Here is a 72,089-nt window from a genome sequence, read left to right as displayed (position 1 = left end):
TATCTATTATATTTCACTTCTCATTTTCTCATTACTACTTTTATTCCCTTGTGAGCGTTTTTAAAATTCTGATCGTTGTTTTAAAATTGATGATGCAATTTTTTATCATCAATATATGTTTCTTCGATAAGCTTCGTGCAGCATAGACTAACCAACCTGCCATTTGGACTATTAAAACCAATACTCTATTTATCATCCAACTGTTTCACATTTTGCTCATTATACTCTTTTCAGTATAAATTCAAACTCTGACAGCATTAAAATGGTAAATACTAAAATATAAATAATAACATATCCATTCAAACCAACCGTTTTATTTTTAATTATCTTGTATGTGCGATGATTTTGGTAAGATTTGGCTAATGACTACCTTTTGCAGGATATATTGATGGATTTTATATAATAATTTTGGTGTTCTAAAATTGCTATATTAAAGAAAGAAAAAAAATATGAGAAGATTCTAGCGGTATTTATGTTTAAATAAATCTTCGATAAAATCATTAGAATATTTGTGATGAACTTCTTTTGAAAAACATCAAAAACATTCTGAAATTTCTATAAAAATTAAATTATATGTTTTCTATTTTTTATTTCATTACGGATGTCAACATGCATTTTTAAGATTTTTTTTCACATATTAAGGAATAAGTAATCGGGTAGTTGTTAACAAAACGCAGTTAAATATTTCTTAATGGCATTTATAAACTTTTTTACAGTCATTTTATGATTTTCCAATAAGATTAAAGGAATTATTCGCATTTGTTGCAATTTAAAGATTAAAATCATTCGAAAAAAATTTCACTTGTTCCTGGAATAAAATTTCGAATAAATTAAAATTATTTTAAATTATTGCAGTATAACTGAAATGTAAATAGATATTTCATTAGTCTTAAGAATTTAGAGATAAATAAATAGCATACTCTCTTGACATTTTGAAAGAATTTCATGTTTATAAAACTACATTTTAAAACAATTTTAATCTGAAAAACTGTTGGAATAATTGAAGAATAGCTAATTAGGCACAGAGTAGTCTTTTTATAAGTCCAATTATTCATACCTGAATAATCAACGTATATAAACAGAATAAGACTCATCAAGTTCTAATTTTTATAAAATGAACTTTTTAAACTTAAATTTAATTTTATAAAATCAACTTTCTCATATATAAATTCAAATTAAATTTCTTTATAATTTTCATAAAATTACTCTCTGCTATCTGCAAAATTTGAAATAAATAAATATAAGAAAATGCATTCCAAATAATATATCTTCTGAATATTCGTGATAAATTTCACTTAATAATATTCATTTCAGCTGCTAAAAAAAATGGCGGAACATTTCATTAATATCTTTCCTAAATAATAGCTCAATTTCACCATCAATGTCTTTATTTATGGTTAATTTTTGTTTATTATAAGCTAATTTTCAGATCAAAATTTTTTGCTGTATGTATAAACATAATAACATGTGAATTTATTTTCCTTAAGCTGTTTAATTCATTTTGAAAATTTATAGACATAAGTGTTAAAAAAAATGCATAAAATGTGTAGACATAAGTGTTAAAAAAGTACATAAAATTTGCGCTCAAGATGAAGCTTGCAGCTGATTTATTGATTCTGAATCATTACAAAATCTTAGGGAGTATGCGCTCACTTATTATTCTGATCAAGTATAAGGACATCAACTTTTTTCAAATACATTGCCATATCAAGAAGATTTCAGTGTATAGAGAGACGAGACATGCTCCATGTTTAAAGTCACCTTCAAATACCTTTGATGATGTATTACTAGCTAAAATGAGAATACTTATTACAGCATAAATAATATTTGATTACAAATAGCATAAATTATTATTTTATTCATTTATTATTGGTTGTCGATTTTCAATTTTAGTGACTCCCAGAAATAACCATTCCGTTCCAATCTTAAAAACAATTTTGTATGTATTTTTAAAGACTTTCAATTTGAAAAATAAAGTTTTGTTTCGACTTGAACTCAAATAGCGGATATTTTTCAAAGATATCTTGAGCAGCGGCAAATAAAGGAAAATCAGATATAATTAAAAATCATATTTTGTATAAGAGCTTTAAAGGAATTACTGTAAATTCTTTTATTGCTAGTTAATGTCTCTAATCCAATCGAATTTGACCAAAACTTTATGAAGAAACTGAAATCATCTCTAATGTTCTTCAAATTCCAGTAAATCAGCTTTAATAGTAATAAATGTACATATCACAGTTTTCTGCCTTGCACCAATAGAAAATAAGGAATTAATTATTAGATAAGAAAGAAATAATCTTAGAATCTTGTTAAAAATTGTTGTTTCTATAAAATTTGCATTTGAAGGTCGTTTAAATTTAGTAAATACGTATAAATATGCTTGTAAATGCGCCAAATATACGTGCAGAGACTAATGAGCATCATCTTTAAAAAATATATCTCAAATCTCAAAAATAATAGACCTAATATTTTCTGGATGGATTTTTTTTTTTTTAACTAAGGCAGTGTGAAGTACATGTTTTTTATTTTAAAGTCCTTATAGTGAAATAATAATTCAATAAAAACTTTTAAATGAAATTGTTAGAATTTACATGATTTATTTTTGTTAAATATAAGAGGAAAGACATATTTTATAAAATTTACGTTTCAAAACCATTTTTATTTAGTGAATACGTATAAATATGCATGAAAATGCGCTAAATATTCGTGCACAGACTAATGAGCATCATCTTTAAATGTATCTCAAATCTCAAAAATAATAGATCAAATATTTTCTGGAGGGATTTTTTTTCTTAAATTAAGTCAGTGTGATTCACGTGCCTTTTATTTTAAAGGCCTTATAGTGAAATAATAATTCAATAAAATATTTAAAATGAAATTACTGGAATTTATATGATTTTTTTTTTGTTAAATGTAACAGGAAAAATATATTTTATAAAATTTGAGCTTAGAAACTCTTTTTATTAAGTAAATGCGTATAAATATGCTAAATATAAGTGCAGAGACTAATGAGCGTCGTCTTTAAATACATCTCAAATCTCAAAAATAGTAGACCTACTATTTTCTGGAGGGATTTTTTTTTTCTAAAACTAAGTCAATGTGATTCAAGTGCCTTTTATTTTAAAGGCCTTATAGTGAAATAATAATTCAATAAAATATTTAATATGAAATTGCTAGAATTTACGTGATTTTTTTTTTTGTTGTTAAATTTAAGAGAAAGGATATATTCGGACCGAATGATATAGTTTCTAGTGCCCCAAACGTTCGAACTTAAATCTGTTTTCTGAAAATTTTAATCATGTCTTGATAGGTTATGTAGGATTTTTTAAACAATAGCTTTCGAAGCTTAAGGGGTCGCATAGAATGCTGATCATATCGATATAGTCCAAACTCAACTCTTTTTTTTTTTTTTTTTGAAATGCTTTAGTATTTTGTGTATGAAATTCTGCAAAGAAATCGTTTACACTTAAAGCACTTTATGGTGAAATTTACTGAATAATCATTTTAAAATGAGCTTCTGTTTGAGAACTGCAAATCATTGAGGAATTTTTGTCTCTTTGTTTTTGAATTTTAGAACCGTAATGAAATATTTTGTGTGGATTCTTGCTCCCAGAAAATATTGCAAGAGGAAAAATTATATATATATATATATATATATATATATAACAAACACTGAAATCAAAATCTTAAAAAAACTGTCTTTGAAATATAATTAGTTTTATAAATTGCTGAAAAAAGATACTGTATGGATTTTTTTTTAATCAATGTGAATCTCTTGAGCTAAAATTCCAGTCAATAAAACTTCGCCAAATCAGTGGCGTGGCGTAAGTAATTGACGCCAAACGTCCGGACATGGTAATTTTTTCTCGTTCTCTTTGTTAGATTTGACGTCTGAAAAGCAATAAATACAAAATTATTTTGGTTGCGCGGCAACGTCCAAAACCAGCATTAGGGTATCGATGCCTTCCCTGCCGTATTCTACAGCAGCTGACAAATTTTGTAAAAGACAAAGCAATTTATTAAATAGTTCTTTATAAAATTGTCACTGTTTAAACATTATATATTATAAATATACCAAAGTTTTAAAAAAAATTATAAAAAACTGAAATAGGAATAATTTTTAAAATTATGGAGGATTTTTACCTCCTAACCTCCGAAACATTAAAATGTCAACTGTATAATATTAGGAAGTTTGTTAAATCAAATTTGTTAAAATGTTTAATATATAATATTAAATATTAAAATGGGAAATATCAACACTGAAATTATTTCCGATCATTTCGGCAAAAAAAAAAAAAAAAAAAAGAGTTTGTAATTCAAACTTTTTTTTTTCCTAAAACATTTCAAATTATCAAATATTCGCAAGCAATAATAATAAAAAATAATTGGATGTCGAACGTTGGAGTAACCAACAGTTGCCTTCCTTTAATGTAATCTGAGAACTTGTTTAAATTTTCTTGGAAATTTCAGCATGATGGTTGGTTCTTGCTTCCAAGTTGGTACATTAAGTTGCAGAACCTAGTTATCTCCACTTCCACGAAGAAATTTATCTTCTATGGGAGGAGTTGTACAGTGTCTGGCGATGACCATTAGGAGTCGAACTTAACTGCCGCTTCTGTACTGCCTTGATGTTGGTCATTGGATTGTCTCCGATGTTTACGTAGAGTTGAGGTTACCCGGATATCAGTTACCTTAAATAATTTTCATTTTTGGAGGCATCACGAGTATCACTCCAATGATTTTGTTTTCGTTTTCCTCGTGGGCATAATAATTTTGTGGGACCGAGTTACCTCCTCTCCAATGACAAGGCACAGCCAGTCACAAATGATGGCTCTAAGGGCTCCAACCCCCCGTTTCCCATCTTCTGATGTTGCGACGACGTCATTACTTTCAACTTTTGATGCTAAGGTAGGGTGAGGATAATTCCAATGTGGTTACCTTAAATAATTTTATGCTGAGTAATTCTAAAAATTCAAAATATTGCTTATCATTTCTAACTCTGTCTTTCTCTAGAAAGGGAATTTCCTATCCAAATTTCTGATAAAAGTAAATGTTAGGATGTTTAACAATGATTATTATCGTTAAAATCAGAAACTGAGTGAGAAAATACTAGTTGATATAGATTTTCGTGGCTGATATAACTCATACTTAGAGTTACGGATTAAATAATAAGATGATTATTATTATTATTTTAGAATTTAGTTTTTTTAATGCTTTTACTTAATTTCGCATGTTCCATGTTTGTAACAATGGAAGTTAGTAATCGATTTTTCGCATTATAACAAGGATTTTCATATTATTAGTATCCGATGACTATTGAATATTTTATTTTTTCAGTTCCTAATTATGGATTGAGAAATCTATTTCACAGAGGTGGTGCCATCTAGTACTTAAGTTGAAAAGCATTAATTTTTTGATTCCATAATATTTATAAGCATGATTTTTGAAATATACTTAAGACTGAAAAAGTAGAACATAATACGAATAAAAAAGTTTGAAACATATTTTTATTGTGCAAAAAAAGTTGGGAACAAATTTTTTTAATCAAAATTCTTGCAATATCATGAAGAAAAGAAAACAATGAAAATATGAGAAAGAAGTTTCGGATATGAGGAGATGTTTTTGCATTAAAAGTTCAAATATAATATAAATGCGATTTAAACTCATAAGACTTAAAATATTTTTGTCAGAATCTCAGGATTTCGTGGTTTTGTTTTAATATCCATATATATGTTTTTTTTTTAAAAAAGTACAGTAAAAAGTTAAGAGTATTAAAAGATGATATGATTTAAAATAATTATTTATTAAATAAATATTTTTGATGAAAAAATATTAATTTTTCTCTTCTTAATACACAGACAAAAGCGTTTTTTTTTAAAAAAAATTTTCACATTTATTAATAAATTTGAAAAATAGAATGAGATATGTAAAATATTATCTAATTGGCACCGAATGTAGCAGTTTCAGAGGAAACACATAGAATTTATTGCTTTAAAAAAACAGAATTAGGTCACAGAAAGAATTTTTCTTTTTTCCTATAAAATATTGCTTCAAAGAGTATTATAAATCAAGAAGCCTTTGTACCCGGAAACGATAAACACATCACCAAATCTAAAATTTTATCTTTCTTGATGAAATTTGCTTCGAAAAAAACTTACTATGAAAACATTCTGAAATATTCCAAGATGATATTTACAAACAATTTTTTATGGATACTCTCCAAAAGGTGAATGACCTGAAATATCAAAATATAGAGAAAGAAGAATAAAGTAATGTTTTAAGAATGTTTATGTTATGAACGTAAACAAAATTTATCCTTTCATAATCTATATCGATTGTATTGTTTATGAATTTCATACTGCATATTTCAGATTTTTTAATTGAGGACAAAAAGTTGTAAACTTCGTAAGTTCTGCAAGTGAAATTGTTTAAAAACCGCAAAAACAATCATATAAGAGACCGCTTTTTATGCTCTTTTGAACTTTTTAGAGGAAACAAGCAAGATTTTCCATTTACCACATATTAAAACATAGCCCATTTATACTTGAATGGGAATAGTAATTGGGGTTGAGCAAGAATACCCAGTACTTGTACTTTTCCCTACAATTCAATCTTCGTTGTTTAGTACAATGAAAAAAGTTCTTGAATTTTTCTCGTTTGTTCGTTTATCACTTTTAGCTTCAGTTTCAAAGAAATAATTTGGATTTTTTTTTTTTTTTTTTTTTTTTTTTTTTTTTATATATTTCGCTTATGTTTTTGGTGTTTAGTTTTAAGCAAAATCTAATTAATTCAATTAATTAATTTCTAGTTCAATTTTTTTGGCACCAAAGAAAGATACTCGTATGAAGCATTTTCAGAAATTAATAATTGATATTTTTCATTAGATTCATTATTCAAAAACTGAATGCTGTAGTTTAATAATAACGTAACTATGTTATTAAACGAATGTCCAACAGATTTTATTATTAAACTTTCAACAAATTAATTAATACATTCCATTAGTTCCATACATTTTATCTTAAGTTTTCAATAATAAACTCGAATACGATACAAATTATTCGTGGAAATTTCGAAGGAAGAAAAACAGGTGACACTTATAAAAGAAATATGATAGAAAAAATCACTTGTAAGATATTCTAAGCAATTTTCTCTAATTTAGGTAATTCTTTTTTCGTTTTTCATTGAAGGTGAAGGTAAGATTTTACTAGTGACATAAAAGTAAAAGAAACAAAGAATTAATTCAGATCGGAAGCTTAAGGGAAGGACTAATGAGATTGTAAGAATGGGAGGTCTAATAAGCAGATTAATAAATTATTTTTTAAATGTATTGACAGTAAAAGTTGAAAAGAAAGGGCCTTCTTAACTGTTTATTATACTATCCTCGATTTAACTCGTCAGTTATTCAAAATTTATTGTAAAAGTGTACACTTATTTTATGTTTTTTAATGAAGTTGAAAATCACTTTAATGCATTTTTACATTTAAATAACCACACACTTTTATTTAATTGTTTCATGGTTGAAAAGATTGAACTTTTGAATCGATTTTTCATTCACTTCCTGATGTGCTATAGTTGTGAATTGTCCTGTAAACTTGTATATTAGCAATGATAATATTTAATATTTCCAGAACATAATTATCAATTATTCGCTTTATTTTGTCCAGTTTTGATGTAATCCGCTGGTGCCATCTAGTGGTGAATATGTGATAAAATGATTGCAGTTTCCTTATAATTATATTAAGGAGTAATTAAATTACTAAAAACTAAAAAATAGAAAATAACTAAAATAATAGGAAGTCTTGAGAAGCATACTTTTATTAATTTAAAAAATAAATTGTAAGAAATAAGCTAGAATACTTATACTTATAAATCAGAATACTTATTAAATAGAATTCAGAATACTTATTAAATCAGATTTTTGTTCATTATTTAGATTTTTTCGTTTAAAAAATATTTTCGTATTTTAATACACTATTAAAAGTACGATTTAGAATGTTTTTATTGGTTTCTTTTCAGTTTATTTGATTTATGTATATTCGCATGAATTCGAACTCTTTCTTTTCTTCCTTCCCTTATTTTATCTATCAAAGTTTACATTTTAATTTGTTATTATAGCAAGTTTCCTTTCTTCTTTTTCCTTTTATGTCTATTAATTTCCTTACTGTAGATTTTGCCCATCGATACGCATTGACTGTAAATTATGTATGCTAATTCATTTTTATACTGATCACATATATAAATACATTACTAAATTTAATAGGAAATGTCCTTCCACGTTATGATCTAGGCTCCTCCCAAACGTGTAAGTGAGCATGATCTTATTTTAACCAATCATGGAATGGTAACACTCAAGAAGGATAATGGTAGGTGGAACTTATACGTAGATTGGAATATCCTAACGATCCTCACAATCGTCAAAATTTAACTATATTTTTTTTCTGTTGTTTGGACTTCCACCTTTAATTAATAAGAAAATTGTATTAATTAATTGTTTAGATTCGTTTTATCCCAATTTCAAACGGAAGAACATGAGACGCATTTCAGACATATTTTATTGTATTATGTCCAAAAGAAAAAAAAAAAAAAAAAGAAAAAGAAAAAGAAAAGAAGAAACGCATCGCAAGCATACAAGAAATTATGTGCCATATATGGTCTTGAAAAAAGGCAGCATCAAAGTCGGTTTGCAAAATTTCATGCTGGTGATTTTTCACTCAAAAATATGCAATAATCTGATCGCTTAGTTAAAACAGATAAGAATAATATTAAGGCCATTACCTGATATATCGTGATAATTCAGCAAGTTAGATTACAGAGAAGCTCAATATGTCATACATGCATTCAAAAAAAAGAACAAAATAAAAAGTGAAATAACTTGGCCCTAAAAATTTGATTTATGGGTCTCTCATCAGCTTAAGGTTATATTCATTACACACAGCTCATGAGCATATTCCCTTCGCTCCTGAAATGCATCGAAACTGATCCATTATTCACTGACTGTTGACAGCTAAGATCGACAACATTAATCGAAAAATATCGTGAGTGAAACAGGATGAACCAGCTCAGATAACATCAAAAGTTGAGATTCACCAAAAGAAGATTATTCTGTCAGTTCGGTAGAATTATGATAGAATTCCGCGCTTTGAACTTTTACCAAGAAACCAAACAGTTGATTCAAACATCTACGTTCAACAATTCACCAAACTGAGTGATGGAGTTTACGAAAAGGGTCCAGAATTGGTAAATCTTAAGGGTGTTGTTTTCCAACATGATAATGCAATATCCCACACATCTTTGGTCATACGCCAAAAAGCATTGGAGCTAAGCTGGAATGTGTTGTCGTCCCCCCCCCCAAATTTCCATTTATTTGGTTTCATGCAGAACTCCGTATATAGTAAAATTTTTAATGATGCTGGTGATATAAATATCATTTAATTCAGTTTTTTGATGACAAAAAGTATTATGATGATGGAATTATGACACTACCTGAAAGATGGCCAAAGTAATCATTAATAAAAACGGGCAATACCTAATTTAATAGTTATATTTTCAAATGAAAATTTCGAATGTTCTTTTATATTGAATTTTTCTATCAGTTAGTTACCAAACCAATATATATTTATTAAGCCTTCTATAATGCAAGTTGAGCTTCATTATATGCAATGAAATTTTCCTCTATAGAACACACTCAGTGGGACCTTCTATAATTTTTATGGAATTGTTTTGAAATTAATTTATTTCCATAAAACAAGAATTCCATTTAAGGAATCATGCCACAATTATTCCCTTATTTAAGAACATTTACATTTCAAAAGTAGTTATTCACATACCGGTGGGTGAATAAAATAATGGAAACACTTACCGACATTTGTGATGTGTGCAAAAGGTTGTCTGTTGATGATACACCAGTGTTAACAAGTTTTTTTTTTGCGTGCAAGTAATAGATATATTAATCTATCGTCAGCAACCTCTTATGAGTTTTCAGGTCAGAGAGGTCTTTCTATTGTAGTGCAAAATGTCAGACTTTGAAAAAGGGAAAATCATTGAAAGTCGTCTGGTTAGAACATTGGTAACCCAATGACAAATTTTGAGGATATTTAACGAGCTAAAGTATCGAAAATCATGACTGAATACTGAGTAGGAGTGAAAATTTTAGTCAAGAATAATTGGAAATTAAAACTTAGTAACTGCTCGAAAATCAAAGCTTAGTGAAAGGGATCGTTGAATTTTAAAAGATCTTAAGAAAGCCTGTTTAGTGTGCGGCTGCGTAGCTTACTAATTTTCCATCATTTTATCTTAAATTTGAAATGAGAATGATTAAATTGCAACTAATACAAAACTTTTCTTTCAGCAGCTATTTGAAAATGGACATACTGTAAAAACTTTTCATCACCGCTTAAACTTAACTGTAAGTATAAGAAAATTTCAAAAAGTTTTTTAAAAGCATATTTCAAACAAAACTCTACCCATAATGAAAAAATAAAAAGTATTTTCATATTTTTTTTATCAACAATGGAAGAAAGTTTTTAGATGAAATTTTTGTAACAATAATGAGAACAATTTAAGTTTCTTCGCAGCAGCGATATATATATTGTTGTAAAAAAAGTTTACAAATAATTAAAAATAGACAAACAATTAATTAAAATGCAAACATAAACCGTAGAGCAATTAATTTGATATCATTGAAAAGATGATTTTCCGAATTTAAAGATCGAGTAAAATTGTTTTTATAAGATTTTCAGCAGTTATGGGAGAAAAATCTCAAAATTTTATTTAGTTTTTAATTAATTAAAATAAAAAAAAATAGTTTAAGTATGCATTTTCACTTTCTTAAACATATTTATACTAAATTTAATGGCTTTAGTTCTAACGCAGAGGCACCTGTGGTGGTAACATTATAAGCCAGTTAACAACTTCCGGAGAAGAGTGTACATTTTTGTCTAGTGGCTTTGTTACTCGGCTATGAATCCTAACGTTGAGAGTTCGAACCTCAACCTGCACATTGGTGACCCTGGTTCTGAACAACCGCATCCTTCGTTCTGCTGTCGTGGCTCCATCTACCGGCAGCAACCACTCACACACTCCTCGCCGTCGCCCGCCATAACGCTTGGCGCGATAACAACGTTCGTCGCTCGCCATAACTGGCGCGATAAACTCTACCGACTCACTGGTGGGGGACTGTTGTGGTGGTAACATTATAAGCCAGTTAACAACTTCCGGAGAAGAGTGTACACTTTTGTCTAGTGGCTTTGTTACTCGGCTATGAACCCTAACGTTGCGAGTTCGAACCTCAACCTGCACACACCCATGCTTTTCCGGACCACCGGTCCCTTTACTAGAAAAGAAACTTTTCAAAACCCCTCTTCCCTCATCCTTAATGGTTACCAAATATTAAAATATTGTTGCCCATGGAAAGCTTCCGCGTCCAATGGGGAGTGGTACCGCCTCCCGTTGGAAACCTAAGGTCCAACGGCAGGTCTGTAGAATTACAACACACACACACATTTATTAGTAGTAGAAATTATATAAACTTTAGCTAAACAAATTATATAATTCTAATTTAAATTCGACTCTTACATAACAAAAAGAAAAATAATCGCCTTTGAATATCATCGCTTTCAGCACGCCTTATTATACATAAAAATATATTTCATATACCAATGCATTTTTTTGGGTTTTGTGTGTGCTTGTAACTAATTCATTTCTTGGTCCGTTGTAATAAATAATTCTTTGAACTTAGAAAAAATTAAATTATAGCGAATTTAAAGTTAATTGGGATATTTAAATTAATACAATTAAAGAGATATACGAATCAACTGATTGTCGAAGGTGGCCTATTTTAATACAACAAAAACAAAGTGATAATAGAAAATCAAAAATTTCAGTTCACCTCTAAAAAAATTTACAAGATGTATTTGCCTTACTCTCTGCTCACTAAAAACAAGAATACCGCATTTTCCTCCAACTGTTTGCCTCAAACAACCACCAGGAGTCTGTCCAGTATGATTGAGATCCCTTTGCCTTTCAAATAATACTGTCCGCAAGATCAAATGAATGCCCCCAAACACAGGTATTTAAGAAAAGATTGCATAGTTCTACATAGTTTTTTTCCAAATGTAGTTTTTGTCAACAAACTGTATCATTTTGTTGGTCCTTTGGAAGAAATTTTGTGGTCGGCAGAAGACTTTCTTTTACTTTAGAAAAGCCAGTTAGCTGGTCCGTCAGTCTTATAAAATGTAGTTGTAAAAAAAAAAAAAAAAAAACCCGAAAAAGAAGTATATTATTTAATTATCTCTCGTCAGGACTACACAACTCCAGCAAAGAGGGGACAGTATCTTTTCTGTCTCGCCCCAAGCCACCTGCAATCGTGAAATCTGAGTTTATTGCGATACTGTACAGAAAAGATTGCGTGTTTGCATTAAAAAGCAATTTCTTGCCATTTTGTTTATTTATTTTATAAAGGCAAAGGGAATTTTAGTAATTCTTTGCTAGAGCATATTTTCCCCTTCTCCATACATCATACTTGGGAGGGGGGGGGGAGGTATGTTATCTTTAGTACAAGGGGGTCCACGTGTCATCGGTCAAGCTGGCCAATTCGCCACTATGCACAGGCTTGGTTTTTTAAGGACAAAAATGCAAAATCTATCGTCAGATACAATACAAAAACAAACAACTGATACACTCACAGCACCATGCGGCGACTGACTTCAATAACCGCGGTAACCATTTGGTTTCGTTCTCTATCTGGAAAAATGCCCAGTTGTTTCAAATTTCTGTATCCTCCCTCTTACGTAGGGTGCATAGAGACACCGGGCTTTTCGTATCCGCTTCATATGATGGAATTCTTGTACAGCTACAACGGAGTTCTTCTGGGTCTAGTAAAACAATTTTACTAGTTGGTCTTTTTCTTGCAACATAGGACATGATGTGCCGAGAAGTAACTAATGTTCATGCAGGATCCACCTTCTTTTTATCCAAAGAATAATGCCAATAGGCATGCACTGTAACGCAAATGATGTTTCACATTTCCAATATATACAAATAAATACCATTTGTGTTACAGCGCCATCTCTTGGTAAATTTCGGTATTAATTATTTTTACTTAATAAATGTCAATCTCATTATTTGTAGTTCAACTTTTATCTCATTTGGGTCAATCCCAATGAAGTGGCAAACTTATTTCTTGCTAACCCTGTATATATATTCAATAAATTCATATTATAATATGTTGGTCTTACATATACAACATTCATCCCCATTACACGTGAGATTTGTAATAAAATGAGCACAGTGGAATTTCTAAATTATTTTTTTCACTAATTGGCATCCAAAATCATAATGAACATTAAGTAAGACAGTTTTCCCATCACAGACATGTGCAATGAGTTTCAATTCAAATTGTTTTTCCCTTGACTTTGGACACGAATAATCTTAAATCGATTGTAGTCAAGAAGTTCCGATATCCATCTTATGTAGAGTGGAGGTTGGAAAAATTGAAATAATGCCTCACAAGTCAGCTTAATGCATCTCATAGTTGTGAAGTCCGCCCTTTGTCAGCAGATCTTTTAATCACCAGAATAATTAAATTTTATTGTGTCCCCATAGATATTAATGAAATTAGTTCTCTTGACAGTGAAATTTTAAATTAAACATATTATATATATATAACTTTTAAGATTTTAATATTATCATATATGATTTAAAATACATATTTGGAAATAAAATAAGTAAGGCCTCATACTTTATTTCCATTTCCCAATGAAATGAATGCAATAATTTCCGTTTCCCAAAGACCAAACGAGTTACAATGAAAATTAAAGAGGAAAGAAGCATTTTTGCACTTAATCCTTTAGTTTACGAATTTTGGAAATGGTGTTAATTAAATAATTGTAATGAAAATATTTACAAAAAGAAAAACCTTCTACTAGGACAAGGAAAAAGAAAATATTAAATAAAAAGGAAAAACAAGTAGCTCATGGCTGTATCATTCGTTTGCCATACAAAAAGAAACATTCAACTTTTTAGAATTTTATCTTAAATTCTGGAATATTAACTTTTTGAAATTTTCAAACAACATGTCTTCAAAAATCTAGAGATTATAATCAAGAAAATATTCCATACTATCTACGTATTCAGTTTAAAATAACAACACTCAGTTTCCGTCATGGTCATTTTGAAATTAAGAGATTCTTTGTGGTAAAACTATTTTTTCTATGCAATTTATACAACAAAGATGGCATTTCGAATTCGAACTGAAAGACTAGGTTTTCATATATTTCCTTTCATCCTTGTGTGGCATTCTATTCTATTTTATTAATGTATTTCTTTCAGAATTTCTGATTTCTAAGATATTGGAATTTATTTTCAATACTTAAAAGAATTCATATTTTCATATAAACATATTTAAAGAAACTTATGAATTTTGTCAATTTTATTGCTTTTAATGGTGAAAATGAAACTATAACAACCATGATTGTTTGTATGATCCGACACAATCTTTCATCCCCACTTATTTAAACTAATGTATATTTCTAAAGATAGATTTTTAATAACTCAATTTAATTTTTTTAAAAAATATTTAAATGCTTACTTGGTGTGGAGTAACATCTACCATTTTTTGATCATTTCATCCCCCCATTTTAATTAAAAGCCGAATGCTGTAATTTCATGGGCTTCATTAACAGAATTCAGCAATTTATGCTGCAGCACAAAACAGTGGCTTAAATGTATTACATTTTAATAGCACATGGGTAAATAGTTGGCTCACCATTAAAAATACATTTAAGGAGGCATAAATTGTTAACATCTGGCAAAAATATAGCTTTTAAAATTTATTATAGTATTGTAATTTTTTAAACATATTTTAAATATTACAGGTTTTTTTTTAAATATCTTCTCATTTAAATACTTATTTCTAATAATTGACAATAAATTATATTTTAAATAAAATATATAAATAGCAGCAGTCTTACATAACTATTTAAAGCACTTTTGAAATTCTACATGAGAAACTTCCATAATTATAAGATAACTTTATTTAATAACTTCTTTCGTAAGTAATCAGTGGAAAGTGGACAAATGATCCTGCAAATATATCAGAAGTTGAATGCATATTTCAAATTTCATGAAGATAGGATAATAAACTACAAATAGGATATTTGAATGAAAAGTGAATTATAATCCTATTTATTGGAAATTTTTCCCAATTTATTTATTTGGCAGAAAGAAAATTTTAATTTATCAAAATTGTATTTAATCTTTTCATGATGTTATATGCCACAGTAATATCATTTCACTATAAAATGATTTTATTTCATATTTCTGGCTACCTAAACCAACTACGTCCCCCCCCCTTCAAAAATTATATCTCGCCTGAGCATACTTTTGATCATATCATTGTTTATATTGATTTTTATCTTAGAAATATGAGAAACACCGTCTTGAAAACTTTATTGCCAATGAAGTCATAATGACATGCATAGAAACATATAGAGCATATGAACAAAAGACATTCAGATAAGTATACAATATTCTATTAAGTAAGTGTGATTAAGATAATTTATCTTAAAAGCCAAAGAATAATAACTATACAATTTTCCAATTACCTTATAAAAGGTATTTTTAAGTTTTCAGCAGCTAGAAATTTATTCAGTTGTCTATGTACACTGAATGTTTACAAAATATACACTATTTAGACATTAATTTTTTGAAGGTTTTGTTTTGGCTGCAACAACAATACCCACAAGTAAAGCAGCAATTGTAAATCCTTGACAAAGGACTCTAGCTCGCATCATTTGCTGAGACCTCTTCTTATTACCACTTCGCATTGAATATACACCATAGCTCAATGCAGCTGTTGTTGCCAACATCCCTGCAAAATGCAATAATGAAATATACTTTAGCGATTTTCACAAATACATAAGAGAATAAAATAAATATAAAAATAACACAGCATATAAATGTTATACTATTACATTTTGCAGAAATAATAATAAAAAAAAATGTAAAATGTCAGCTGCTCAGTAATTTAAAAAAAAAAAGCAAAATGTCAGTTATTAGTGTTTTCAAAATTTTATGTTTTTCAATATATACATTTAGAAGCTCAATCACCAATTTTTAAACTTATATAATAAAACTTCATAATTATAAGCATAAATTATTTAATATATATTTTTTTTTATAATTTAACAAATGTTTTTATTTAGGTTCATATTCATACTCCCAGGCAGGTTAATTTGAAAGAGAAGTAAAAGTTGCAAAATGCATCATTCTGCCCAGTAAAATAGTTCTGAAATGATCCCACCATTTTTTGAAAGTAATTGGTATATTTGTACAAAAGGTGGTTTAAATTATCAATATTCTCTGTTATAAAATTTTGTTTTCAAAGAAGAAATAACTTAATTTCATAAACATTTCCTTTCCATCTGAGGTTATGCCAGGTGAAATTTGACCATGACACATTCTTGGGGGGGGGGGATAAAGTACTTGGTTTGTTGTTAAAAAATGAAAGTTTCAGGCTTAATTTTAATCAGTGCTAATAATTATTTCAATTTATTTAGAACATGTGGTTTTAAATTTCTCATTTTCCTTTTATTCATTTTATATATTTTTGTCATAAAAACTTCCTAAATATTACTGCTTTAGAAACAATTTAATGATCTGATTCTTCTTGTAGTACTTGTACAAATGTAAAGCTATATATAGTAACTGCAAAAATAACAACTACAACAGAAAAAACAAAACAAAACATGACATGACATGAAAAGTGGAATATGAAGTCTTTGTAAGAACCTGAAAGAAATAAAAACAAATTAAAATATCCCAGAATAAAGTTAAAGTAATGGTATGAATGAGACAAAAAACACGATATTAAAAGTGGAAAAGGAAAAACAAAAGACTGCATTACTGACATTTCTCCAATTTTAAACAATTTTTCCATAAAGAAATTCCCTAACAAATTTTAATTGACCAAGACTCATTATTTGCCAGTTCATTGGCTTTGGAATGTAGGCATTCTTTTTATTTAAGATTCAGTTAGTTTTAGACGTGACATTTTTTTTTTTTTTTCGTTTTGAAAAGAAAAATGAACACTGATCCACTGCATACGACATTTAATAGATTCTATAGTACCTTTTACCAGTTTTTGCTTTTGAAAACTTTGTTTAATATTACAAATAATGTTTTAATGAATATTTCAATGTTTCTATTTTTTGACATTGCAGTGCAATAGAGAACTAAGGGGAATTTCCTAAAAACAGCTTTAAAATCAAGCCTTTCTAAAGATGCACATTATTTTTTAATTGTAGAGAAAGAAAATGGATTTTAGAGTGAATGCATTAGTTAGAAGAAATCTTTAAGATTCACAAAAAGTCTTCACAAATTTTCAAGGAAATATGTTCAATAAAATTGATTCCATGAAACATTTCTTAATTTATAATTTGTGCAGAATTTTTCCAGCTGTGCGTTTCGTATAATTTTGAGTTCAGGCACAAGTTTCTGTGATCAGCTTCATTGATAAAATTGCATAACAGCAGAAACATAAGTCACCAACAAATTTTTGTTTCTTCCCATATAAAAAATTGAAAAGGAAGAAAATAATATGTGATGAATTCTAGGCTGAACTAATAAATTGGGGCAGAAATACAACAATGAATTTTGCTACGGAATATATTTTGCATAGGATGTGAAACTTTCAATTGAGCTGTATGCTATAAATGTAAAATATTCCTTGTATGTTCCATATTAGTTTCAAAAAAATTCCTAACAAATGCAGTTAGAGACAGAGTTAAAAAAGATTTATTGTATGTAGAATTTAAGATTTGTTGTAATTTGATATTTAATGTAATTTAATATCATTATGCAAATACACAGTTTAAAATTTATCATTACTTAATGTTAATATTTTTAATTTTTATTGTTTTAATTATTGAATTTCCTATATCCTTAAACTTAAAATAACAGTATGAAAAAATGTATGATATAATCAATTCATTTATTTTTCACAAAATTTTCTGCTATATTCACTAAATATTTTGTCATGTTTCTATTTACGAGAAGTTATCAATAGTTGATGCACATGCAAATTTTCTTTGGAGTACGAAATTATTTGGTGAAATTGTGAATCACCACAATAGATGGACAAATTACCAGCACTTAAATACAACGGACCGGAAAGGTCATTAAATTTGGTAACTTGTATTATTAGCCATCGTTAAAATGACGTTTGCGATTACATCGTCAACTGTGAAAGAGTAATGAAACGTGACAAGAGTTTTGTCAACAAAGGAAAAAAAAAAAAAAGGAAATCTATTCGGAAATTATGGGTGTTTAAGGAGTAGACTGTATTGATATCGTAACCATGTAGAAAGATGGCGTAAAATGTCTAAAAGCGGGCAAGCAACCGTGGTCGATGAAATCAGAGCTGGGAAGCCAGTGTCTTCTTCAGCCGGTGAAAATGCAGATGCAATCAATAAATGTCATATGAGAGAAGTGTAGGACGGCATTCAATGAAATAAAAAAGGAATAATTAACATTTCTTATGGAATTGCCTGGGTTCATAAGAAGTTAGGGTACATAAAAGCTTTTCACGCTAGGTCAAGAAACTGTTGTTGGAACGGCAGACCAAATGCAGAAATGCTTGCAATTGGACATATTTTCACTTCTCAAACAACGAGGGTAATGAATTTTTGGCAGACACTGTCAGGGGGGATGATACCTAGGTATGGTAATCTACAACGGAATCAAAAGCTGCAAACATTATCTGGAAACATCCATCTACGCCTGCCAGGAAGAAATTCAGTTTTACGTTTTTCTAGGTAATTGATGCTGTCTCCAGGAATATAACAGATGTGCTAATGGCGGAGTTCCTTTCCCGATGGAATACTGTCAATGATTAATCTTGCTGTGCAAAGTTGATTAAACTGCAACTTGCTATTTTTGATAAGCGAAGTGCGACATATTGAGTAATTGTACTCTTGCACGACAATGAAAGTCTGCATGTGCTTCGCTCCATTCGTGCAAAACTACAAGGATTCGGCTGGAGCACCCCTCATACAGGCCAAACATGGCACTCTTAGATTTTCAAGATCCATGAAAAGGTTCCTCATCGGTCAAAATTTTAACTTTGATAAAGACCTCAAACAAGCCGAAGGCATTATATGAAACCAAGATTTTCGAACTGATCCGGCACTGGGACAAATGCCTTAACATAAATGGTAGTTATGCAAAAATGTAATAAACTGTCAATAATTTTATTTTCGTTTCATAATATAATTCATTCCACTTTTTTTTATTTTTTATTATCGTGTTAAAAATTATGTGCATTATTTATAGATACCCCCTCGTATATCGGTTTTTCAAAGCTTCCATAAAAATGGTAAATAATTAAAAATAATTGATAATGAACAAAATATGTACTTAAATACAATTTGGAAAAAAAAAAAAAAAAAAATGATTTACCAAGCAAATTTTTCTTTTAGTTTTGAAAGCAAGACCCCAGATAATTCAACTGACAAAATAGCAATTAAAAATGAATCTATAACTGATTGTTGGCAAAATTTAGCTGAGACTCTAAGACATATAGAATTCGTCGATGAGGCGATCTACTACAGCCTTTTCCATAGTGTTAAATTAATATGCTTGGATTATAATTTATAACATCATGGGAAAAATAATTTTAAAAAATACTAAATAAAATTAAAGTAATTTTATACAATTAATTATGCACAATTTTATGATTCTGATGTTCCATAATAATAATAATAATAATAATAATAAAATCATGTGTAAATAAGACAAGAAATTATGAACACATCTTAACACCAATACCAAAAAAAATTAAAAATTTCAATGAATATTTATAACTTAAGATAAAAGAATAGTATTTACAGTTTTAAAAATGCACATTTCTAACTGGAAAATACAGAAGAATATTAAAATTAAGATTCACGATTAGAGGGGAAAAACTTACCAATGGGGACAAAAGGATTACTTTTTATTTTGTTTATCATTCTATCTCTAATCCCTTTCTTTTCTTGAGCTTGAATTTCAGAAATTTGCTCAAAAGTTTCCAACCATTCTAATCTTTCCCTCTCTGAAAGTGATGAGTCTGGATAATCTTTAGACATCTTCTGGCCAAACAGCACTTCAGAAAAATTTTAGATATATAAAGGTTGAAATTTGCGATTACGAATCCTAAAAAAGCAAAAGTATCCATATATCAACTATATGTAAGTACAGAAATGAGCAAGAATTAAAACAATATCAGCTTTTGAAATTTCATTTTACCTATGAAATTACAAAATATGATTGGATTACAGAAGACAAGACTTAAATTTGCACATATATTTTTAACTCGATTATAAAGTAGTGATTCAATAATTTTTAATATTCACCATCACTGAGAATTTTTTATGTTTGTTTAAATTAAAGTGATCCTATTATACCCATCAAGCCTTCTGATGATCATTATAGCTCATGATCACTTACTTACATTATAGAATTGCATTAAACCATTGTTATAAATGGATCCGATTGATAAATGAATGGTGAAAACAGGTATAATAGGAAGGCATTTTAAAAAGATTTAAAAGGGTGCATCATATTGCATGCCTTTAATTCATTTTACTTATTTTTCCTTCTAGAATGCAGAGATTTTTTTTCTTCCCTTTTCTTTTCTATATTAGGTACATCTTATTTCTAAAATATTCATTTAAAAACAATAAGTTCACTCATCCTCTCTACATATATCATATCCTTTGAATTTTAGAAACATTTCAGAATATATAGATTTTTTAGAATTTTCACTTTAATATCATTATAATGATATGCATTTTTATTTTTCATGAAAACTGCACTGAATAGACTTTGATTCTTAAAATAATCTAAGAGGTACAATTATTTACTTAGAGCATAATCAAGAGAACAGTTGTAGAGTTGTTAATAACATAGATTACCATATCTTATTTGTCAACAGAGAATACCACAATTTAGCCCCTCCATTTACAGCATATGTTCTTATTACTTAGGAGTATATGGAGTATACAAAGAAAAGTGTCATTATTCCCTCCCCCCCCCCCAAAAAAAAAATCCGGCTATGAGATTTTTTATAACTATTAACGTTCTAGAGCTCCTGAAGTCTGAAAAAAAAACAATTTCTAGAACCACATCTATTGATCTGTTAAACACGGTAGTTCAGAATACACCAAACTTAAAGACTGACATTTGTCACTGATCTTAATATCACAGCGGAAATCAATGTTGGATGAAATACATCTATGACATCCTACTTGATCCACCCTCGTCTCTTTGTAGATTCTCATTCACAAACTCAATTATTTATAAAACAAGTTAGGTAAATGAAATTTTTGTATAAATGGTTTTATTACCGAAACTACAGACTTGCATCAAATTTTAGGCCAAAACTGCCAATGAATCATATGATTTATTCTTTTTGTATACATGCAAACCTGATAATCCAGAAATGAAATAAGCTAGAGTAATGGATTTCAGAATTAGATATTTATACCACAATTATTGATATGTGTGAAATGCTGAACTAAACTGGTGAAAAGGAAGAGTTTCTATTCCAAAATGTTTACTCGACTCGTTTCACTATACGGACAAAACTGCATAAAACGGGTCATTCACTGAATGACCCGTTTATGATTCACTGAATGACCCGAAGCATATGATAAAAATGGAGGGGAAAACACTCCCACTTTTATAAATATCTAGTAGATGAAAATACAATAAAACCAATGGGATATATTGTAGAAATGCAGATGAAAGTAAATTATGGGGATCCATTTTTGTATTAAATTAAAAACTAAAATAATAAATACATGTTAAGTAAGGAAACGGTTTATGAAGAATTGTAGGCAAGATGAAAGAATCGTCTTGTTTCAAGAGTAAAAATGGATGCATATTAAAAATCTTAAGTTAAATTACGGAAAGATATTTAAGGCAATAGATATTGAGTCGCTATTCAAATACTGATGTTTTATTTATTAAGAAGTTTCTAGCAATTTCAGTACCACACTGTAAACTGTTTAGCACAAGTTTCCCTTTACCAAAATAAATTAAAAGTTCTTATTTTTTTTTCTCAATTTATTACATTTACTCTGCAATTCAATCTTCCTTGTTAACCCTTTCTAGGGCCGTGGGAAGTATGCTTCCCACCAAATTTATCAATCTTTGTATGAAATTATGTAGGTTGGAATAAGTTCTGACAAATTTTTTTTGTAAGTCAGAAACTTAGATGCTCCAGTTCTTTATCTCAGACAAAATGATGTCTTGATTTGTTACTTAATTATTAATTAACCAAATTAATTAATTAATCAAATAAATTTATCTAATAAGCTAAATGAATCCCTTTTCTTATTCTCATTTCAAGCCTAAAAATATTTTAACATAATATGACTAGAAAAAAATGGCAATTAAAAGGGTTAACACAAAAATATGCATCACCATTCGTTTGAGTTTAAAAAAAAATCCGTATATATTCAATAGCAAAAATTAAGTTTAATACATTAACAAAATTAATTAAAAGCTCTTTTATTTCCAATTTACTACATTTACTCTGTAATTCAATCTTCCTTATTAATTCACGGATATATACCACTACTCCCCTGAATTAAAAAGCAAGTAAAATAAGTAGAACATTTCACAACATTTTTGAATGCAATTACCCGTAGTCCCGACTCTGCAAGACCTACATGTTCGTTTCAAGGATCCCAAGACTTCACTTCGTTAAGGGGTGGTAATCAGAAATATGAGCGGTTATTACTCCTCCTAATGCAGAGAATAATTTTAGTTCATTCTATTGCTAAATGTAAACATCTCCTTTTATCTTTCCTCTCACTCCTTTTTTGACGAAATAAACGTCTCCTAACGCATGAGCAAAATTGCGGAGTGCTCAGAATCCTACAATAAATAATATTTATAGAATCAGTCTCAATGCTGATTTGGTGAGGGGCCCGCATTTTTGAGTTTCCGAAGGTGGGAAACTGATCCGATGGAAAAGATCGATGTAATGGATGGATGGATCCGATGCAAGGTGACAATCATAACATGCGAATTATGGCAGCTTAAATATACATAAAGCACATAAATCAAAAGTTTTGAAGGTATTATAACAATGTTTCCAAAACTGTGGAACATGTACCACTAATGGTACATTATATAATTTATAGCGGTATAAATTACCTTTCATTTCATATTAAAATTTTAATAGCACGCCTTTTAACACTTTGTTTTAATTTTATTCATAAAGACAGATAGATATTCCGTTTTTGTCCCTTCCCCCCTTTGTTTAAACCGGCGTTTATGACGGCGGTCACATTAGCAGTATGATAGTTATGGTTTTCACTTTCTAGAAAATTTAGAAATTGAAAGCCAGATATGAGACCTATTCTTTATTTTGAACAAGGTGATCAGTAATCTCTTAGCTCAAGAAAGAGATAAGCTTTTAAATATTTCATGCGAGAGAAATTTCATAAATGAATAAAAACTTATATGAACTTTTTGTTCAAAAGAAATAAATTTCGGTATATTTCCAACAAATTTTAATGCCCGTGAACATACCATATTTTTATAATATTTTCAACAATGGTATTTATTAAAAGTAAATATAGAACATGATTAAGACATGCATTTGATTTACGTTTGAAATAATTGATGATAAAATTCGATATATACATATTTAATAAAAAAGCTTAATCTATGAATTTCAATGAATAATATAAGTCTAAAATGCTCTATTCTTTGATTATAAAAAAATTATTTAAGGTAAACTGATGTTTAACCAAAAAATGTTTTTATGATAGTACACATATTTTTGATTTTTATTTATGTGGTACAGAGTTTTAAAGAATCTGTTGGACTCTGGAAACCATGTCTCCAACAGATACATACAACATTTTTTCATAGATTATACATTATGGTTAAAACTTAAAGATAAAAATTATCATTTTATATTCATATTTTAATAAAACATTTATTTATATGAATACTACTTTTAAAAACATAGCTAATAAAGCTAAATCTAACAATTAAAACCAAGAATATTTCCAAAAAGTAAATTTAAAAAGCAATAAAAAAACTTTAATAATTAATACAGAGTTTGATACACTTCTTATAGAGTACTGCCTTCATTATTTTTAAAGAGTTTGTTAATTTTATATTATATAGGATGATATATAATAATCCTATAGCAATCAGCAACATTCATATTATTACATGATTTTGTTAATGTAAATATTTCAGTGAAAAAATATTTTACTTAAGCATTTGTAATAAGTATTTTAAAAAATATCAATCTAAGGTCATTTGAAAAGAAGTTTATTTCATTTCACTGCAATAGAATCTGATGAAATATTCAAGGATTACAATCAAATTAGAGATTCATTCTAATAAAGAGAAAGATTAGATTGGAGTTTCAGTGCCTAAACCAAAAAATAATTTATATAAAACAAATAGAAAAATATCTGAATGAATATTAATACACAAGTAAGGAAGCAATCAACCTGACACAAATTTTTGTTTTGATTAATTGGTATTATGTGGCCTAACAGCAACAACTAAAGAAAGACAAAGAGTTATAGGAATTTCCTATTCCACAAATATATTATCAGTCTTTTACATTATAAAGATAACTTTCATTGGAAGAAAATTATAAAGCTCAGTGTTTCTTAGAGCACACAACTAACAAAAATTATAAATAATGCATCAGCTTATACACAATTCCTTCAAAATTTTTTCATCCCATTTTTAAAAGATTAACCAAATTAGAAGTTCTAAGAAGCCTTAAAGAGGATATATTTATCATTGGTAATTTACAAAAAAAAAAAAAAAAAAAAAAAATGCTACATGAACTGAAGTTAATCTGGATTAATGGTTTTGAAACATCCTTGATACAGCTGAAAATTACTTCAGATGCAAAATATGAAGAATTGAACTATTTGAATACAAGAGATCTCATTTCCATGTTAATTTGGCAAAACATTCTGGCAAATACTCTATAATCTTGTTTTAATGCATTAAGGAAAAACATTTTCATCAACAAAATTCCAAATTGACAGTTTTCTTTTCTTTTTTTTTTTGCAGCAATTAATTCTTTAAAATTCATTATTACCTTTATTATAATGGGCCATATTATTTGATTGTGGCAACTATATAGATATATATGAATAATAATAATAATAATAAAAAACAGCTATACTATACAAGCATTCTGGTTCACTCAATTACAACTTTTAATGATTCTTTTGTTAGACATGGGCAAATCTCTCTGACTGCTTGAGTATATTTTGTTCAGTTGCCAATAAATTTCAGGCATTTTAGTTATTTTCATAAAAATCCAATAAATAATCTTCAATAAATTAAAACAAAACAAATATATAACTCTCAGTACTTAATTTTAAGAATTGAAGGTTAATATACAGTGGAAACACACACATGTACAAACAAAAAAAGCAGTATGCTATTAGATAGATTGCCATTTTATATAAAGCAGATATCAGAGTCATTTAAAAGAGTTATTTACCAAACTAGTTCCATTGTAATTATTTTTCTTATTCCTTTAACTTTATTTTTGGAAATTCCAAAATTTATTTTAAATTTCCTAATCATGATGAGCTGTGCAATAAATAAATATTAAAAAGAATTGAAGTAACCATTAAATTTAAGGAAAAATATTCTAATTTTTAGTATTAAAATTCAAAACAATGAGCTTAGAATATTTTTAAAAAATCTATTTTAGATACTCATTTTTTCTAAATTGACTCTGAAGTATTTTTTTATAAAATACCACTTAAAAAAATGCAACTGAAAACACAGGAGAAGTGTAGGAGACACCCATATATTCAAGAAACATTTAAATTTTTCTTACTCAATATTATTTATAATTTTCATTATGCATACAAACATATTTACAAATATCAATGAATAAAAATAAAATGCAATATTCTTAATTTTGTAAGATTTTCATTAAAGCAATAAATTATTTTTAATGGGTCAACTAATAATTATAGATCCTTGCCTGAGTACATTTTAATTACAAAAATTTCCGTATATATCTGGACTAATGCTATAACAGAAATGTCATATAAAAAGCTAGCTTATATTACAAGTTTTTATTATTCATACAGTTATTAAAAGTATATTATAATATTAAATATTGATTTATAAAAAAAAAGCAGAAGGATGGTAACTTTTCTATTATCCTTTGAAATTTCCTTCATTTTCAATTGTGGAATAATTGAAGCATTTCAATTTTGAAAAAAAAAAAAAAAAAAAAACATATTTATGGAGCAGAGTATTGAGGGGTCTTTTCAGTTAAAAAGTGCAATTATTATTGATATTGAATTAAAGCAACATTTTTTTTACCTTTCACATTTCACTTTTTTTTGTATCTTTATAAATGTCTTTTACTGAGGATGTTCTATAAAGATATCAGAAAAGCAGTAAAGAAACATAAATAATAAAATATTATAATTTTTTTCCCTACCAAAATTCATATTAAATATTCAACAACAACAACAACCAAAAATTTTTAAAAAAATGCAGTTTTGATATCTCAATACCTTTATTTAATGTTGATATAAAAGGATTTTCTGCTATTTTAAATGAATTATGAGTTTGTTAAAAATATAAGCAAATACTTTAGCACAAGCATAATCTTATATTATTATTCCATTTTAAAAGAATATCTGCCCCAAAACATTTCTACTTTATATTTGATAAGATAATCAAAATTTGTTTTGCAAAAAAAAAAAAAAAAAAAGTTTAAAGGAATGAAGTTATGAAGTTGGTGAATAATTTCTTAGAAAATTAGTTAATATTTCTCTATGGCATAATGAGAAGTGAATATAGATTTATTTTGTGCATGTCATAAACAAGTGTATGGAATAAAATTTTTAATATTAATTCATAGATAATGAGCCATTAATAACTAATCATTAAATGTCACAAAAATTCATTAATTAATTCATAACATATGGGACAAAAATATTTTTGATATTGAAATACTAATTTGATTTCAAATTAATATTTACAGTTGAATTATAGTTACTGCATTGTGTAATAATAACTCAAATATAATCTCTCTCATCAGTAAGAATTTATTTTAATTTTTAATCTAGGTTAATAATCAACTATTTCCTTGCTAAAAACTATAAACCTAAATATCCAAATCTTTCTTTAAGTAAAATTTTTAATACATATAGACATTTGCAATATTCACCATTGAAATAATAATTTTACCATTCAAATAAAATACAATTTATAACAGTTATATTACTTATTTCTTCTGAACGGGTGTCTTTATTTACGGGTTTAACAGAATATTTGCAGTACAGCTTTAATATAGGTAATGTTGTGTATTTTTTTTATAAAAAATATATAACACAAAAACCATGGTTAAATATAAATCTGAAATAAATAAGAAAATGCGGTACAACCAGACTTGCGATGTAAAAATCAAATAATAAATGTAAAATAAGTCCAATAATAGATGTAAAAAGTCGACAAAACAGAATATTACCTATGGAGTTTCTTTAGATATCTAGAGCAGAGTATTTACAAACTGAAAATTAACAAAAAACAGTAATCATGGTGGTCTACCAAACTTAATAATAATTCATGTTTCGATTTTCTGTGAGTTATAATATAACAAACAAAATTTTGAATGTCAGAAACAAATTATAAACTTAATCGCTAGTCGACATAATTATGTTGGAATAAAATTTAATATAGCATGTTAGATATAAAAAGGTTATTGTATAAGGGTCACATATTAATAAATATACATTTATAACTCATTTCATGTTCAATTAAAAAAAATAAAATTGGCCCATAACTTTACTTTCTAAACAGGACTGAAGGACTACACGAGAACCATTAGATTGCTTCGTTACATCACACCAAAACAGAAACAAAAATTTTCAAAACAAAACTGTGATTACGGTTATGGTCATCGAACAATTAATCTGTTCACCAATAGTTTTAGGAATTGTTGCTTTTGTAAACTCTTAGCTCTTGAAGATTATATTTTGCTGTCATTTTATTTAAAATACCGTGTATCAATCTGTTTTTTCCAGAATTCATTTCCGTCTAGTCTAAATTACATATTAATGATGCTTGGCTTTTAGAGAGATGCGGCAACTTCGATCGTGTATGGAAAGTTGAATTCAGAAATCAGAACTAAACACGCGAGCGAGGAATTGACATTTCTGCTAGGGAGTTGCGGCATCTTTTTCTATAAACACAATTGTCTCACTCCAATTAGATTCTTTAATTAAAAGAATAAAACTTTTGTTTGATTATACCGAAGGTAATATGAATTGCCGAAAACGTTCTTTAATGCATGCGTTTGTCGCGATCGGTTTAGCATTGAAAAAATGATTTTTCGATCTTTGTGTTAAGAATTGAATGTTACCATGCATACTTTTGTGGTGTAGCGCTGTATAATTAGTATTAAAAATGAATGCAATATTTATGTTAGAAAGTTGCATTGATGCGTGTTTCATTTCAGAAAAATTGCGTTTTTCTTGTCCAATTTAGATGTTAAATAATGCTACAGAAGAAAGCGCACTTTTTTAATTCATGTATTGTGAATAAAGCAGAATCATTGGTATAAAAAGTCAGTTTTTTTTTTTTTTCTGTTAAGAAGTGTCTTCAAATATGGTTAAAGAATATATCCACTGATATTATTAAAAATACGAATTGCCATCTAAATATCCATAATTATAAAATATTTTTTGTTGAGATTATTGTTCCAGTGCAATCAGAATATAAATTAGAAAATTAGTGAACAAAAATTTTGTTATACATATAATTTTATAATAAAAAAAGGAAATATTGATGCTTTATGTATTTTGATATGGTCGAGAGATTGTGCATCAAATATTCTGAAATATATATGTTTTGTTAGAAGTAACAAGTCATATTTCAGTCAGAAATTTTTAATGTAAATCATTTATGTCTCACATATTCTAATATTTAGCATATAAACTATTTGTTTGAACTTTTTAATAAATATAGTTATTACACTACTAAAGTATTTTTCTATTCTTTGTTCTTTACATTCTTTTAAGAGAAGTAACATTAAAAGTTTATTTTCTATTACATATCACCATTCTAATCATTAAGTTTTTGAATATTGAAAGTTATATGGGAAAAATTTTAAACATATCAAGAATTCTTTTAAACTTTAGAAAGACAATCATAATTATCTATAAAATAAATGGAATTTCTTTTTATATACTTAAAAAAAAGTTTTATAAGTTTGCTTATGTGCATATGAAAAACTCAATATAAAACAGCATAAAAAGCCAACTTTTTATGTTTTCATTATTTCAAACTGTTTTTTGAAATATTGATTTTTTTTGTTGTAAATAATTTAGTTAATTTTTATTATTAACTTTACTATTAACCTTAATTTTATTTATTAACTTTTAAAATCAGTCACATATTTGAAAGTAATATTGAGGGTCTGATATTAATTTGATTGGTTTGTTTAGAGTTAGTAATATTCAGTGTGTTCTCTTGAATATAGTTACTAAGCCTTTGATTCCATCATATGTTTCAGAAAATAGTAGTAGTATATGAAGAATATGATGATTTTTTTTTGTCAGAAATTTTAAAAAGGTCCTTAGTTGCTTATATATTGTTTTATTATTATTTTTTTAGAGGATATTAAAATACTATGTCAACAGAAAAAATCAATTCATCATATGCTGAGCCACCACCTCCTTATACAAGTTCTCCTCAACCTGGATCATATCCTACACCTGGCCATTATGGTCAGAATGTTGGTAAGATAACAAAAAGGTTCTTTTTTTTTCAATCATTTAACTGTTATTTATAGAATATATTTTGTTTTGAATTTTTCAAATTCTTGCACAACTTGATAAAATGTAATTAATTAACTCTGTAATTAAAGATGATTAATTTTAGAATAGAATTGATTTTAAACTTTGTTTAGTTATAATATTGTTATAATTTTCTACATTTGCTTAGAGAGTAGTAAGAAAGGGCATTTATTCAGTAGTTAAAGCAGACTGTTTATAACAGCTTAAAACTATTATTTGCCATGAATTCAAATAAATTTTTTGAATGTATCTGTCAATGGAAGGTAGCTTTGGGCTAGAATGTATTTAAATCTCTTTTATGTATAAATTAAAGTTAAAATTAATTCCTAATGAGATGCAAGATTGAATGGCAGTATTAATTTCTTAATTTATACATTACTAGCTGCCTTTGGCGACCAGCTGGTTCGCCAGTCTTAATGCATGTTAAAATTTTAATAATTAAATATTTTATAGAACTCCTATTTTAATTGCTTCTTCATTAAAATATTTTAAAACTTCAAATTTTAATAGTCATATAATTCACTCATAATATAAAGGTCTTCAGCCATAACATAATATGTATTTCTCTAATTTTCTATTAGCTCCCATAGAATTTATGCTTTAAATTAAAGTGGAAATGATTAATCAATGTTAATGTAATCAATAATCAATGTAAAATCAAATTTTTACTAATAGTATAAAATATACTATGGAAGAGAGCGATTAATCACCATATCTAATTTATTGCATATATTTTTTAAATATATAATATTTTCACCAAAAGTTTTGTTTTCGTTTTTCAAAACAATAATTTTTCGTCCTAATAAGTGAAAATTTTTTGGCATACTGTGGGAAAAGGTAGCCTAATTAAAGCCCAGCTCCTGTTACTGTAATAGTTTTAAGCTTTAATGGATCTCTTTTATTTAAAAAGATATAGAGCTGTTTCACTCCCTTTTCTTCCTTCGAACATCAAATTGATCATACCATGTGTTACAAGAGTGAAAGTATGAATTTTGGGTATTAACATTCAAAACTTGTAAAATATTGACCCATTATTACAATTCCAAAACAGTTTACTATAATTAATTAAATACTTTATAAATATTATTTTTTTCCTCTTATCAAAGATCTTTTTGTGTAATTATGAAGTATCGGGTGTTATTGCTATTATTTCGATATTTTTTTGTTGTTTATTTTTAAACATTATGAACACGGATTACTAAATTCTTCATATGAATGGATGCTATGGATATCATGAAATGGGCGTTATTTCTAATATTTTTTTTAACTTTTTATTTTTATTTTGTGTTCATTAAAAATTCTCCATATATTTAGCAAAATTCTTTAGAAATTAAAAATAATGTTTAACACAAGAAATTAATTTGTTTATACATTACAAGTACATGTCTCTTGTAATTTTTCAATTTTTTTTAAAAAGAAGATCAGCATTTTTCTTATATGGTTTGTTGTGCATGAAACTGTTTTCCATAAAAATTTACAAAATTCATTCATGCTGTCTTTTTTAAATTTATACTTCTGAAACATTTTTCTTTTTATGCAACAAAGAAAAAAAATCATGAGAACCAATTTTCTATTTTTTTTCTCTATTTTATAGGTTAAGCATTGAATCAGGGTTCAAGTGATTTTTTTATTATAGTTGGTTAGCTAAAAGTGAATGCAAATTTGATTTCATTGAAGAATTTTTCTTATTTTGATGCAGAGATTTCATTTTGTATTTATAAATGAATTTTTTTTTTCTGTTAGTAAAATCATGATTAACCTCTGATTGTCGTGTTGGTAAATAGTATGGATAAGGGGCACCCCTCTGGAAAGAACGAGATCATTCATTTTTAAGCATTTCACCAATATGCATATATTTTTGTTTTGCACTTTTTTTTTTGAGTAAATTAGACAAACAGTTCTGAGATATGACTGGTAGGCTAAAAGTATAATCTAATGATCACTAATCTTCTAGTATTGGTTGAAATATTTGAAAGAAGTGGGCGAAGGGAGGATTTTGCATAATTGAAGCTTATCTGAAATTCAATAATTGAAAAAGGTGGGGTTTTTTTTTTGCTTTTTTCACCCCCCCCCCCTGAAAGTTAAATTTTACTTTACATTGATTTTAGTTAAAAGAATAAAACAAATCTTCAAATAAATTTAAGAACATATTGTGCAATAATTAAAGAGAATAAAATAAAGTGACATAATTCTGAAGATATTAGAAACATCCGGAAAATGTCAGGGAAATTTCTTTGCAAACCTGGAAATTTCGGGGAAATTCAAACAGTAGAAATGCTGGCCACCGTGTTATCTTGCTACATAATTGAAAAATGTTATAATTTTGTGTCAGTATAAATGATTTTCCATGCATTAAGGAATTATTTAGAAATTTTTACTGGATAATAATTATTAGAATGTCTAAAAGAAATTTATTTTACGGAAGGAGGGGATAGAAGAAAATTTTCAATGTCAAAATGAGAAATCATTTCATATGTGTGCTTTTCTGATGTATGTATTAGTTTTACAAAAGCTAATGGCAAGGTAATATGGTTTTTCCATCATTCTGTTGTTTCGTACTTATTTAGATGCTTAATAATATTTTATTAATTTTGGTTTTTATTCTTTTTGAACAGCTGCATACAGGAACATGTTTCAAGCTCCTGTTGGCCCACCTCCTCCTGGTGGTGTTCCTGTTTTTCCAATGGCCCCTGGTAAGAATACTTTGTTATTATGTTCAATGACATGATTAAAATATTTAATTTAGAATCAATATATGGATAGCATTATTTTTAACAACTGTAGTTACAAATGAAATGTGATTTTTTAAGTATAGTATTTAAGGATAAAATATTCTTTGGAGGTATAGTCTGCTGAAAGCCATAAATGATTTCTTGTATAATCACTACAATTAATTAACTGATCAGTACTTGAGAGGGTGATCAACTAGGAATAGCACATGCTTTCTTGAGTCCCTGATTTTTAAACTTGGAAAGTTAGTCTGTATCAAGTGGAATTGATTAGTTAATTGATATTTGTTAAAGTAGAATTTTATAACTAATTTTTCATACACTTTCTGATTTGCTTGAGTTTTGAAATTTTGTGCATTTTTGTTTTTTATGAAAGCACCCTATTTTAATATTTTTTGGAATTAATTACGAGGTTATTGATTAGTTTAATTAAATCCATTCCATATGAGTGTCATTACTTGATAGTGAATTTGAAAAAAATTGACAGTGGTGTTCCGTAATATATTTACAATAAATTATTGAACTAAAAATTAAAAATTGCCAATTTTTTTTTAACAGTTAAAGTGCATTAAAAAACTTTTTGTTATTAATTTAAATAACTTTTTAAGTATGAGATGTAATAATAATTATAGATTTTTAAATTTATTTGGTTATAATAGATTTGGAAAGAAGGAATAAAGTGAAATATAATACTGAATTTCACAAACATAACTTTTAAAACAGATTGTCCAAAATTCTTATTATCTAAAAGCTTAATCATGCTGGAACGAGGAGGAAAAAAGACTATTGCACAGGCTGAGCAGGATTTCATTACCTATTGGTTGGCTACCATACACTTTACCACCTCAGCTGCTCAAATAACATTTATTATTGCCTAGCAATAGTTTCTTTCTTTCTTTCTTCTTATTTTATTTATTTATTTATTTTAAAGCTCATGATTTGTCTAGATTTTTCAGCAATCTTTTGAATGAAAATTTCCATAGTACTAATGACATTGTTAAAACTTTTTAACTTCTGATGTTGAATTTCTTTTAAATGCTAGGAATTGCTTAAAGCTTTTGCTAATTATTGGACATCTTTTGGGATACAAAGTTATGAGGATCAAAAATTTAATTTTTAATAAAATTCGAGGTGCATCAATAAAGTCTTCAGTAATATTTTGTACCCAAAAATTAAAACAAAATCGGGAGAAAACACTTATAAACAGATTTTAAAAAATAGCAAATAGAAATCTCTTTATTCCTGATGAATTACAAAGAAATCTTGCAGTATAGCATTAGATTTCATAATCTCAAGCACAAAAAGAGCATTCTGCAGGAAAAAGGAATATAAATGCAAACATAATGTTACTAAAAGAGTATTGAAATTCATAGTACCTGCAAATAATGCTTTATTCTTAAGAACAGTACTTGCATTCCTGTAAATAATTATTATTGTAATTAAATTTTATCATTTTAAATTAAATTTTTATTAAATATTAAGTTTGCAATTTGATTTTGAAAAAAAAAAAAAAATATGTACTTGTATTTTCCATTGAGATCTATAAAATTGTAATTTTAAGCTGAAAGTTTTAACATGGATATTAGTTTTGTGAGAGAAATAGCTTTTATTTAATTTCATTTTAGCTTATTGAAAATAAAATCCATCTTATTTTTATTCACTAATAGGGTGAACAGTTTTTAGTGTAATCTTTTATTTTTTCTATGAATAGAACCAACTGCCTTCCTGAGTAAAAATTTGTTAAATAATATTTGTCATAATTTATCAGAGTTGCCACACCATAAGGAAAACCCAGAGAATTCAAAGATCCTCTAAAAAAACCAGGAAATGAAGAGAAATTTGAAAACAGGGAAAATACAGAGAATTTTCCCACACCCATTTCCCATACCCATCCAAAAAATGCCAATCTCTAAAGATTGCTAGAATAAAAGTTCATAGTCATAGTGCCCAAAAACGAAACAATATCATTCACAATTGTGTAATTCGAAAACTCGGTCCTTTTCTCTCTCCCCTTTTTTCTGTATAGATCACTACTGTTTTGATTTGCGTGACAGTTGTTCTTTTTCTATGATATTCTCGAATTGCAGCTAATGAACATGTGCAAGACTTCTTCCACTGCATGAACTATAAGAATGCTTTTCTCTGTTGCGATTAGCAACATTCAGTCTGCAGAAGCAACACAGTGGAGTTTAGTCAAACATTCTTGAGTTTATTGGATGATTTGTTTATTATTTGAGAAACTGTGAGCTTATTCAAAGTAGATTGAATTTTTTAAAAGCAATGAGCTGCTCAAAATCCATATTTAATACAAATAAGATGGATAAAAAAAATCAATCCTGATTTTGCTAGATTGGTTCGAGAAATTCCACAAAATCCATTTGTTTCGTACTGCTCGCTTTGTTAAAAGATAATAAGCCTAAGTAATATGGGAAAACAGGCACGTATTTGTCATGCCAAAAGAGGAAAATATATAAGATTGTCTGCTAGTTCAAAAGAGCCATCATTGATGTTGGATAAAAGGAATACAGAAAAAAATGACATGCCAAGTCTGAAGAAGTCAAATTGAATGTCCAACAGACTTTTTAGTTCAAGGACAATAATTTAATGCTGAATTTTTATGGGCATTAAAAATTGTTACGTCATATACGTCCTTTAATGCATTCAATGATATACCGGAAATATTTTCATATATGTTCACTAAAAGCGAAACAGCTAAAAAAATGTATGTTAGGGCATACAAAAATGTCACACCTAATTTGTTTAGGATAAGTTCCATGAAACTAATGGTAGTAAAATCTGCAGAAATTGATGCTCCAATGCATAAATTGATAAAAATGAATTAATTAAAAAAGCAATCTTGCTTTTTACTGTTTTTTTTTTTTTTTTTTTTTTTTTTTTTTAGTAATCATTAAATTATTTGTATCATGATAACAAAAATGGTTTGTATTTTATTTGAACTGAATCCTTAATTTTTTGTGATTTACAGTTAAAGAGTATGAGTGGTAATATACCCCCCCCCCCTTAACATATAAATTTTGTCTTGCTAAATTCTAGATGATAAATAAAGAGGAATTGTTTTTTTTTATGTAAATATAAACCTTCTTTTAATATGCTATTATTTTGAATAACGCTAAATTGTCTCTACCTTCCCTTGCTTTTTCCACTCCTTAAAATCATATTGCATTATAACTAGCACATGGGTGTAATTCGCACATTTCCTCATTTCTTGAATATGTCTACAGGGGAAATACAGGGAAGTTTTTTTCCATATTTGTGTGGCAACCCTGTTATATGTAATGATACTTTAAAATTTAATTTAATCCTAAGTAATTTTCAAAGTTTTATCTTAATTCAGCATATATTAACTTCGTTCTAAAATATTCTCTTATTTCCTGATGCCATTCCACTTTTTCTATTTAATTAATTCAACATAAACTTTTTAAAAAAATGCGTAAATCGGATTGGCAATTCATATGCTCCGAGTGAGGGGATAAAAAAAAAAAACTATCAGGTTAATTCTTTTCAAAAAAATCCGTATGATTTCCTTGCCTGGGTCCACACGCATAGAGAAATCCCTATAAAAATCTCACAGTATATAATCATGGGGATAAATTTTTCATTAGCTTTTCCTCATTTCATTTTGTGTCCTTCTGTGTTGGTGTGCTCGTTGTTGCTGCTTGTGCATAATCATGTCTCCTAGAATGGAATAAAGCAAAGTTTAAAATTCAAAAGTGTTTTCTCTATCTTCGGCTGCAATTCTGCTTAAAACATTATGTTTATATTTATATAAAAAGTATCATTTGAAAGGCATTAATGTGTTCTCAAAGACTTGAGATTTAGAAATTGCCTGATGGGCCTTCTTTATATTGAAATAAGAAAAAAAAAAAAAAAAAAATCTATGACAACATTCTTCATTATTCAGCAATTTTCTGTAAATTTCGAATGTAAAACCAAAAATCTTCCTAAAAACCAAATTTCAGCAGTTCATGTTCAATCATTTAAAAATAATAAGATAAAAGTTTGACCTCATAATGTTAAAATAAAATTATGAATTTTATTTTATATCTCGAAAAATATATGTGTATTAGTCTGAAATCGTCCTGTTATAGTAATATGAGATATTTTACACACTTCACACTCATATTTATTTTTTGAAAACAGTTTTTAATATGCAGTATAATTTATCAAAAGTAGTATTTAAAAATTTTTGAAGGACAACAAAATTAATTTTTGACATAAATCAATGGACAGGAGCAGTTTATGGCGCCATGGAAAATTTCAGATCATTCCTATGAATAGTATTTTTCTGTGTTTCCTCTAAAAGGACGCATTGAGAAATTTCAAATTGTCAACAGCTTTTTAAAAATTTCATTTGGCATTCAAATGCGATTGATAATACGGTTTTTGTATCAAATATTTTTCATGCTATAAATATATTAAAAATTTGAAGGCAGCTAGAAATATAAAAATAACAAATAAAAATAAAAATTGTTTTCCATTTTCATATTTTATTGATAATTGCTGCTTTTAAACAGGTGGAAAGTCTCTCTACTAGTATTAAAAAATTTTACTTGTCTGCTAATAAAATGTCACTTGCAGAATGTAAGAAGTTAATGAAAAGTTGGAAATATATCTTTTACTAAATGTCTCGTGAGATTGAAGCCTTGTATTTTTATGAATATGCCAATATATTGACCTCATTATATTTATTTATGATTAATGCATAATAAACTTCATATCTGATGACAAGGAAAGGATCATTTCTATTTGTCAGGGTGGTCACTGACCGGGAAAATTCATAAATCGCCAGGAAAATCTGAAAAAGTCAGGGAAAATTTATTTTAAAATTGGAAGTTTTTTACTAAATCAATAATTATTCTCAAAAACAACAATTCATTCGTATTTTTTCATAAATAGAATGAAGCATCATTGTCAATTAATGAAAATTATTTACTGATAATCAAAAACAGAGATCATCCATGTTTCTGCACTTGCAACAGGTTGGAGAAGATTTATATTTAAATTTCTGAGGGATCGAAATTTTGAGTATGTAGCATCATCAGTTCTTTATGAGGAGCTCCTGCTATTTTAAAGAACAACTCATATGCACCGAACTAAGTTTTTGATTATTTTTAGTATTGCAATGTATATTATTTTTAGTATTGCAATAATAATTTGATGGCATTATAATTCATTGTTTTGGAGTCAAGTCACAATTGAGGCTAAGTTTAGTCTTAGAAAAGAAAGTTTAGGTACATAAATATTGGTTAAATTAACATTTGGAGCTACAATGGGGAAAAAAAAAGATTAACTATCGTATGTAACTTATTGCATATATTTATAAAAATATATGTTTCCTGGAAAGTTTTTTTAGGACATCAAGTTATTGCCATAATTAGTGAAAATGGGTTTGATTTTGCTTTCTGTGGAAAAGGGTAGCCTAACTAATTTCCAGTTGTTATAAATTTTAAACTTTAATGGGTTTAATAAAGTGTTTTAATATGTCTTTTTAATAAAGAATATATGTATCTTTTTTTTAATAGGATATATATTCTCCTTCCTCCTTCAAACAACATGTCAATCATACTACATGTTACAAAAATATGAAGTTTGAATATTAATACTTGAAACTGTTTTAAACTTGATTTGAAATATATAGTTTACAAAATTTATTGTGATTAAATAAGTATTTTACAATGATTAATTTTCTCACTTCTTGGAGATCTTTTTGTTAAATTATGAAGTGCCAAGTGTCATTGATAATATTTTCTTAAAACATTTTTTGTGCTTATTTTTAAATATCATGGACATGGATCTTTTACTAAATTCTTTATATGGGACATGGAATAGATGTTATTGCTAATGTTTTCCTTTAGCATTTTTCTTAAATTTGGTATTTGTTTAAATTCTCCATACATAACAAAATTATTATTTAACACAAACAAATTAATTTGCTTAAAACATTATGGGCATACATTTATCTTGTAATTTTCTCAAATTAAAAAAAAAAAGGGATAGGAAGCATTTTCTTGTACATTTTGATGTATGCAAAACCAATAGCCATAAAAATTTACAAAACTCCTTCATGCTCTCTTTTAAAAACTTTATACCTTGAAAATATTTTTCTTTTTATACAATAAAAAAAATTGGAGGATCAAGTCATAACTCCCCCCCCCCCATGTTATGAGTTAAGCATTCCACAAGTAAGCAGGTGATTTTTTTTTTTTTTTTTTTTTTTTATTGTAATGGGGTCAATTCACGGTCACCTGTCATGTACCAAACAAACCGTTTCTGTTCAATTTTCAACCGTTCTGCGCATGTCGTGATGTCTGCCGATAACGTTGATGAAACCATCGTTTAGTAAATATTACGCTAGCCAATCAATTATTAAAAACTTCTGATTTTTTTAAAAAAAAAGATATTATTTTGAATTATTTAATACAAATTTTCGTAGTTATGTAATTTTATTTCTTATATTAAAATTTTAATTAGTATTTTCAATGGAATTATTGTTTTTGCATAATTAATTAACATCGCTTTTTAATTCATTTGGTGCCGCTTTATTCTTTCCTTTCCCATATCCCTTCATTTTTTATCCAAAGGATACATTTTGACAAATGACTATGGCAGTGTTTTTGAAAAATTACATGTGCTCTTTTTTTACTTATTATTTAAATATTATTGAATGTTGAATCTTATGAATATAATTCTTTTTAAAAATAATTATTACTCATAGATAAGTTAATATTTTAACGCTTACTAATAAAATTATTACATTTTTTTCTTATGTCATTATTTTTATTAATATTGAGACTTTGATGTTTTCAGTTTGCTCAGAAGGAAGAACATGAAACTCAAATTAGTATATATTGAATAAATCAAGTTTACAATTTCAAATTATGAAATATAAAAGGCATAGATACCTTTTTTTAAATCTATGCAACTTATGAATCAGTTATTTCATTTTAATTTGTAGAAATCTTTAAAGGAAAACAAACAAAATCACATTTTCATAATTTTTATTTACACATTACAAAATATATATATATAGATAGATAAAATATATATGATAATTATTTGGAAAAATAGGATCAAATGGATGTTTTAATGCACTCACTAATTCAAAAAAACAAACAAAAAACTATTTACTATTTATTAACATTTATTTTTCTAGACAGAAATAATATAAACACAGTATTACAAGAATGTCAATGCAAATGATGAAATCAGTTTTATTCAACAGAAACATCATAGATACTAAACAAATTTTTTTTTTATCACCAATAAAAACATAATGTTGAACAATATACTTTTAAAGCAGAACATTTATGAATATTTTTTAATGCTAAAGTTGCATTGAAAAAAATTACATTGAAAGAATATCATAAAATAAAACAAAAACATATAATACAGTAAATTTAATAAACAAGAATAAGGTGATGATAAATAAATATATATATATATATAGAGAGAGAGAGAGAGAGAGAATTAAAATAGGGTATAAAGAGTAGTTGAAAGAAACTCTTTTATGCTTTTACAGAATTTTATAATTCAAGTTTGATATGTTAAAGAAATAGAAAAAAAAAAAAAAAAAGAGTCCAATATTTTCTGGAATGAATCTCTTTCTTTCTTACAAAATTCTGAAGTTCTTGTAGCTCATTTTGCAAATTGCTGATCCTGTCGATTATTTCAGAAAAAGTAATAGTCTGGGAAGAAGCAGAGTACATTCCACTGAAATCAGAATTCATATAATTTAGCTTAGTAATCAATTCTCTTGCATTTATATACTTAACTAAATGACATGCGTTTTCAAAACTTATATATATATATATATATATATATATATATATATATATATATATATAGCATTCAATTTATCAAATTAAGAGCACTTTTAATAAAATACATCAATTATATATATATTATAACAGTAAATAATAAAATAGGATTTTCAGTAGTTAGTAAAGGACTCACTTACTAAATAAATCTTTAAGAAATTTATTCACTTCCACCTAAGTTTAGCATTATAGCAGTTGTTATTTTTGCAACAGGAATTTGTTTACTTACATTAATTAAATTTAGATAAAATTTTGTAGAAAAATGCAATGTAATATTCATGTAAACATTTTAAAACCTTCTAAGCATATTCAAAATTATCAGAAATTTCATCAAATGCGAATAAAGTAAATTAAAAATGCACTCATGTTTTTGATGGCAAATCGCTTACCGATTTCTTTTTCTTCGAAGAGTTTTTCTAACAAATTACTGGAACAGCTATATTTAATAAATGGACACACACTGAATGAATTCTTCAAAATGATCGGAGCATATCATTGACTTCGAAGGCTTGAAAAAATCTGTACCAAAGCTATCAACCCAAGTCAGGATTGTTGAAAAGAAAATAAGAAAACATTTTATCATGACAGTCACTCTTGTGTTTCGCATTAAAGCATGCATCCATCAGCACACCAGTATTTCCTCTGTTAACACATAATAAGAGCAAAGAAAATGACTCAAACATTATAACTTCAAATGTAAACAAAAAATCCGCTTCGTACTTGGCGGAGAACGTTAATGGCAGACTGCTCGACGAAAGCGGTGCGGATGAAACTTAAATGCCATGCGCAAGAAGTACATGACATGTGACTTTTACGTCACATGAATTGACCCCATTGGTGGGCTAAAAGTTAATGCAATTTTGATATCACTAAATAATTTTTCTTATTTTATGCAAACACAAATTTTTAAATAATTTTTTTCTTCTTCTAATAGAGTTATTAATCAGTTCTAATTTGTGTGTTAGTGGACAGTATGGATAGGGTAGAATTCGCTGGAAGGAAACAAATCATTTCATTCTTGAACTCTTTCAATATGCATGTGTTTTTATGCTACATCTTTCATGAGTCAATCTGACAAACAAATCTGATATATGGCTAAGCTAAAAGTTAGTCTAGATGAGAAAGCTTCATCTAGTGTTAGTTAATATGTTTGCAGAAAAAAAAAAAAAAAGAGTGAAGTGTTATACATGATTGAAGCGTATCTGATGATGAGTTTTTTTTTTTCTTTTTTGAGCATTAAATGTTACTTTACATTGATTTTAATTAAAAGAATGGAGGAATTTTTTACATACAGTTAAGAACATATTGTGCAATAAACAAAGAAAATAAAGCAACATCATTTTGAGGATATTAGATTCATTGGAAAAAATCTGGGAAATTTCTTTAAAAAAAACTGGAAATATCTGGGAAAAGTCATGGAAATTCAAATAGCAGAGGTGATGGCCTTTTCTGTTTATTTAAGTTTATTGTTTTTTTTTTAATGATTTTTTACAAAAATCTCATACATAATAAAGTAAATCTGCCTTAATTATAATTATTATATAATTATAATATAGAATATAATCATAAATGGAATTAGCAGTTGTTTGAAGGCTTTTTAAGAGGATTTCCATCACTAGATATCACTGATTGCAACTCAGCCAGAATGATTTGTTTACATATCTTTCTACTTTGCATTTTTATGATAAAAATGAAACTATGCTATATTCATGTGAAAGTATTTTCTAATTTTTCTCCTGCTTATAAGTACTCAGCAACTATGTCAGAGTGCATGCATATTATATAGATTATTTCATTCACAATTGAATAAGCTTTCTGGTGCAACTGTAGCAAACTTGGATTTTTTTTCACAGAGAAAATGTTCTCAGCATATTTGACAGTAAATATGAAGTCGACCTATTTAAGAAATTATAATAATAATAATAAAAATGTAGCTTTTATTCTGATCATTATTGTGTTGAATTGTAATGTGGGAGAGAAATGTGAATAATTTGAGATAAGCTTGATCCAAATTTGTCTGAATTCCATTTTCAATTTTATTTTTCCAATTCTTTTTCTGTTTTGCAAACTTTACAGAATATTTTAAAATATGCAAAATTTAGAATGGGTTTAGTTATTCAAAATTCCATTACATTTATATCAGACTAAAAAACTTAATATATTTTCTTATATATAATGTGAAAATTAATAATTCATGAATAATTTTATTGTTTGTTCGTAAAAAAAAAAAGTGTTTTGAAAATTCAAACCAAAACTATTTTTAATTTTGCAGAATTCCAATGCCTGAATCGATTGATCTTAAAAAATAATATAAATTATGAATTAATTGGTTTTGATTATTTAAGTGATGAATAAGTCTATTGATAATAAAATAACCAATTAAGAAAGATATTATTTGAAATAAATGACAAAGCACAAACACAAAATGCTAAAATTAAACATGAAATGTATGAAATACATGAATTGCTTTATTGCTGCAATTTTCAAAATTTATAAATTTTATTTTAATTTTAATATTATTATAAATTTTATTTTAAATTCATATTTATTATTTTGCTTGAACGCTTTTTTTCCTACCAAAACTAACACCTGAAATATTTCACTTTTAAACATATACTGTATTGATTTATTAACATTACAATACTATTAGAATTAAAACTTTTTTGTCTCTGTTCAATGCTTTGCATTTGTTTTTATGTCATTTTGCCTCGTTGGCAATTTATTCTCATTTGTCTCTAAAAATAGACAATGTTCCTGCTTGTATAATGTATCAATGATACTTACTAAAATTCTGTTTTCAGGATGTTAGGCATGAATATAATTTTTCTATAATTAATAAAATTTTTAAAAAAAGCATAATATTTTTTTTTTGATAATGACCCTTTGGCAGATTTTATATATTTAGCTTGCTTTTTTGAGTTACCATATCCCTATAAAGCTGAAGAGGCTAAATCTTAAAACTAATTCGAAACTAAATCCTAAAACTTTTTTTTTTAAACACAGATCTTATGCTTCCAACTTAGATTAATGGAATTTTGGACAATTGCAGTACTTTTATAAATCATTGGAAGTTCAAAATAGTATAAAAAATGAATTAATCCAGCATATTATATAGAATAATTGTTAATAGACTTATTGTAATTGAAATAAGATATAAAATGAGCTTGAAAAGTGAATTTTCAGAAAACCCTCAATTAAATATGGACACATAAATATATTTATAATTATATGCATTATATAGAAATGCTTTTCGTTTCTATATTCCTGGAAATTAAAAAAAAAATGAATGAATGAATCTAGCATAGTATTTTTATAAGCTCAAAGTAAGATATAAAATAAGCTCAAAAAGAGGACATTTTTTAGTTAAGCTGCCATCAAATATGAATGCATAGATCTATTCATATTGAAGGCATAAATATATAATATAAATTAATACAAACAATTATAAATATATAGATATAGAATATAAATTAACACATAGAATTATGAATACATAAATGTATTCATAATTGTATGTATTATGTGCAAATGTTACAATACTTTTCCACGTTCTTAGAATATAAAAAAGAATGAATGAGTCGAGCATAATTTTTTTTTTTTATCATAACTGCATCACTGATTTTTGAGTCACTATGAATAATATAATAATGAAAAATGGTTTAATGGTCTGAAGGTCCGACAATACTCGTTTGCCTTATAAAACTTAATACGTATGTGATTGGCTTCATAACTACAATAAAAATTTTTCATTGAAATAGTTATACATCTACTTTGCAGTTTAGTATTGATCTTGTAATGTGCAAAATTTTTTTTCTAATATAAAAGAAGTTGGAACTAATAGAAATTATTGAATTTAAAAGTTCTTTAAATTAAAGCCACTTAAAGAAAAAGAACAATATACTTTAGAATCATGATTATATGTCAAGGAAGTTACTTGAGTCTAGATGACACCTTTTAAGTTTCCACACCATATCAAACTGATGAATCTCATCATTCTCTTCATCTGTATCACCATCTTGCTCTTACCAAAATGCCTCTGCAATCCTAGAAAAAAAATTGCCTTGTTCTGGCATTTCATTCTATCCTTTCTCATAAATTTTGTACTATATTTATGAGTAAATTCTTGTTGCTGACTCTTCCAACTACATCTTCATTTGGCTGATCAAATACATTTCCATTTTGATTTTATCCAACCATCTTTTTAGTTCAGAAAAAAGAAATTGTTACTACTCTGAATTTCATTCTCATAAATTTTACATTATTTTTACGATTAGATTTTTAATGCCGATTCCTCCGACTATGAATTTCTTGACTGGAATTTTTTTTTAATCCGAATATATTTCCACATAAGATTATGAAATTTCATGCTGTTCATTTTTATTTTCTTGCCTTTAGCATCATATCATTTACCTATAATCTGATGTATGCCTACTCTATGTATTTAATAAAATAGAATCGTTAACTCTATATATAATGAAATTCAATGCTTAAGTAAAAATTTGAATTTGCATTAATGCAAAAATAACCTATATTTGGATGTTTGAGTGAAAAGACAATTTTAAGTTTAGATGGAGCTGAATCACATTTTCTGTGAGTAGCAAGTATAATTTTCCTGCTTTCGCTGGGTTAATGTCAGTACAAATTTCACATTAAGATTGACTTGTTATGTAAAATTTTTAATTCTTTTTCAAAAATTCCCATTATATTTATACAAATGCTATCAGTATGCAGAATAAAATATTGTATTTTTTTTTTTTTTTGTATATCTTTACTGTTATATAATTTTTTCCCCTTCATCATAGTATTGAGATTGTTGCAAGCTCTTTAAAACTTGTTCTTATTTGTCACACAATCGGCTATTAAAATATTGTTATTTAATGATTTAGTACACAAGATTCCTTCAATTAGTTGATTTTCTTTTATGTAATGTTTTGTTTTTGGAAACAATTTTATATGTTTGTAAAAGATTTGAATTCACACAAAAAAAGATCTTTTGCTACCAAATGAGAAGTTTAAATGCGTATTCAATGCTTAAGTAAAAATTTGAATTTGCAATAATGTTGTTTAAAGCAGTTTCTAAAAATAATATTGGATTAAATATTTTTTTAAAAACATTTATTATGAACATATCATTAAGGTCACCTGCTTGCATCATTATGGTCATATAAATGAAGGAAATTAATAATAATAAAACTTATCAGAATGAAGGGGATTTCAATATGTATAAATGAATTTTCTTCTCATGATTTGTAAGTTTTCTTTAATTTTGTTTTGCAATTGATGATTCTTATATGTATTAAAAATTTTTGTTATCTTCTAGGATATTATCCTCCTTCTTCGCAGACTGTTGTTGTAAATGCTCCTGCTAGTGCTCAAGGTATGTAGTGTTTTATAGAATATAATTTATTCTTAAAATTAGAAACATTTTTCTTCATACTATTATTGTTCGTAAGATTTCTTTTGATATTTAATGCTGGTTAGTTTGTAACATTTTTTTGGCAGTAATAACTGCCAAAAAATGCAAAATAACTGCCAATTAATTATACATTTTAGTGTCTTTTATTAAAAGTTGTGGTAATCATAAAATCAGCAATATCAAATTCATGCTATGGAATTTTTCATTGTCTTTGACCTTAGTTCATTCCATATAATTAATTAGTTTAGAAATAGGTTGTGAAATTGTGATTAACTTTCAAGAAAGGAAAATAACTCCAATTTAAAATTGTAGTCTCTTCAGGGGCAGATTAAAAGCTGGCAGTATGCCAAGCTGAAATGATGCTTAAAAAAATAGGTTATTAAGTATTCAAGATAGTTACAATTATTCTTGAAATTCCATCCAACCAAATTCATTTCCATTTCACCAAATCTAAAAACATTGTTCTTATGGACTGGTGTGTAGACATTTTGAGCTGTTCAAATATTAACTTTTTTTATGTGTGATATATTGGTGAAGTTGGTGCTTAAATTCATGTTACAACCCATCATTGACTAAAGAGGATTTTCTATAAATTTTCCTTTGTTTAAAATCTTTGAATTAAAATAATATTTCCTACATATGTTTTAGTTATTTACATTACAGAATTCCATGAAAATATTTTTTTGGTACTTTTCTGCTCAATCATTTTTGGTAATTTTCATTGAAAAATTCTCCAAATTATTAATTGTGATTAACATATCATGACTAACATAAATTTAGATTCCACAAAACACTCAAGCAATTTGAACTTGATTGCATCTTAAAAATACTATACTCTTGCTCATATTTGAAGCAGCAATATAGTCCTGAACAAAGATATTCAAAATTATGCAACATATAAAAAGAAACTACTAAATACACATTTTTTTTGGATTTACTTAATGCAGAATCAAGAAGATTAAAAAATAATCATTTATATTTTTTTAAAAATACAAAATAAATACTCATAAATATCTGACATCTATAAATATTACACTAATTTTAATCATAACAAAAAATATTTTTAACTATCAGAACAAAGATAAATGAAAAAGAACCTTAAGACGCCAAATTTTACAATCAACGAATCTTAAGCAATATAAGGAATCAAAGAATAAACCTAAGCTTCATTGATAAACATATAAAATGCAAGTAAATTAATGCTTTAAAGGCATTTGGAAGCTCAGTTAATCAAACATGCAAGATTATTAAAAACTTCTCACTTTTAAAAATAATTATACAAAAAATACGATAAAGACAAATATATAAATCAAATTACTGAGTATAATTTTTTTACATTTGTGTGGGGAATCTCAGCATACTACAATTATATTTTTTTCAATAATTTTAATTGAATCAAATATACCAAACATTTTCTATATTACCTTTCATCAAATGAATTGCAATAAATATAGCATTAAAAAATGTTTAAATCTAATTCAATCTAAAAATAGTGTTTAGCAATAAAAAAAAAATATTTTTAGTTTCAATTACATAAAAGAAACAAAATAAATTGTTATTTTGTATCATTATTCTTACATTTGCATGTAAAATTGTTTTCTTATATCAGTGCCTAGAACATAAACAAAATTGAAAATTGTTCTTTTGAACAAAGTTGATAGCAAAGCACAAACATTTAAATGCATCAGGAATGTGATAATTTCTGTAGATGGCATAGTACAAACCCAATTCATCAATTTAAATCTAATCATTGGTAAATTGCTAAATAAAATACAATGATCAGGTAACAGCTCAGATATCAAGTAAATAATAAAATGCAAAAATTTAAAATCATTAAAATTTTTCTTGTACAATTGACATGCACATTCACGACTCAATAGTCCAAAACATGTCAGCATGTGTGACTTTTTTCAAACTCATTTTTCAAACCCATTTAAAATCATTTTAAATAATAAAACACAGATCTAAAATAAAAGAATTTAAAATGATTGTAATGTTCTGACCCCTTTTCCCGCCTTCCAAGAGGGGATGCTGCTATCTCTGGTCGGTTGGAAAGAGATCAGAAAAGAGAATGAGGGGTTGAGGTGAGCTCCATTGAGAACAATATAGCTGGTTCTCGCTTGCTGGATGCAACCGGGTGAAATGACCAAAAGATATTAAATTGTGAAAGGAATGCTGGTTTGCGAAGCCTTCAGAATTATATCACCATAGTTCCGTTGTGTGTGTGTGTTGCTGTATCGTCTCGTCTGTGTTTTCAATAAATGTCTTGTCAAAACCAGAGAATTTTTTAGAATCTCATTTTCATAAACACGAGGCCACGAATGCTGCAGTGGCGCAGCGGGCAGGATATGATCGATGTGAATAAGGATTGTCAAGGAAATCGGATTACCTGGGAGTGTTCATTGAAGGTAGGCAACTTTCTTTTGCATGTATTGTTAGAGCATTGTGAAATTAAGTTTATTTGAGTGAAAAAACAAATTAGAGCTAGGCAGCATGCTTCATCACGCGAGGAAAGACGAACTTAAAATTATCACCGAAGAAATCAGCTAGGCGGTAATCCCGGAAATAAAAGTAATTCAATTAAAGAATACTGTTTTAGGTAGCGAAGCCTATAAAGATGAACCAAGATTTGTCGAAGATTTTGTGAATTCGGTAAAACAAAGAGAAGAATTGAAAAAACGAAATTTGAGCAAGCAAAACTAGATTTAGAATCTTAGTTAGAATGAGAAAGAATAAGTTTTTTTAAAAAAAGTGAAAGTCGAAAAGGAATTAAAAATAGAACGCATTAACTTAGAGAAAACGATTCAAGAAGTATTTCTCAGAATGTGAATAGTTACTGCGTGGGATACTTTATTCATAGTGTTCGTACTCCAACGATTCCGATTCCGAGAAAAGCAGAAGGCTGGAATCCATTTTTCTCTTCATTAAAAAGAGTTTTTAAAATGAAAAATGTTCCAAATGAATTTAAAGGAGAAATTCTGCTTACTTTATTGGAAGGAAAAGTGATTATTATTCTTGTCTATATTAAAGATGATGATATGGAAATTATCAAATAAATAAATAAAAGACACCGTAATACGAGAATTTGAACCAACCACTTTAGTTTGTTTGCAAAATTTCCAAAAAGCTAAACGTTTACCAAATGAAACTCACGTTCAGTTCGCCCCACGGTTAGCGACGGGTTGGGAGCATTATTGTAAGTTACGTGATAATAATGATTGTGAAACTTTAAAAGAATTAATTCTTAGTGATAAATTGTATCAATCACTTGATCAAGAAACTTGATTTGAAATATTTGCATTGTTATTATATTGATGTTTAATATCTTTAAAAAAAAAGAATACAGTACACTCCCGAGTATCCGGCTTCCGTACTATCCGGCCTAGTTTTCTTTTATCGCATTTAAATGAGGAAGGCTAGGTGTTGCATTGCAAAGGCTTGATTCTTATTTTAGGGTCACCTTTTCATATCTGTGTAATCATTTATTATTGAAAAATAAAGTCGGTTTGAGTCAATTTTTTTAAGAATTAGGCCTACGATTTATGTTAATGTTTTGTTTATGTTTCCTTACATTGAAGTTAGGCATTACAGAATTTATGTTAATAGTTTATATCCCTTAACTTACTTTTTCTCTAATAAATTCTCGAAACGTGAAATGCAGTATATAAACATATATAAACTGCCAGTGCAGAGGCTTCTATTTTAACTCGACACTTTACTAGCAACTGCTTCTGCGATTCACAGGGACGTGGCTGCGTTCACATTCTTCGTGGTTTGAGATGAATGGAGGCTTACTCCTCAATAAGAAGTGAAAAAATATATATTGTAATAGCGAGCTTTGGAATAAAAACTTTGTCATTTGGTATTGGTGGGCAAAGAAATAAAATTATAAATTTCTATCCGGCTTTTTTGTTATCCGGCCTGCCTTTCAGCCATATTAGGCCAGATACTCGGGAGTATACTGTATTTTGTTTAAAACCAAAATAACTGCAGTGATGCAGTAGAAACTGTTCAATGATGAAGACCAAAATGTTGGAATATATAGACCTGCAATGATGCAGAATAACTGTTCAATATCAACATTTAAATTTTAACAGTTTTTTTAAAACACAAATCAGCAATGATACAGTAATGAACATTCTCTATTCACAATGAATGAATTCGCATATTATTTAACTATTATGCACAACTACATTGATGCAGCAACAACTGTGCAAAGATGCTTCATATATTCAACTTCTGGATTATATGGATTAAATATAATTGTAGTAATATAGAGAATGACATGAAGTTGAATAAACGATACATAACTGAAAATGTACAAATTCTAACTATGTGTAATGATGCACGATTCTAGCAAAGGAAATTTTGCTAACCATATCTTTCAAACCAAAGCACTTCACTTCCTTCATGGTATGCATATTCAAGACGTCTCTGGCAACATGACAAATCTCTTTTCGTACCATAATTTGTTGCAATAATAATACCATTCGTACGATAATAATAGTTGCAACATCTTTGTGAAACTGGTGCCTAAAATCGTGTTGCATCCCAGTCCATGAATGAAGGGTATTTACTATAAATATTCCTTGATTTAAATATTCTAGATAAAAAAATCATGTATGTATTTTAGTTTTTTATATTAAAAGAGTTCTAAAAGAATTTTTTAAATAAACTCAACCAATTTTGTATTTGGGGATCTAAAGTGGTCGTTCACCAAAAGTGGCGGCAAAAATTTTCAAATGTGTGTGTGTGAGATTTTTTTACTCCAATTTACCGTAAAAATAATGGAGAATAATTAATTTCCTATTTAAATAATGTTAATTAAGTATTTAATATCAAATTTATATATAATAAAGAATTAGTTGCAATAATTAATTACATTAATGATGTCGGAGGAAAAAGAAATGAACAATCAAATAACGAAGAATAATAGAAAAGGGAGAATAAAACCTCAAATGAAATATATTGCACTGATATATTGGAAACACATCTTTACTTTATTATTTATATTTTATAACTAAAAAAAATAATGGCTGAAAGAAGTGAAAGTGATTTTTAACTTACTAAACTTGCCTATTGAACAAAATATTATGCTTGATGGATTTGAATTTATTTGATTTGTTCACCAGAGTATAAATAACAGTTATAAATGTTGTTTTTGGTGAAATGAATAAATACTTATTTAAAATAAAGCTATTATTTCTCATTGAAAATGATTAGTACCAATTTTTTAAAATTAAAAAGTATTTTTAGGAGAAAATTTCTAAAGTAAATATTTTTTAAACTTAAAGTTTGTGTTTTCATTTCTCCAAACTAAATCACTTATAGTTCTTTTAAAAGTAAGAGTTATAGTGAACACATGAAGTTTTCAAAAGCTGTAAAATTCATGCAAAACTCTTTAATATTCCAGTTGTTTAAAAAGGTTTTTCCATATGTTCGATTATTTGTATATACAGGTGGTTATCAAAATAATGGAAACACCTTAGATTTATAAAGAATCCTTTATTAGTATGGTGTAGGATCGCCTTTGGCATGTAATGCAGCTTGGATTCGCCTAGGAATCGATTCATACAAGTGTTGAATAATGTTTAGAGGAATATTGCACCATTCTTCCTGAAGATATTGTGAAAGTTCTGGGCGAGATACCGGTGGAGGATATCGATTCCGTTTTGAACGCTCTAAAATAGACCTTAACGGTTCAATTATATTGAGGTCGAGTGACTGTGCGGGCCAAGGTAGATGTTTAACTTCATCCTCGTGTTCATCAAGCCATGATTGGACAACTCTCGCTGCATAGATAGGTGCATTATTATCCTAGAAAACTCCTTCTCTTGCAAAAATAAAGTTTGCATTGTAGGATAGACCTGATCAACTAAAATTTCTCTTTACTTCTCCTCAGTGATCCTTCCTTTCAAGGTTACGTTTGTCCAGAAGAAAACCACGACATTTCTGCTCATATCATGACAGATCCACCTTCATACTTGACAGTTGGAAGGATACAATCACTACCATGCGCTTGTGCAGGTGTCCTCCAAACTTGCACCTGTCCTGTTGTCGAAAAAAAAAAGTGAAACACAATTCGTCAGACCATATTACTTTCATCAACTTGTCAATCGACCAGATTTTGTGAGTATGACACCACTGTAGACGACGTTTACTATTAACATCTGTGACAAATGGCTTGCGAATTGCTGCTCTGCCATAAATGTTCTGTTTATGAAGGTGCCTTCTAACTGTAATCACTGACACTGCAGAATTCAGACAGGTATTGAGCTCTGCGGTCATTTGTTCGCTTTTTAGACATTGCAATCCTCTTCAATACCCGTCGGTCTCTTTCACTGAGCTTCTCTTTACGCTCACTGTTTTGCTTTTCCGAGCTTGTCATACCGCACTGTGTGTATGCTGTCATACCTCTACCTCTAGAAACGCCTAAAAGTTGGGATGTTTGGGTCACACTTGCTCCAGCTAGACGGGTTCCTACAATTAGGCCTCTTTGACAATCTGAGAGGTCCAACATTTTACGCTTTTGAAAAAAAAAATCCAAGAATTACAGAACTTCAATAAAGCTAGCACATACTACCAGAATATATACATTGCTATTTATGAAAAAAAAAAAAAAAAACTAATGGCTATTATATTTTAATGCTTACGAAGACCATTCAAAAATGTCACGTTTATTCGCAGATGTTTCCGTTATTTTATACCACCTGTATATTCCAAATATTTAGCCTTGTTACCATGTTATTATCTTTAGCAATAATAAACTCTTCCTCTTCAATTTGATATTTCTCTGAAGTTAGGTAAGCCCATATTGTTAAAGAGTGGTAACTGAAGATGTTAACGGTTTTTACTAGATTGGCTTTAATCATTAAATAGGCAAAGAACTGTTTTATAATAAATTATAATTTTTTGAAAATTTATTGCTGCAAAAAGAAATGATTGGGTTCAAATACAATGTTTCTTCTTTTCTTCAGTAACATTTGGATCAAAGAAACAAATCAAGACACTCATACATTCTTTTCATATCCTAATACCCCAATCTTGTATTGTACTGATACTTTCATTTTTCTAACAAAATTCATCGGCAAAAGATCAAGGCAACTGTGGTCACTCACTTTAAGTCCTTATGTCAGTTGTATACTCTCCCACACCTCGTATCCTTCATCAAAAATCTTACACTGGAAATGAGAGAAATTTCATTTCTCTGATCTGCTATTGGGAATGCCACATTAAGTTCGAGGAAGCAATATTTTTTATTGTGTCCTTTTGTAAAGATAGTTTCTTAATTATTATGAATGAATGAGGAGTTTTCATTTCTAATGATTTTCAAAAACTTTAGTACTCAGTAATAATGAATAATTTCAGTAGATACGGCTAATGTATTTCCAAATAATCTCTTATATTAATTTAGCTATTTCAGACATTTGTTGTTTTTGAAATGCAAAATCTATTATGTTCAATTTCTATTCATTTACCACAGTTCAAAACATATTAAAGTGTTATATGAAACCACACATCTGTGTTTGTGTATGTGTGTGTTTGTGTTTTAAAAGTCATAGTTAAGCCTTCAAGATATAAAGATATAAAAAAGTGGTATTTGAAATTTAAAAGATAATTCTCATAAGTTAAACTATATTACAAAATCATCTTGTGCGATCAGAAAATGTTTATATATTTATACTATTGTAAAATAAAATGTTTATATGCGCTAAAAAATTATTTACATTTCAGCTGCTACACGAATCGGTCCCAAACGATAAAATTCAATTTTTTTTTTTTTTTTTTTTTTTTGAAGAGGAATATCTAGGTTTTCAGGAAAACCGGTTTTTAAATTAAGAAAACCGGTTTTCAAATGTGACAAATTTACTTTAAAAAACCGGTTTTGAAAAACCGTCAAATCCTAGTGTCAATGGGAAAAATATTATCGAAAAATCAAAGAATAGATTTCCTAACAATATCTAAAATATACTAAAACTTTCTCTGTCTGCTTTGTATCATTTGTCAGGTCACCAATCAACATTTAGGTTTAAAAAAAAGCGAACGATATATATCAACTGCAAGGTATAAAAAATTAATAGGGAAAAAAATTATCAACTTTGAACATGCTACAAAATTAAATGTTTGGAAAATCGCTTCGATGCCGTTTTTGATGAAACAAATTGTATTGGAATATCAAGCAAAATACCAAAACTTTTGATGAAACAAATTGTATTGCTTGATATTATTAGCCATGTTTTGAAAATTCTATGACTTTCCTTATTGAATACCTGTTCATTCCATGTTATTAATAAATTTTAACTCACATTAATTTTTTAAAAAGATGTGTTCTCTTTTCTGTTTTCATTTAAAAATCACTTGTCATTTCCATTTAATGATATTTTTAATGATTTAGAAAATTTTAATTTTCTGTAATAAAGACTAATTAAAGACTGCAATATATAATTTTTTTTTTTTCTTTAGCTGGAGTTCAAGCTGTTACAGTGGTAAGTGTCCAACAATGTGGTCCTTATCCAATGCAAGTCACTTGTCCTCATTGTTCAGCTCATGTTATGTCTGAAACTACTGCTTTACCAGGACTGTTGACTTGGCTGTTAGCTGGTGGTCTTCTGCTTTTAGGGTAAATTTCTCTATTAAATTATTGTAATTCAGAACTTCATTTCCTCATTATGTTTCAGGTTTTGTTATTAAAGATTTTATGTATTGTAATTGCTAAAAATGAATGGACATGAATAGTGAAAAAATTATTTAATTTTCCTTCAAGCCTGCTTTTTAAGATTTTTTTTTCTTTGAAATAGTAATTTTTTGAGGTGACTGTCAAGTGATTTTCAAATTATAATTCTCTTATATTCTAGTGTAATAATTCTTTTATATTCCAAGATTTTTATAAAAGCCTTCTAGTCACAAAAGTAGATTTATACCCAGAATAATAAATATTGGTTAGGGGCTCAACAAATCTGGGGGGTGGGGTGGGGGTCCAAGGCATCGAGTTTCTTTGGAAGTGGTGTTTTCAAGGTAATTTAATTTTGGTCGTTCATTTAATTTAGAATGGTCTCACACTTGTATTTATTCAAATAAAATCAAGTGACATTTAAATTTTGTAAAATTCTTCTAGAAATATTCCTACATCATTACTTACTGCAAGTTTTGTTTTACATTGCTTTATAATTTTAAAAAGATATGTAGCTTTATATTTTAAACAATGGCGAATTCGAAACTAAATAGTATTGATATTTTGTTGGAAAAAATTTCTTTCAAAGTATTTTTACTATTTTGATTAAAATTGCTTCTGATTTTGAATTCTTTGCCAGTTAAATACTAAAACGTTTGAGATTCACTTGAAATCAAACGTTTTTGGTTTTTTATTTATTTATTTATTTCAGTTTGCTATTTAAAACTGCTTATACTGAGATTAAATTTAAAAAAAAATCTGGTTTTGAAAGTTGAGAAAAAGAATAGGGGGGGGGGAGCTCCCAGAGTTAACTGCCCAAGGGTCGTAGAGGGCTTAATCTGGGCCTGAGTAGAGTGTAGAAAATATTACAGATTATTGTAATGCCATGATAATTTTCCATCTTTAAAGAATTGTATACATTTAAAGTTGAAGGAAAAGTTTCCGAATTTTTGTGTAAAGTATTTGTTTTTAAAAGTATTAAATTTTAATGATCGTATACAGACGGGAGCTGTTTGAGGAAATTATATTCACGGCGAACCCAATGCAAACCATTCAACGAAGCAAACACAACACAACACAACACAACACAACCATCCGCACTAATGGAGAATGTGGCAGAAGGGAAATTTCCAAAATTTGTATTTGGTTCGGAGATTTGAATTATCAGATTTGTTGGAAATTGTTAGGAAGTGGTATAATCATCTGCATTTAGAAAAAAATTATTAGGCACTTAATAGCAGGCTTTGTAATACATTGTGTAGTGAAATACTATAAATTACATTAAATAACTGAATAATAGATTCCGACCAGTGTTCACATAATTAAGAACAAAATATGTCATTAATTATCCTCTTAATTAGAAAAAAAAATAAGATTTCTTTTAGAAAGAAGAATGTTTATTAGATTTGTTAGTTATTTACTGGGATTATATATATATATATAATCACAAAAGATTTTGGAATCGAAGGATCGTAAATTTGAAATATGATATTTTTGAATATTTGTAGTGCTTGTTGTCACTATTAGACTCAATGGATTTAACCAGAAGGTTTAAGAATTGAAATCTGAATATTATTAATCACTTGTATGCATTTGAATTTCCGAGCCATTAAATAAAGGATTGTTTATGGGTCCAAGTAAAATCTATGGTATTGTAAAAAATTGCTAATTTTTTAATTGAAACGTAGAAGGACTTAACAGGGAACTGAAGTTGAAATTGAGTTGGCATTTCTCTCTTTTATTTAAAGGTGGAAATTTTAATCGATTTTTCACTCGCTGCTTTTAATGTGCTAGAATATTGAAAATTTGTACTCTTGAGTGTTCTCAGTGACACTATGCACTATTTTAATATTTTCCATTTAATTATCAGTTTATTGCTTAATTAAAATAAGCTTTGATTCCATACAAGTGGCAAAACTTAGAAATGAATTTCAGAGAAAATTGTTTTGAAAGTTCCAAAATATTTATAATAAGAAATCATAAATTAAAGACAATGTAGTGGAAATTAATTAAAAAAACTTTTTAATGCATTATTAAAATTGTATTTATTAGGTTAACATGAGAACTTCTTATTGATTAATAAATGATCAATCGTGTTTGTAAATCTTCTCATTTATGAATTGTGTAAAAGTGGTTATGGAAAATCATATTTATGAAAGTTTGTTTAGTTTGTATATTTTATTTTAAGGCATATGATTTATTTTATATTTTCTTGAATGTATAAATGTACAGAAATAAAGATAAACAATCATGCTATGTAGCATGTATTTGATAAAGACTGATTGTGGTGTTGATTCGTTTTTTTTGTTGTCAAAATCATCTTCATTTTCTGCTTATAAGCATTATTTCAATTTCTTTCAACTAATTATATGACTTGTATTTTAGTTGCTGGGCTGGTTGCTGTTTAATTCCATGTTGTGCTCCTGAATGTCAAGATATTGAGCATCGTTGTCCAAACTGTAAACAGCATTTAGGTACATTTCGAAGAATCAACATATGAATGGGATGAAAGTTTTGGAGAAGTGTGTGCGTGTGAATTTTCAAAACTTGTTGCAAAAATTTTGATCATAACTGCAAGCAATACTGAGTGTGTTACATGAAAAGAATATTTTTTACCTATATTTTATTCTAGTGTTGTGGGAACATTTATACATCTTGTATATAAATAATTTCTCTTGTCTTTAGATTTAAATGTGATATTCCATATTATTCATCAATTAATGTACTTTTTTATAGTTTACATAAGGTAATATTACTCTTCGATGCTATCTCTACAAATAAAATAAAATATCAAATGATTTCATTACTCCATATAGCTATATAGCTACGTAGCAAAATTTTCTTTTCCATTGTTTTCTCCTTTTCCCTTTGTATCTTTTGAAGGAGTTCGGTGAATTCAGAAGTAGCTTTTCATCCGTTTGAAAGAAATGGGATGAGTCAGAGCTTGCTTTTAATAGTATTTGTTTGGAGCCTCTGATAATTTTAAATGGTTTGTGGTAAACAAGTCGGGAGCATAGTTTTAATTGTAGAAATAGCTATCACAGTATCAAATAAAATTTCTTATTTCCCTAAAATTAAAATTTCCTCAATGAACTAATGCAAACATATCGTTTAAGTAGTTGTGTATGTGTTCTCAGTGTATGTGTGTGTGTGTGAAAGGAAAATATCCTGCTGTTGAAATCCATTTCATAATTCCTTTTCTGATATGAAGGGATTCTGCTTAAAATTGTTGAAAATGCCATTAATTGTTGATAGCCAAGTTTTCATACATTTTAATGCTTCTTTCTGAATTAGTTTTGCAGGTTTAAAAGTTTTAGAATTACAATATGATATTTAAGCAAAATTTTATGAAGCATAAATTACCAAAAATAAATTTCTTTATAATGTTATTATATTTAGAATATTCAGATTGGTTGTGAGAATTTTAACTTTGCAGATAATTTGTTAAATTTTATTGTGTCATATAATTTTTTTTTCCATTATCAGTTTCTGAAATTGGCCAATTTAATGTTAGAAATTTTGAACTCTCACATTGTAGCAGTCTAGGATTTCATTCTTTGTTACATTGAAATTAATCTGTTTTATAATTAGTCAATTTAACAGCTACTTTTATTGAAGTGTATACAGATCTTTAAGTAGCAAAGTCCTTCACCCCACTCTGTTCTTCATACCTGGGAATGACCTCTAATAATAAACAACCATATTCCATGATTTTATTCATCATTCGTTGTATATTTCATTTTGTATCCTTCTGTGATATTTTTAATTATACTATTGTTATTTATTGTTTTTAAGTTTTCTGTATTATATTGTTTCTATAATTGAATTTTTTACCACATTATTGTGACCAGTATTATTTAGAAAGATTTTTTAAATAACGATTTATACCCAATTTTGTTAGTGACATGATCAGTTTTATTATGTCATTATTCTTGATCATGCAGATGCCTGAAAACTCAGTTTTTTAGATGTATTAAATGATTGACGTGAAAATATCGATTTCATTTTGTGTCTGTGTTAAATTATCCACTTTAGTGGATAGTTTTTCTATTTCTATATTAGTATTAAACAGTACTGGTTTAGACTGACCTTACTATTTTTTGAATGTAGAAACTAAATAAACCTTTGCCATTGTTATTAATACCTTGCCAAAATGTGTTTAACTGTCAAAATTGTTTAAAAAGTATTTATTAGTGACACTCAGAATCGCACTCGGATTTTTAACTAAATGCTTTTGATTTATGTGAGGGCAAAGGTGGTATGATACCTGGCATTATCGAAATTTGAAGCATTAAAGGGTGATTAAAGATTAGTTTCGAACTGTGAAGTTTCGATTTCTTTTGAAACATTTTCTACAGAATATTCTTGTAAATATGTTTTGTGCCATTTCTCAGTATTTTAATGGATATTAATGATATTTATATGATGATGTTCGAATATTTTATTCTTCTCATGGCTTAAGGAGTATTTTTTAATGAAGTTAAAATTATGCAGTTTTTCTAGGTTTACTGAAAAGTTTAGATATGCCAGAAGTTAGATATTATGTTAATTCCTGCAAATAAATTCTGATGTTTAATTACAATTTTTAAAATTTATTTATATTTCACTGACTCAAATTTTACACCTGACTCTCTTTACTGTATAGAATTTTGGAATATTCAAACTTTGAAAAAAAAAAAAACAAACAAAAATCCCTACTTAAATTTTAGGGCTTACACCAGACAGTGATCAATTTCTTCTTATTGTAAAATGCAATGTTGTAACTGTTTTAATCAATTAAGTGGATATGAGTTTTTTTAATTTATAATTTTATAATGGCAAGAGATGAAAGAAATGCCATTTTCGATATTAATGATTATTTTTATAGTTTTACGATAGAAATTTATAAGAATCAAAGTTTGTGAAGTCTGAAACATTTGAAAGTATTTTTTGTATTTAGTTTCTGGAAAAAAGTTTTTGTATGTGAGGGGAATATATTTTAATTTTTGGATGGATTTATATCTATATTTTAAATAATGCATATTCTTGTAAATAAGTCTGTGATAAATAGGCGGTTGTCTAATGTGAATTGATATGTGTTCTTATTTATTGAGTTTCACATATAATTTATGTTTGTTTCTCATAACAGTTTCTTTTTTTTTTAATGTTGTGCGTAGTCTTATTTAATATTTGCCCTGTGATCATTCTGTCCATTATTTTTGATCAATTATTATTTCTTGGTACTAATTTTTACTATTTTTCATGTGCCATTATTTTCTATTCCTCCTGTGTTTTTTATTATCAATTTAATTCATTAAAAGAAATGCTCTCAATAAAAATTATTCCATATCATAAATATGATGCTGGAAGAAGGTTTTACCTTTGTTACTAGCTTTTCAAAATTCAACAATTTTTGATCATTTAAGGGGTCTTTATTCCCAAAAATTTATCAGAATGGCAATATTTTTTCATTGGTTCATATGACAACATGAATTATTCTAATATGCCTGTAAAATCCTGGAGCTGTATTTTTATTTTCTATTAAGTTGAATAATTTTTGATGAATGACAGGAGAAGAAACAATGTTGCTACAGACACTTTTCCAAATATTCTTCCAGAAAGCATGCTGATGTATATTGAATTTCATGGCAGTTATTAAAATATTTTAAGGTATTTATTTAAGCAAATTTATAAATACAAATCTTCAATTTTGACATTTTATATAGGATTTTTTCCTCTTCATAAAGTTTAATTTAGTTTTTTCTTTTTTTAATTTTACACCTGTACCGTGTGAGGATTTTAAAATAATGAAAATAAAATTGTTAATATCTTTGTATATATTTTGAATTTATGTTTGCAGCAGAATTGCGCATGGAATAAGTTTTATGGAGTGTATCCATTTTTTAATAATAGTTTGAATTAAGATTTATGAAATATTCATATTTTGTTTATTTTCCTTTTAAGCATTAATTTTCTTTTATTCTTTTATAGTTTCAGATTCTTTCAATTTTTTATGGTAAGCAGTTTAAAATAAATTAATCATCATTCTATAAAAATTACAGATTATTCTATGAGTTTACCATGCTATTAGAGGAATGAAAATTTTAGATTATTTCTCCATATTGTATTTTCGTTCATGTGCTATTTTTTGAAACCTTAAGTCATTTTTTTACAAATGAAATAGGGATGTAAATTTTTAAAAGAATGTTTTAAAATACATGTTTCATGGAACTGTGTTTGAAATTAGCCCTAAGATCTGTAGCAATTTTTAAAAAGATTTCAAAGTCAAATTTAATGCAATTTTGAGAATTTTTTGTGTGTCTGAAAGTAAAAAAAGCAATAAAATATTAAATTACTACCACAGAAGAAAAGCCACTCCTAGTTTTATGGAATATATTATAAGGTACATGAAAAAAAGGATTCTAAAAAAATATGCATATTCTCAGTTCTGATGCAGAAACCATCTGCGCTATTGCGCATGCATCAGGAGGCATTTATTGCACCAAAATAGGGATAAAATTAAACATGAAGTAGGGTATATTTACATTTAGCAATAAAATGAAATATTAATTGTGAAATTGGGAGGCGTAAAAACTGCGGATGACTCTCAAAATCGCCGAAAGAGGCCAAGTTTACTATAAAATACTTTAGAACAATTTTAATTTACAGTAAGGGACCGAAATATAGAATTGGTATATTTCTGTACTTAAAAACTTTTAATTCACTTTTTTATAAATAACCATTTTTATGCTAAAACACCTTTTATAAAAAAAATCTATCATTGAATTTTTTTGAACTTTATTTAATAATATTATATGAAATATTTTTAGTGCTTAGGAATTATTATGATAAAAGAGAATTAGGATCTCTAAGAAAAGAGAAAATCTCTTATAATGAATTTTTAATTTTCTAGTTGAATAGTTATGGAATATTAGTTTACATGAAATACGATTAAAATCTAATTCGAATTACAAATAAAAAAATTTGTCTGTATCATATTCTGTCACCTTAAAAATTATTATCGGTAGAAAATTAAATATGTACACATTTTTTTTTTTTTTTTTTTGCATTACATACATTTGTTGATCAATTATTTTTTTAAATATAGGCCATTAGGTTATTTCATGAAAACAATATATATTCATTTCCTTGCGATTTGCTCATTTGCTGTATTTATCATCATGCTGTATTTAGTAAAATGTTGATTCAGAAATTCAAGTGGGAGTTATTCAAAGAGAAGTTTTATAACAAGAGAGTAGTAAAAGTAATTGAAATTTTATATTTCATATTTATTGATTTTACACTGTATATAACAACAGCAATTGCTAATCATGTACTTGTTTAAAAGGTATGCAGAACTTATTATATTTAAAAAATATATGCGGTTCAATATCTTGTGAGCCTAACAGCAACAATTGCTTACAATTGACATTATTTATTAGTATAAGTATTTAACAATGATTTTTAAATTGCAAAAGTAAAAATTTGCCACTCTGGTGTAAAATCTCCGCATATATATATATATAATATAAAATTTTATTTGGTATTGCTGTGTTATTTGACTTGAAGCTTGCTAATTGGAGATAATGGGTATTTTCTAGGTAGAATTGATTAATTTGAAGTTTATTTTTTGGTGTGAATGCTTTTGCATTTAAATACGAAGTGCCAATTTACTGTTGTGAGTAACCACAAGTGACCTAGCCCTAACTTACTAAATGCGTACAGGGTTATCTGAATGACCTGTCGCTATGGCAATAAACCGGGCATTAAGATGAATGCAAAGTAATTCCATTACGGTACGGCCTATGCGTCTGTTCTTCATTTAAGAAATACGACTCGTCATCGGAGGGGAAATAACTCGACCCCACATGATTATTGTACTCACCAGGAAAGTGAGAGTTTGTTTTACGTATATTGTAATTTCTCATCCCCGTATTTAAGATGCCACTCTCCGCTGGGAAACTACTATTGTAAGTAAGCGAAATTGCAATAAAAAAGGACTCCATTTTTTTTATCTTTTATTAAATAATATACGACTTAAAACTGGTATTTAAAAAAATCACAAATTGCTTAATTCTTGCATTGTATTTGCTTTCTGAATAACGTCATATATTTAATTTATCTGGAAATGATGGTATTATGATGCATAAGCCTGGTGCTTGTCTGTGTGTCATTTGCTAATGCCAAATATTTATGAAAGTGACTTGCTAAATATATCTTCTATTTTTTAAAATTTATTATTCTAACGGTTAAATAAAGCAAAGTAATGTACAAATAGGAACAAATGCAAAGAGGGATACCCCCCCCCCCCCAAAAAAAATAACAACCTCCGGAGCATCAGTGAATTTAATTAAAAATATTGAAGGATGCTCTTGAAAGTTGCATGATTTTGCACCTTTAATTGGTTTATTTTTTTTAATTTAAATTTTAGATTTCAGAAAGCATTTCAAGGTTTTAATATATTCATCACGCTATAATTTTAAAACATATTCTAAGATAGTTTTAAAAAATTAAATTTGTATTTATGAAAACAAATTTCAGCTTTTATTACTAATCAGTTGTATTTGAATTTATTGTGTATTTTTACTGTGAATTTTCGTAATGACAGAATTTTGAATTCTTTTCAGTTTTAAATTTTATTTATAAAAATGAATTATTTTTTATATGTACATACTTTTGTTTTTTCAAAAGACAGTTTTATTGTACTTTTTTTTAAAAAAATCACTTGCGGTGGCAAGAAATTCGCAGGTACGTGTGTCAAAATAGTCCATTGTAATTCGCAGCTAGGCCGTACAAAGTTTTCGATACCTTATAGAAATCGGAAAAAGATTTATGTCTTCTTAATGAATTAATTTTCGATCTGAGATTATGCTCCTGTAAACTGTGACCGGCAAACAGTCGACGAATCGTGAACATCATTTATTACTTCTGTGACAATAACCTGTTGACGTGTGTAGCACGTTATTGGTGATTCTGTGACAAATATTTCGATGTGTGTGGCATGCCTTTCCACCACAAGTGATTAAGGACATTTGTAAAGTCAGCAATATTTTTGTTAGCAGATAAATGTTTGCTTTTATTTTCCTCTTGTTGTATCTGTAATTAAATATTTAAGGCCTTAACTCATATTTCATGAAATATTTTTTTTGAAACTGATATGTAATGTATCAGATTAATTTATAATCAATTACACATAGTATTTTTTGTACTATAGTTGATATATAACTAACTATGCAAAATATGCGCTCTTTACGTGCTTTTCACTATGCATTTGTTCTGCAGTTCCCTAGTGAGTTATGTGATTGTGCTGTTAGAAATCTAAATGTCCATTTACTGTGATTCTTTAATATCATGCTTCAGATTTGCATCTCAGTCATGTAAAAATGTTTTGACTGAATAAAGCAATTTGTAATGCATTCAGAAATTTTGTCAATTATTTGTTTGCAGTTAATTTCATTTATGTAGATCATTTTAAAGATAATTTATTTTATATAATAAAATTGTCTATTGAAAGTTTTTCAAACAAAACGTAACTAGGAAGGTGTTTTCCATTATAATATAAACCGATTATATGGCTACAAAATATTTTTTTGGGTACAAATCTCAGAAATGCAAAATCTTGGAAACTCATCTTAGAAATACAAAATCTTGCAAACGCATCTGAGAATAAAAAGAATCAGTGCTCTATCTTAGAGATAATACTTTAAAATGTGTGAGTGTGTGTTTGCAATCATTTAGTTAGTTATAAATATTCAAAAAAATAATTTTAATCCCATGCCGATTTTGTTCACAAAATAGAACGGGCCGGGTGGCTTTTATTTAGAATTCGCTTTCATATACTAAAAAAGAAATTAACTATTCAAATTTTAAATATTTAATAATAATAATAACAAATAGGGAGTTGTATTTAAATTAAAAAAAATATCAAACTAAACTGAAACTCCAGAAGAATAGCTGGAAGTTAGAGCGTTAAAAGTTGAATATTAAGTTTGATGAAAGTAAATATTCCTTTCCAAAAAATGAAATAAACTAATTAAAATAATATCTGGATTTTTTTTTTTTGAAAATAAACGCAAATAACATTTTATTATAAGCTTTTCGTACAATGGCCATCATAAATTCTTTCAAAAATTCTTAACAAAAGAAGAAATTACCGGAAAAATTTTCGGGTTGCGCAATATGATCAGAGAGACATTGGATTTTTTCCCAATATCTAATTATAAATAATAATAATAATAATTCCAAAAATAATCGAAAAAGGGAGTTCGCACATCAAACTAAGACGTTTTATGCAAATCAGGCAAGCATGAACAAACAATGAAACAGCTATTTTAAAAGAAAAGGTGTTTAACACGATCAATACTCAAGGTATTGGGAAAGTGGGATGCGTTGACACGTATATTAAAGCTAAATGTAGCATGCCGGCATCCATGCTACCATCTTTCACTTCCACCGAAATACCTGGAGAATCCCAGTACACATGAGAACACAGCCAAGTCTACCGGTTTCAAATCTAGTAAATCATGAAGGCTATTTAAACTTGACTTGAAGAAATGATGACGTACAATTTCAATTTCATTGCGAAGTAGAGCAAGGCGCCATCTTTCACGAAGATGAAGAACAGTAATGCATGTCTTTCCTACAATGCTGGCACAGTTTGGTTACGCAAAAGCGTAATATACCGTTCTACAGTGAATGTATAGGTTTTCCAGCTAAATGCAGGACAACGCTGTCCCCTCCCCCCCCCCACAAAAAAAGCCCTTGAATGATACCAATGAAATCACACCAAACAGTCACTTGAAAGGAATGCAGTGGCTTGATCAGATATTCAAGATGGTTTGATGTCGTCCAGTACGCTATTTTGTGTATTGCCGTCACCATGCAGAGAAAAGTGGGCTTCGTTTGTTCGTATGACGTACAGCAACCATTGAGGGTCACGTTCCATTTGTGCCTGCACTCATGTAGCAAATTTTAGTTTTTCGTAGTAAAGCGTCTGCATCTTGTACTGATCCAAATTCAAGATTCGATTCAGAATACGTCGAATCGACGATTCTGGAATCCTCGTTGTTTTTCTATCTTCACGAGCGCTACTACTCCTCGTTGATGTCTCGACTGCTAATTCTTCCATGATACTTATTACAACATAGATGCGGTACGTGTTCAAACATGGTCTGCCACTACTTGAACGATTCTCCAAATCCCCGCTCAAAATGATGCTCTAAATTCAGTATCCCATTTAATGAAATAGGACTTATTTGTGCTTACAGTCTTTTCTCCTTGCGAAATTTTCACAATGCAATAATTTGAGGATTCACCATTCTTATAAAAAAGTTTTACCACCAAAGCTCAATTTGGTAACGATAACATGTTACCAGGATCGAATAACGCATCTATTAAGTCAACCACCAATATATTCATGTTTTTTAATATATATATATATATTTCATTTTTAACTTTTGGATACATCTATTTAATATCGCAAATATCATATAAAATATACATTAAAAATTCAGATTAATCTTGTAGACTGTGTTCTGATTTACAGTGATCATTATCTTCAAAACTTTTGCTTACACTTAATGCTTTAAGTGGATTGGGTTTTTATTAATGTCCATAGAAAATAATTCTGATATATTCCTATAAAAAGCAAGAAATGATTTTCTTTTCTAATTATCGACAATATTTTTGCTTATTAACACAGTACATTGTTTATTTTTATTCTGAAGAGATCAACCAAATAGAAATGAGACATAAACACATTATCTGAAAGATATTTAAGAGACCTAAATGTACCGCATCAATAAATGTTCTTAAGGCCTATAATTCTACAATTTAAAAGAGAATTAATTAGTATCGCCTCTCTTATAAATATCCATATATCTTTCTAAAGAATATTGATAATTAAATAGATTTGGAAATTTCGAGAATAATTTTTATTTATTAGAACAGAGAAGGGATTTTTTTTTTTTAATTTTAGATTTTTTTTGCTAAAGGAATTTTTAAAGTATAAACACAATTTTCGTGTAAAATTATATTAGCTATATTAGTCACCTATATTAGCTCACAAAATGATGAATTTGGAACACGAACGAAAAATATTTTTCTTTCTGTTTACTATTGTTTTTCTATTTAAAAATGAAATCGTAAAAACTTTAGGAAAATAGGCATTTCATAAGCCATTTGTTGTAAAAATATTTTCTCGTTACCATTATCTTATTAATTATTGTACATTAAGTATTTGATAATTATTATCACTCGTCATTGTTGGTAATAAATGATATCAAGTGGGTTACTGTAAAATGAAGATAAAATTCTGTAACCAATTTTTAAAAGTAAGTATCGGAATTTGTTTCAGAATTAAAAATGTCAGGGTTTCAGTTCACACAAGCAATTGACAGACAGCTTCCTATTGCTCTCATTTTGTATCCACAATTTTGCAAATTAAGAGTCGAAGAGCCCACTATTTTACATCTCATTTGCGGGATACAGGAGCCTGTTTGTTATGCCTTTTTTTTTCGGTACCGAATGTTCGTGGTTCGAACCCCGCTTTCGCCAAAAAAAAAAAAAAAAAAAAAAACACCGTGCCAGTAGACTTGACTACTCTATATATTTCGAGGCTGAACGCTTCATTTCCTCTGTTCGATGCGGAATGAAAAAGAGGAGATGTCAGCTCAGACGCCATCCCCGTCATCCGATAGCTGTTTAAAATTACCTGACTTGTTCCCAAACTGCCCTAACTTTACTTTATAACTGGATATTTATGTAATATGTTATAATATAATAGTATATCTTCAGCAATATTGTGCACATCGCCACAAGCAAAATGTTTCTTCTTTTTCAGAATCTGAATATTAGTTCAAAATATTCTTCATTCTTTTTTCCTTTGTTTTCTCTTTGGATTCATCCCCCCTACACCTTATTTTTCTTCCCTAATCCTTTCATTTTGCTTCCTCTCCTGATCAATTATGTTATTATATTTTTTTCCTATCATTTGTTTAATTATGTCATTTTTTTTCTTTTTAATGTGAGTTAATTATGAATTAAAAAATATTTTAATTTTTTTTGTATTAAGTGAGCCTTTGTTAAACTCTTAGACGTCTGGTCTTTGAATGTCCATGCTAATATTTAAAACAGAAAGTCTAACTATATGTATCAAACACAAATCAAGACAAATCTGGCAAGTTGTAATAGGTTAAAATTCGGCCCGAGATTTTGTTACAACTCAAATCCATCGCATAAGTTTAGGCATTTTTGTTGATTTATAAAAACACTGTAATTAGTAAAGAAATTAAAGTAGATTTTTAATACTTAATACACAGACATATTAAATAATTATAAACGTTTTAAAAAGATCAATTAACATATCTTAAATCAAAATGTATGGAATACTTTTTTTTTTCTTCATTTAACTAAAACAGAGCATATGTTCCCAACTTATCAGTACCGTTCTGATGGGCATCGACCTTGCTGACATGATAGTCCAGCCATAAAAATAAGTTTTTAGCACAAATTCTGAGTAAAAATTAAAAAAACAACATCACTTCATAACGTGCATGCTACTACTTGCCTCTGTTACAACTAGTCTCTGTCTCCCCTACTAAATTTTCATCCCAATAGCTAATTTATAAGCCGTAAGATATAGGCATGCAGTTCTTAAATAACCGCTTGTTCCATCTTTTGGGAGCACCCTGTTTATTAATAAGGAGAAGTTTTTTGTTTTGCTTGAAAAACTGCTCGGCACAGTGCGCAGTTTCTCGATTTTGTTAAACTCTTAGACTGGTTAACGGTCTCATTACCAAAGACAGGATATATGTCCTTTGGAGGGTTTGTGCATGGACCATTCGTAATAGCTATCCCCGTTATTTTTTGGAAACGTCAGATCTTCTAGTGTATCTTGATACCAAGGCAAGGAGGAATTTTCATTATAGTTATATCCTGGGTTGTTAAGGAGATATGTCACACAATTTAAATAATGGTTTAAATAGAAACGAAACAGGAAAAACGTTTATAATATATATATATGTAAGCATATTTTGGTTGAAGCAGACTGCAGGTTCGAAGACCTAGAAGAGATATTTTACATTTTTAAATTCATTTTAATTCATCCCGGGAAAGCAATTTTCCGAGTGATCCAATATGCAAGGAAACTCAATAGATGGCGCTGGGAGCCTACATCTGTTTACATAATTTACCGCTAGTTTTTTAAAAACAGGGAATCACAATCGATAGTTTAAAGTTTCCTTGACTGTTGATGGTATGTACTGGCCTTTTCGTTTTTAATTTTTAATTTTAGTGCTATTTTTTGTTTTTATTGTTATTTTTGTTATTGTATTTTTACTTTGTTGTGGTTAATTTCTTCTAATTTGTTGTTTTATATTTCCTTTCTGTTAAAATGGTATATCTCTTGAGCATAATTTCAGGGGATTTTCGGGTCACGAGGAATCATTATTAGACAATGTCTGTATTTCCTCACAGAAAAAATCCCTTTCTTTGAATCCCTGCCTGAGGGTGACCCTTGAAAAAGTCTTCAGGCCGGATTCTTTTTTTATATTTTTTATAATTTTTTTGGTTTAATTTTTATTTGATTTTTTGTTTTTCCTATTAACTTGATTCTAATACTTTTGTATCAATTCATCTGTGTTTTAGAAGTAGCTGCAATTGCGCTCTCTAAATACTATGAAGTTCTTTTTTGGTTTTAGTTTAAATAGGTTATAAATTTTAGTTGCGATTTCGAAACTGTTTTTGTTTCGTTTTCATTTTAGTTTCGTTTTCAAACTTTTTCTTACTTAAGATTGGTTACTTATATATATATATATAATTTTAATTTATCCACTTTTTAAAAATAAATTTGTTCTAATCTCCTGAATTCAAACTTCACTTTAACCTCAGCTTTGAGCTCATTTTTAGTTCTCATGCTCTTCAGTTTACACGCGTGTAAAATAAATTCTATCTAAATTGTATTTAGGGAAAATTTCATTGTAAAATTATATAACCTCTGAATGCCTTCGCATAATTTTTTCTATATGAGGAATAGAATGAGAAAGTATTGCAATCTTCCAAAAAATTCGAACTCGGAATTTAGACGAATCTCCACACTTTAGATTTTCTTAAGTCCGTAAAACACATCTTTTTGGAATTATGTCTGTCTGTTGGTCTCTGCTGTGTCCATGCCCATGTGAACACAATAACTTATGAGAGTTTTCAACCAGTATAAACGAATATAGGAATTGATATACGAATTTTAATACCAAATTTGTTGACTTCTATCAAATTTTGAAGAAAATTCATTTTTTAGTCCGGCTGTACGAATACAGTTTTATACGATAACTGAAAAATGAAAAGATCGATAAAATTTAGTACACAGATTAAACATCTAAGAGTATGGATTTGGTCAAATTTGGAACCAAATCCGTCTAGAGTTTGACCATCTGTCGATCTTTTGCATGTATGAAAATGCGAATATTCAAAAACTTAAAAGTTAGGTTCATGAAATTTAGTATGTGATATTGTGATTACAATAGTATTTCTGTGTCAAATTTTAATTTCATTTGGTCTCCTCACCAGAAGCCTCCAATATACATACTAGATTTCCTGGTATTCATGTATTAACGCATCCAAGTGATTAATAGAGAAAAAGAACTTTTGTAACAATTGTTGACGCAGCATACACAAGTATCGGTATTCATTATTATACTATGAAGCATGCAATTCTCATACGTGGGACTCTGAAAATAAATATCTGAGCTCCCATAACTGTCATTGCCATGTCAACAATTTTATACAGATATAGAGAGAAGAATAAATGTTTTCAGAGAGAATACGAGGAAATTTCAAGGATACTGCCCCCCCCCCTCCCTGTTCCTGTTTTCTGCCTTTCTGTTTGGAGTGTGTCGCTGCCTGGTAAAGGAAAGAAAGGAAAGCCTGCTAGGAAAGAAATCTTAATATTTACTAAAAATTGAATTTTCTTTAACAATCACGAGAGACAAAAAAGAAATCATTAAAAAAACTCATTTCCTGTTTCCTTGTCTGAAAATATATTTAATATATTATCACAGATTTTAATCATAGAGTTTTATTATACTAATGATAGTGTTTTAAATTAACCAACAAATTTAAATAAAAATAACTTCTGAGAGCCTCCCTAGATGTCGCTACGTATCCCGTCAGTGAGAGAGGAGTTTAAAAATCGATTTAACTATCTGGAGCAATGGGGAAAAAATAAGATAAATCGAGGTGTTTGATTATATTTCAAATAATTTACGGGCAACCGGTTATTTTTGACTACATTGCTTTATTGTGTTATTTTTGGAGGACCTGAATTGGAAAATATCTTTAGTCAAATTCTTTCTATGCATTCTTTTCAACAAAAAATGCTTGCAGTACTATCTGCAAAGATGCAAAAGCTATTCCAGTAAAAATTGTATGTTAAAACAAAACTCGCCTGAAATTTTTAATATTTCAGGAAACATCTGTTTTTTTTTTTTTTTTTTTTTTTTTTTTTTTGTAATTTTGCTCCTTTTTTAGAAATTATCATCTATTTGACATTGTATTAATTTGCTAACTTTATAATTCTTAATACGAATAAACACACAAAATAACACACAAAACCATTTCATTTTCAGTCTAATACGTTTCAGGATAAAAATCTTAAGAATATTTTCGCAGAATCTTTTCTTGTAAATATTTAAGCAAGTGTATGATATATCAAAGGAAAATATCTTTGAGCAATAGTTTCTGTTTTAATCTGAAAATGATTATAAAATCATTTTTTTAAAAAAATTTGCAATTCAAAATAAAAGTTACCCTGTGTACGGAAGCAAAATTTTCTTCTTTTAAGGATTTGCATTACCTATAAGAAAATAATAAAATGGTTGTGATAGACATTTATTTTGAATTATAAAACAAATATAAATTTAAACATTATTTGAAGGTTTAAATTACATAAAATCTTATAGTTGCCAGTGGAATGCAGTTTTCCTGACATATACATCTTGATTGATCATAAAATATTTTGTCACCACGTTTAGTTTTTTATTTATCACTTATTGCGGTAAAAAAAAAAAATCTCGTTTGACTTGAAACATGTTATTTAAACTTCACTTTTGACTGTGGTTTTAATCAGTCTTAACAATTCTTTTTTGTTGGTTATTGAATTGTTTGAGTATTTGTATTTTATGTTGCTTACGTATTGATATTTTGTGGTTAGAGCATTTATGTTTTATACTTTTTGTGTCTATATATGTACTGCTGGATAAATAGATGGTATATCTAAATTTTTATACAATTCGTTAGTCCTATCATTCAGATTTTCGTAAAATATTCTGGATTCACAAACATTTTTAATAGAGAAAGATCTGCAACTAAAATTTCCTTTTCTATACATCTTTAAATATTATCATTTTGAGCGAATTAATGGTCACTTCAAGCAAGAGCAGTCTGTTTATTGGTGTATCTTCATACAGGCAACCATTGAAATGATCTAATGAATACTAAAGTGAAATCTTCATAAATCAGTTAACTTTAGTCTTAGAAAAATAGAGTTTTTAAAATTATATTATTAGTGCGTCAAAGATATTTTATTATAATTAG

General features: G+C 27.8%; 2 protein-coding genes across 4 annotated transcripts; one reads left to right on the top strand and one right to left on the bottom strand.

Moving 5' to 3' along the window:
* Positions 1 to 15,430: 15,430 nt before the first annotated feature.
* LOC129958658 (HIG1 domain family member 2A, mitochondrial-like) lies at positions 15,431 to 27,992 on the bottom strand. 3 transcript variants are annotated; one of them, XM_056071277.1, is made up of 3 exons: positions 27,860 to 27,992; positions 19,967 to 20,190; positions 15,431 to 15,868 (listed from the first exon to the last, which is right to left on the bottom strand). In XM_056071277.1, the coding sequence occupies exons 2-3, from the start codon at positions 20,121 to 20,123 to the stop codon at positions 15,696 to 15,698; spliced, it is 330 nt and encodes a 109-aa protein (XP_055927252.1). In that variant the 5' UTR covers positions 20,124 to 20,190; positions 27,860 to 27,992; the 3' UTR covers positions 15,431 to 15,695. The 3 variants fall into 3 exon arrangements, with proteins under 3 accessions (XP_055927252.1, XP_055927253.1, XP_055927251.1); XM_056071278.1 differs by having other exon boundaries at positions 27,855 to 27,873; XM_056071276.1 differs by lacking the exon at positions 27,860 to 27,992 and adding an exon at positions 27,539 to 27,675.
* A 37-nt stretch (positions 27,993 to 28,029) lies between these two features.
* Positions 28,030 to 61,321, top strand: LOC129959488 (lipopolysaccharide-induced tumor necrosis factor-alpha factor homolog). The gene is made up of 6 exons (XM_056072339.1): positions 28,030 to 28,327; positions 29,686 to 29,810; positions 32,483 to 32,560; positions 45,755 to 45,811; positions 54,314 to 54,470; positions 56,907 to 61,321. Exons 2-6 carry the CDS (start codon positions 29,702 to 29,704, stop codon positions 57,019 to 57,021), a joined length of 516 nt encoding a protein of 171 aa, XP_055928314.1. The 5' UTR covers positions 28,030 to 28,327; positions 29,686 to 29,701; the 3' UTR covers positions 57,022 to 61,321.
* The last annotated feature ends 10,768 nt before the right edge of the window (positions 61,322 to 72,089 follow it).

This window comes from Argiope bruennichi, chromosome X1, assembly GCF_947563725.1.
Source record: "Argiope bruennichi chromosome X1, qqArgBrue1.1, whole genome shotgun sequence".
Classification (NCBI taxonomy): Eukaryota; Metazoa; Arthropoda; class Arachnida; order Araneae; family Araneidae; genus Argiope; species Argiope bruennichi.
This window is presented reverse-complemented; position numbering and strand designations above follow the sequence as displayed.

What these genes read in the sequence shown, in the direction of transcription:
- LOC129958658 (XM_056071277.1), bottom strand. Translation starts at nt 20,123, where the DNA reads ATGTCTAAAGATTATCCAGACTCATCACTTTCAGAGAGGGAAAGATTA. An exon ending in TAATCCTTTTGTCCCCATTG is followed by an intron (nt 15,869 to 19,966) that starts GTAAGTTTTTCC and finishes TGCATTTTGCAG; the next exon opens with GGATGTTGGCAACAACAGCT.
- LOC129959488 (XM_056072339.1), top strand. Translation starts at nt 29,702, where the DNA reads ATGTCAACAGAAAAAATCAATTCATCATATGCTGAGCCACCACCTCCT. An exon ending in CCATTATGGTCAGAATGTTG is followed by an intron (nt 29,811 to 32,482) that starts GTAAGATAACAA and finishes CTTTTTGAACAG; the next exon opens with CTGCATACAGGAACATGTTT. An exon ending in GGTGGTCTTCTGCTTTTAGG is followed by an intron (nt 54,471 to 56,906) that starts GTAAATTTCTCT and finishes CTTGTATTTTAG; the next exon opens with TTGCTGGGCTGGTTGCTGTT.